This window comes from Papio anubis, chromosome 9, assembly GCF_008728515.1.
Source record: "Papio anubis isolate 15944 chromosome 9, Panubis1.0, whole genome shotgun sequence".
Classification (NCBI taxonomy): domain Eukaryota; kingdom Metazoa; phylum Chordata; class Mammalia; order Primates; family Cercopithecidae; genus Papio; species Papio anubis.
This window is the reverse complement of record NC_044984.1, coordinates 102,706,623-102,778,700: the sequence shown is the minus strand read 5'-3', so window position 1 is coordinate 102,778,700 and position 72,078 is coordinate 102,706,623. Positions and strand designations below refer to the sequence as shown.

Genomic DNA, 72,078 nt, shown 5'->3' with positions numbered 1-72,078 from the left:
TACAGTGCTGTATAGTGTTCCATTTACAATTTATTTCCCATTTACCTGTTGATGAGAATCTGGATTGTTTCCAATCTTTCCCTATCACAGACTGCAGTGAAATACTTGTGTGATTTTTTGACACATGTGTGAAAGTTTCTCTAGGACAAAGTTTCTCAAAGAATCATTTGGGTGGGAGGGCTTTGGAAAATCCAGACCAACGAAATCCTCTGACTGCTCCTCTGAGCCTTCTGTATCTTAGCTACAAGTGGAAATAATCGTACCCACCATGCTACCTCATTTTTGGTAGTGGTAACAACTGAGCACTTACTGTGTGCTAAGTAATTTGTAGGGTATTTGGTTGAATTTTTGTAACAATGCCATGAAGCAGATATTATTAAACCCACTTTATAGAAGGTGAAAATGAGGCTCAGAGAAATTGAGTAATTAGTCTGAGGTCACACAGCAAGCAAGTGGCAGAGCCAGGGTTCATGACCAGTCTTCCTGACTCAAAACTTAAGGTTTTGACCATTATGAGACCCTAGGCTTTCAGAGATCTCAGGTTACATGTTAGCTCCTCAGCTTCGGAGGTGGGAAAACTAAGGACAGAGCCAGAATACAAATCCAAATCTCTAGATTCCCTACCCATTAACATGTCACCTTCTACTGTAAAAATGCTTTGAGGGTAGGGGAAGGAACAAGGAGGAGAAATCTTCATAAAGTCATCTTCTTGAGACAATTTCTGACATCCACCCTATGTCTGTTATCCATTGCTGTGTAACAAATAACCCCAGTGCGTAGTAGCTTAAAACAATAGCAAATGTTTTTTTCTTTACATTATATTGTGTTGGTCAATAATCTGGGAGCAGTTTAGCTGGATGGTTCTAGCTGGCAGACTTTCTTGAGATTGAAGTCAAGGCATTGTTTGGGGCTGCAATAATCTGAAGGCTTGACTGGTGCTGAAGGCTCCATTTTCAGGGTGGCTCACATGGCTGGTGGCTGGGGGCTTCAGTTCCTCTCATGTGGGCTCATAGGACTGCTTGAGTGTCCTCTCAACATGGCAGCTGGCTTCCTCCAGCATGAAGGCTCACCAGGAGATGAGGATCAGTTATGATACATAAGGCTTCACCAGGCACGATGTAGGATCAGCTATACTACATAATGGCTCACAACAGGAGATGAGGATCAGTGGGCCTGTCTTATGCACTGCCTCTTCCCTTCTCAGTCCCAATGATTCTGCCTGATAGGATGGACTTCAGGCCTCCTGGGCCTTGTGTGGTGGACTCTTTGGGTACCTCAAGGCAGGGAGCTTCTGCATTTGTGAGACTCCTCTGTGAGAACAGTGGACTCCCAGTGGCTGACTGCCTTTCTCCCAGCTGTTTACTGCCTGCTTTTTAGCTGTACTACTCTAATTGGCCCGAGAAGCTGCCTACTCCTGCCTAAAAATATGGTCATGTTGACATGGAGACTGATTCAGGTGCTCAATACGCTGTTTTAGATCACAGCCTCTGAAAGATGTGACTAACACTTCTCTTCCTGCATGGGGACGGTGACTCAGTTTGGGCCAGGATGGAGTGAAGACCCAGTGGAGCCTACATCCTCCCCCTTCTCTGATTTCTCTGTTTCACCTGATTCAAGGTAGCCAGGGTCTGGGGGCTGCTGGGCAGAGAGGCTGTGGACCCCCCTGAGTCCAAATTGCAGTCCATTTTGATGCCCCCCAAAAAGCTCTCAGTGGAAGCTCTCTGTTGCCATAGTAACGTGGAGATGTGGAAATTAACATGGGTGTCTGGCTAGCCAAGAAAGCCAAGCTCGTAATACTCATTCCCTCTTTTAAATAGATAAGAATTCCCAGGAGGGCTTTGGACAGACATCAAAGGGCCTATTTCAGGTGTTGAGAAAATACTCTTTTAAAAATTATTGTGAAATGAATTCAGCCCTAATCAGAGAGATGGCAGTGATTTGGCGTTCTCACACAGAAATAAGTTTAGAGCTGAGGCAACTGTTTTTTTTTTTTCCCTAAATGACAGCTTTATTGAGATATAATTCACATACCACACAATTCTCCCATTTGAAGTGTACAATTCTGTGGTTTTTAATATATTCACAGGGTTGTGCAACCATCACCCCAATTTTCATCACCCCCAAAAGAAAGCAAAGACCCTTTAGTAGCAATTTCCTGTTTCTCCCCAAGCCTCTCCCTCAGCCCCTGGCAATCTACTTTCTGTCTGTATAGATTTTTCTCCTCTGGATGTTTCCTATAAATGGAATCCTATAATATGATGGCTTTTGGGGTCTGGCTTCTTTCGGCATTTTTATTCCTTGCCCTCTTACGGTTCTTCACAGTTTTTCCAACAGCAATGTTTCCATGCACTTTGAGAACAATTCACTGGCTGGGGGTGCAGCTGCAGAATTAACCACCGGCCTGGGGAGGCATGCCAGGGAGCAGACTCCTCCAAGGCCACCAACCTGGCCTTCCTTGTTCCTTCTTGAGCCTTCCTGGCTGCTTTGGGACTGTGGTGGGAAAGGTGGCCGTTTGGGAGCATGGCTGGCTGGGCTTCACACGGGCATACGCGGTGGACATGTTCCTGCGACTTCCTTTCTGGGGAGAGTTATAAGCACGAGCAGCAGAAGATCACCAGGTGCCAGGCACCATGCTGTGAGCATGCCATGAGTTAGGACGATCTCCTTGTTACAGACCTTTTCCCCCCTCTCTTTTTATAGGGATTCACTTAACAGCCACCTCTTTTACTTCATGCACATGTTTTGCTGAGGCTATCACTTGCGTCATTTTTCTATTTTTCAGCCGTCAATGATGCACATAGAAATAATCTCACTCTTTGCCCTCTGCTAGCCTAGATATTTTACTTGTTTGTTTGTTTATTTATTTATGTATTTATTTATCTATTTATTTATATGAGAGGGGGTCTCACTCTGTCACCCAGGCTGGAGTGCGGTGCTGCAATCTTGGCTCCCTGCAACCTCCGCCTCCTGGGCTCATGCAGTTCTCCTGCCTCAGCCTCCCTAGTAGCTGGGACTACAGGCATGTGTCACCACACCCAGCTAACTTTTTGTATTTTTGTTAGAGATGGGGTTTCACCATGTTGTCCAGGCTGTACTCAAACTCCTGCCCTCAAGCGATCCTCCTGCCTCAGCCTCCCAAAGCTTTGGGATTACAGGCATGAGCCACTGCACCTGGCCTATTTTTTAAAATATAAAGTGTCTCTGCAGCCCCTTTGTCCTTCATAAACTCCGCGGGGGCAGGGATCTGTCTTTTGTTCACAGCTGCAGCGCCAGTGCCTGATGCTGGCAGGCCACAGGAGTGCCATCGATGTTGGTTGAACAAATACATGATTTTGTTGAATCCTTTGATGCCCCTTTGATACCCCACAGAGTTATGAGACCCATTTTACAGATGAGGAAACCGAAGCCCAGAGAAGTGAAGTGACGTGTCACAGGCCATCAACCTGTAAGTGGTGGAGCTGGGATTTGATCTGATTAAGGGGGATCTGAAGCTCTTAAGCACTCTATTATGTGCAAATATGTGTTATGGGTTGAACTGTGCCTCTCAAAACATGTTGAAGTTCTAACCCCAGGATCTGTGAGTCAGACTTCATTGGGAAACAGTCTTTGCAGACAATCAAGTTTTTGTTTTTAAAAATTGATGCACAATATGTGTGCATAGTTTCAGGGTATATGTGATAATTTAATACATTCATGTAATTTGTTAGGATCAAATCAGTGTACTTGGGATACCCATCACCTTAAATATTATCTTTTCTTCTTGCTAGAAAAATTCAAATTCTTCTCTTCTAGCTATTTTGAAATATACAATAGATCATGGTAACCTATAGCACCCCACTGATATATGAAACACTGAGTCTCATTTCTTATATCAAACTGCGTATGTGTACCCATTAATCGACTTCTCTTCATTATCATGCCCCCCTTCCCCTTCCCAGCCTCTGTTAACCACCAGTCTACTCTCTAATTTAATGAGATACACCTTTTAAACTCCCACATATGAGTGAGAACATGAGATCTTTGTCTTTCTGTGCCTGGCGTATGTCACTTAACAGAATGACCTCCAGTTCCATCCATGTTGCTGCAAGTGACAGGAGCTCATTCTTTTTTATGGCTGAATAATATTGCATTGTGTGTATATACCACATTTTCTCTATTCATTCATTCACTGATGGACACTGAGGTTGATTTCATATTCTGGCTATTGTGAATAGTGCTGCAGTAAACGTGGGAATGCAGATGTCTTTTTGATATATTTATTTCCTTTCTTTTAAATATAACCACGAGTGAAATTGTCAGATCGTATTGTCATATCTATTTTTAGTTTTTTGAGAAACTGCAATACTGTTCTCCATAGTGGCTGTACCATTTTTTTTTCTTTTTCTTTTTCTTTTTGAGTTTAGGAGTGGAGGATTAATAGGCAGGAGAAAGACAAAGAAAACCACCTCTCTCTCTCTGGGACTTCTGAGAGGAAAGACTGCCCAGGAACCAATGCACTGGATTTTATAGTCAGGCTTGAGGAGGTGGTGTCTGACTTACAAGGGGCTCATAGATTGGCTCGATCACGTATGACGTTTACATAGTGCACAGGATAGGCTGGCCACCCCACCCTAATCTTGTTATGTGAATAGGCTTTCCAGTTGACTGGGGTCATCGTGTCTGGTCTTTACTATACACGTGGCTGACAAAGAGAAGGGGAGATGGAGCCGCCATCTTTAACATGATTGGCTCAACTGCTGGCATCTGTGTCTACCTCTTGATTTTTACAGGCTGCTGTTTGTTAGAAAGGAAAATGATTTGGGGTTGCTTTTCATTAAAAGGAAAACCTTACTGAGGACTTCCATACCATCACTATCTGCCTAAGTAATTTCTTAACTCCTGTATCATTCCCCACTCTGGAGTGGTAACCCTAACTGCTAATAGGGGGTGTTGGATGATGACTCTTTCTGGCTACTTTCTGCTGAAAAGTGGCATTGTGTGGGGAAGAGCAGCTAGGGCTCCTCCTGGGGTCAATCTAAGGGTCCTCGAAAGAAAGGCGTGTCCATGCATGGTTCTGTCTGTAGCACCATTTTGAATTTGATTGCTGTCAGCTATTCCGATGGTCTGTAACACTGGTTTGCCTCCACCAGATGTTGTGTTTCAGTGAATGTTGTACCTTGGTATCCCAGAGGAGGTCCCCAATATGAAGTGGCTACTTTGTCTGGGGTATATACCTGGGGTTCGTTGTTTTGGGCCAGGAAAATTTAGGACACTGACACACAAGAGGAGTTTAGGAGAAGAGGTTTAATAGGTAGAAGAAAAAGAAAGAAAAACAGCTCTCTCACTGTTGAGAGAGGAGACTTCTAAGAGGAAAGACCCCTATCTTTTTTTCGAATAGGCTTAAAATATACATAAGCGGCTGTACTAATTTGTATTCCAGGGTGGGATCTCTTGACCAGGGTTCCCATCAGCTCCCAGCTTCCCAAGAAGCAAGAACCCACCAGCAAGGGGCTTGATCACCACTACTGGGTCCAAATAAGGGGACAATGTGCTGGGGTTGGGAATGGAGGTTTGATTGTGAATCCCTCACCATCTGCCCTGAGACCTGTTGAGTTGGTCGTGGGGCTGCATCTGATAAAGAAACTTCTGCTAAAATGATTTCTGTCTTCTGCAGGCAACTTCCACCCCAAGTGATACAACATAAATAGATGATTTTGCTACAAGTACTGGAGTAACTTTTTGGATTTCCCTTTTCTTTTTCCCCAACTTTTCCTGTGGCTTTTTCTTCTCTTTTTTGCAGCCAAGAAATGAAACTTCATTTGTTCGTTAATTAATTCAGCAAACATATGTTGATATCCTACTATGTGCAGGCAAAATAAGACATGCTGGTCTCTGGCTGTATGGGTTTGGCAAGTAGCATTGTCTCTTTTCAGGGCAAATGGTAGCTTTTCCATATTTTTGAAGTTACTCAGGTAATCTCAGGCAAAGGATTAGAAGGAAATGGAGACAGACGCTTTAACAACAACAACAACAAAATTCATTTGTCAAACAAAACCAAATAAAAGACCTACCTTTGGGAAACTGTCTCTTTTACCTCATCAGGTGGTCTAGAACCCACATCAATGGAAATATTAGGGTGGTGAAGCTCGTGTGTTATTTGAAATTCTGCCAGAACACCCTATAAAATGGGATGTAAATATTCTAGCACTCCCTTACCACCACCCCCCATTTTTTATTGTGGTAAAATGCACATAACATAAAATGTAGCATCTTAACCATTTTTAATTGTACAGTTCAGTGGCATTAAATACATTCACATTGTTTTGCAACCATCCCCACCATCCATCTCTAGAGCTCTTTTCATCTTGTGAAACTGAGACTCCATACTCATTAAACAACCACTTCCCATCCCCACTCCTCCCAGTCCCTGAACACCACCATTGTACATTCTTTTTCTGTGATCTTAACTACACTAAGTGAAACTGGCCAAATTGTCCCACAGAACTGATGTTTATTTTCTTTGAATAAGCATAAAAATTGATCCTTTGGGTCTTAAAAACATGAAAAAGTTACATTTGTCTTATCTGAGTTCCTTTCTCAGGAAACCAACCATCAGTTCTCCCAGATAGGATCAAGGAGTTGAAACTCACGAGGCCACTATATCTGGACAATGAGATGCCATGATTGCCTAACTGACCACCTGCTTCCTATTGACTAACTCCTCTTCCTTATTCCTCCCTAATTCCTGTTTTCCTGCATGTAGCTACATTTCCTCCCTGCTATATAAACCCTTGAGTTTAGTTGGTCAGGGAGATGGATTTGAGATTGGTCTCCTATCTTTTGCGCTGTTGCACCTGAATAAAGCCTTCTTTCCTGACAATACTCATTGTCTCAGTATTGGCTTTCTGCAGCAAGCAGCAGAATCTAGACTGAACCCCTGGCATTTTGGTAGCATAAGTACCTCATTTAAGTATAGTCATACAATATTTGTCCTCTTATGACTGGCTTATTTCACTTAACATAAAGTCCTCAAGGTTCTTCCATATTGTAGCATGTCAGAATTTCCTTCCGTTTAAAGGCTAAATAATATTCCTAGTACTCACTTTCTTTTTTCTTTTGAGACAGGGTCTCACTCTGTTGCCCAGGCTGGAGTACAGTGGTGTGATCTCGGCTCACTGCAGCCTCCACCCCCTGGGCTCTAGCAATCCTCCCACCTCAGCTTCCTGAGTAGCTGGGACCACAGGCACGCATCACCATGCCTGGCTAATTTTTGTATTATTATTATTTTTTTTTATAGAGATGATGTTTTGCCATGTTGCCCAGGCTGGTCTCGAACTCCTGAACTCAAGCAATCCACCTGCCTTGGCCTCCCAATGTGCTGGGATTACAGGTGTGAACCATTGTGCCTGGTCAGTGCTCCATTTTAATGTGTTCTTGTGTGTAGCTGAGAGGTCAGCTTAATATCATTTGACCATTGACTGGTGTCGAGGCTTAGTTGAAAAAGTTGGTTAGAATAGAGAAAAAGAAAACCTTACATTATGAATATTTTATCTTATCTTTTAACTTGCACATACTAGTATTCTGTGTACTGATTCGTACTGTGAATACTAATATTAATATCGGGTTAAGGGATGATTAATAAATGAGTTAATTGAGTGAAGTCTCACATTGTCTTCCCTGCATGAATGAGGTGATTTCCTTTTTTGGTTCATTTTAAATGTAATGAGAATTTAAAGACACTGGCTAAGCAGCATACAGAACACTTCCAGATTTTTATAATTTTCCTCCCCTTCCCATCTGTATCTTACAACTAATTCTTCACCAATTTCTATTTAGAAGCTTGCTTTTCTCAGGGCTATCCAAAACACTTAGTTTTCATAGAAACAACTTTTCTTTTTCCCTCCTTTTTTTTATACGGCGTCTCACTCTGTTGCTCAGGCTGGAGTGCAGTGGTAAAATCACAGCTCACTGTAGCCTTGACCTCCAGGGCTCCAGCCATCCTCCTGATTACCTGGGACCACAGGTATGAACCACCATGCTGCCTAATTTTTGCATTTTTTTGTAGAGACAGGGTTTTGCCATGTTGCCCAGGCTGGTCTCAAACTCCTGAGCTCAAGCAATCCTCCCACCTTGGCCTCTCAAGGTGCTGGGATTACAGGCATGAGCCGTTGCACCTGATTTTTCCCTCCTATTTTTATCCTACTACATACTACTTAACTAGTTACAAGTGAAACTGGCATAAACAGGTTTGGCAGCAAACAACTGATTTTGGGACGCATATAGCTCAACACATGGCAGCTGGTGGCTTACTGGTCTCTGATGTTGGGTGTGCAGTGACTCAATCTAATTATGAGAAAACATCAGACAAATTCAAGTTGAATGAAATTCTGGAAACTAAAAGGCCAGTACTTTTCAAAAGTTATCAAGATCATAAAAGACAAAACTATGACATATTGGAGGACACTGAGGAAATATGACAATTAAGTATTTGGCTGACTCTGAATTGTATTCTTTTACTAGAAAGAACTTTATTAGGACAATTAGTGAAACTTAAATGGGGTCTGGGGAGAACATGGTAATAGATCAGTGTTCATTGCTTGATTTTGATGGTTGTATTATGGTCCTGTAGGAGAGTTACATGCAATGTGGAATCCGGGATTGGATCCTGGACCAGAAAATGGTCCAGAAAACTTAGTTTTTAAATTAAGTGTTCATTAATGGAAAAACTGACGAAATTTGAATGTCCATAGATTAATCATATCACACCGATGTTCATTTCTTGGTTTAGATAGTTGTACTATTGTTATGCAAGATATCAACATTAGGGAACGTTGGGTAAGGGACATAGAAAAACTCTAGGTATCCAATTTTTGAGTCTAAATTTTTCAAAATAAAAAATTCTTGCTTTTTTTGTTGTTGTTGTTGAGACAGAGTCTCACTCTGTTGCCCTGGCTGGATCGCCCAGTGGTGCGATCACAGCTCACTGCAATCTCCGCCGCTCAGGTTCCAGTGATTCTCATGCCTCAGCCTCCTGAATAGCAACGACTACAGGTGTGCACCACCACGCCTGGCTAAATTTAATGAATTTAAATGAAGGCCAGGGGTTCGAGCTCCCAGGTGAGGCCAATGAAGTTGCTCGTCCACAGACCATGCTTTGGGAAGCCCCCACATCTTTGTTGATTTTAATTATTTATTGATTGATTTTCTGGGCGTGTGAAATATTTCCATAGCTCTAGGAGTCAGAGGTATACAAAAAGGTGTTCCGAATGAGTGTCTCTCCCTCCACCTCTCTTCTACCCAAGGAATCTGTGGCTTGGGAGCTCTTCAAGAAATGCTGATGTGAAGTTTGAGAAGTGCTGGTTCAGAGAGGCTTGAAGAAGCACCTGGGCTTTATTTGAGGGCGGAGCAGCAGCTGATTCTTCCCTAAATTTCTGCAGATCCCAGAGCAAAGACCTCTGAGTCTACCACCCTACCCTGCCCTGCCACGGCTCACCCCTGCGGTGGGCTCTGCCAGAGGAGGAAGAGCGGGACCCTCAAGCTCTCTCTGGGTCCTCAGCTCCAGGTCAGATAACCATTTTTGGGAGAGGGTTGAGATGCTGCAAGGGTGGCTTTGGAGGGAGCTCTGACGTTTGGGAAATCTGATCATTTCTGGCACATCTGGGTCTAGGATTAAGTAAAACATGGGTTACTTCCTGGGTGAGAAGTTCAGAAAATGGGAGGTATCTCTTTGGCCTGCAGTGTGAGGATGTTGTTGTCTTCCCTGTGGCTGGAAGAAAAGGTGGTACTCTCTTTCCAGTGTTGTCCTTGGGGCTGTGTCCCCCTAAAAAGAACTAATAGCCCACTTGGCAGCCCAGGCTCCCCGTCTTGGTAATTTGGCCTGACAACCCCTGAAAACCCATCCCGCCTCGTCCCCTCCAGTTTTGGCTTCTCGCCTGGGTGCCCAGAAAACTTTGCCAAACTTTAACCAACTTCGTGCTCCAGCTGTGCCTTAGTGTTCCCTCTAGAGACAATGTTTTGCGATGGTACCAAGCACTGCAACAGAATACACTCACTTAACAAGCTTCCATTTTGAGACCCTGTCCTGGGCCCCAGGAAAACACAGTAAACAAAACAGACTCAATTCCTGCCCTCACACAGCTTACTTTCTGGTGGAGGAGAGAGACACTAAACAAAATAGGTAAATGATATGGTATATTCGAGGCTCACAAGCCCTGTGGAAAAAATAAAGTGGGGAAGAGGGTGAAGAGTGGTTTGCGATTGAGGTGGTGAGTTATGTGGATGTCTGGAGGGAAGAGTGTTACAGGCAGGGGGAATAGCACATGCAAAAGCCCTGAGGCAGGAGCTCATGGTGTATTTATGGAATGGCAAAGGGGGCTGGAGAGGGCAAGGGATGGGGAGCAGGTGGGAGATGTGATCAGAAAGATGGCCTGGAAGGGTTAGATCTTAGGGCTCTAAAGACCCAATGTAGGGATCTGGCCATCATCGGAGTCAGTAAGGCAGTTGCCTGAGGAGTGACATGGTCCACCATAAGGGATGCAATGATGAAGCTCTGCAACCTCCTTGCCCTGGGTTCTCATACAAGAGTCACCACGGCTCTGTGCCTCGGTTGTTCCTTCTCTTAAATGGAGACAATAACAAGACCTGCTTTATCCTCCTATTACAAGAATTAATGACGTAAGGGGCCAGGCATGGTGGCTCACGCCTGTGATCCCAGCACTTTTGAAGGTCAAAGTGGGAGGATTGCTTGAGGCTAGGAGTTCAACACTAGCCTGGGCAACACAGCAAAACCTTGTGTCTACAAAAATAAAAATAAAAATAAGCCGGGTATGGTGGTGCGCACCTGTAGTCCCAGCTACTCGGGAGGCTGAGGTGGGAGGGAGGGTCGCTTGAGTCCAGGAGGTCAAGGCTGCAGTGAACTTTGGTTGCACCACTGCATGCCCGCCTAGGTGAGAGAGTGAGATCCTGTCTCAAAAAAAAAAAATTCAAAAAAAAATCTAATGTAAGTAAAGTTCTGATCAAGTGCTAAGTAAATCTCAGCAGTTGTCATTATTATTGTTATCCAGAATAATATTTGCCCTCTGGTTTCACGTCCTGCTTCTGGAGGAACAAAAGATAGGTGCCTGGATTGTCCAGTCTACCTCAAGAAATAGCTTGTGAGCAGCTACGATGTGCTGCGGGATGGTGTCCAATAGCAATAAAATGCATGAGAGAGTCCGGGGACTGCATGCACATCTGGGACCATCTAGCTTTCTTTTTTTTCCATTACAGAGTCTCGCTTTATGACCCAGGCTGGAGTGTAGTGGTGTGATCATAGCTCACTGCAGCCTCCAACTCCTAGGCTCAAGCAATCTTCCTGCCTCAGCCTCACCAGTAGCTGGGACTACAGGCGACTGGCACCATGCCCAGCTAATTTTTTTTTTTTTTTGTATCTTTAGTAGAGATGGAGTTTCACTGTGTTAGCCAGGGTGGTCTCGATCTCCTGACCTTGTGATCCGCCCACCTCAGCCTCCCAAAGTGCTGGGATTACAGGCGTGAGCCACCGCGCCCGGCCGGAACACTTGTTTAAGCATGAAAAGCTCACCTTGTTTGGGAACGGATTAGTTTCATATTGAACCTTACAACTTCCATTTATAAAAGCCCTTTCTGTGGCTACCCCTTACTGTTTTTAGCATGCATCTTGGGGTGTTCCCCAGAGTTCTTCCAGCTGAACCTGGGAAGCCAATTGAGAAAAGGAGAGAAACTCCCAGGCGAGGACGAGTCAAGGGTTTATGGCTGGATTCCCGCCTGCTCTCGCCACAGCACCTCAATGTGCTGCAAGAAAGTGAGCTGTTCGACGTTTCCCTTTATATGGCTGGATTTAATTGCAGGCCATAGAGTGTTAAATCTCAAGTGCTGGCTCTTCTGACTTTCAATGGGAGGGGAGCAGAGAGGCTCAGTTGGAACCTGAAGGGAGAGCAAATGACAATTTGCACTCTGATTCAAAGGGAAGCGAAGCAACCTCAGAAACTGCAGAGAGAGCCTCTTAGTAATGATGCCTAATATGTTATGTGGCTCCTGGGGAAGTAGCTAGGAACACTAATACTGGTGGTAATAATAATAACATTTGTACAGAGATTATTATTATTATTTTTGAATCAGGGTCTCACTCCGTCACCCAGGCTGGAGTGCAGTGGCATGATCTTGGCTCACTGCAGCTTCCACCTCCTGGTTTTAAGCAATTCTCTTGCCTCAGCTTCCTGAGCAGCTGGGACTACAGGTGCGTGCCACCACACCTGGCTAATTTTGTGTATTTTTAGTAGAGGCAGGGTTTCACCATGTTGGCCAGGCTAGTCTCAAACTCCTGGCCTCAAGTGATCCACCCACCTCAGCCTCCCAAAGTGCTAGGATTACAGGTGTGAGCCACCATGACTGGCTGCAAAGTGTTTTTATCTAACATACATCGTAACTATACTTAAAAATGTTCCATGAGAAATGAAGCTTCCTGAGGACAGAGACTCTTGTTTGCTGCTATATTCCCAGCATAGTGCCTGACACATAGTAAGTGCTTAATAACTGTTCGTTGAATGAATGAGTGACCTTAAATCATCCTCCACACTTTGGGTAACATGGACATAATGCACAGAAAGAGGTGTGCTGGGTTCCTGGCCCACCGTAAGTAGCATTTGATGTTTGCAATTAGGACTATTAACTTGGGCAGTTGGAAGAATGTGGGGTCCTCTGGCCAGAGGAGCCCCCCACTACAAGGCAGCAGCCATCTTCCAACCCCTTAGGTTCCGGGTGGGGGACCTGAACTCAGGAAGCCTGAGACATTTATTGGCTATTCTGAGCTCTCGGTCCAGATGGCTGGACCTAGCTGGCTCCTGACAATTGCAGGAAAGCTGTAGAGCCTCGAGGGAGATGTTCACAGTACATGGAAGATCAGGGTAGGCAGTGGCCAGATCAGTCCTTAGCCATTATTTATTATCGCTGCAGGCATTTTTGTGAAGGAGATGGCAGGCATTTGGGCACATAGCTCCTTCCAGATGTCTGCCATGAACGCTTTGCACTTGCCGAGTTCTCGGAAACATAAAACCCGCTGTCAGTGGACTTGCCCAGAGCCTGTATTTGCTGTGTTTTTGTTCTTGTTTAGTTATTACATTAAGTCTCTTGTGATTACAGAGCTGACAGCTGGTAAGGATTTGCATATGGCATGAAATTAAGTTAGTTCATTTTAATGTCTAAACTGAGCAGGGTGTGAATTTGTCTGGTGAAAACTCTGTCTCCCTTATCTTTGTTTGCACATCTGCTTTTGGCTGTAGCCTCTGATGTCTTCAACTTTGATTTCTCCCCACTTCACCCGGGGAAGAGAGGGAATTGGCTCCCCCTTCTAGAATTCCAGAAGGGACTTTGCACTTTGGGGTTTAGAATGTTCTCTTTTAGGTTTCAAGAGGAATTAAGACTCTAGGGCTGCTATGAAGAGACCAGCATTCTAGCCCCAGCTTTGTGACTTGCTTGCTGTGTTGCCCTGAGCAAGTCGCTTTCCCTCTCTGGGCCTCAAATCCTCATCTGTCAAGTGAGAGATCGGAAGCAGATGAGTGTTCATCTGTTGGGGCACTTTTGACATTTGGGGTGGGGACAGCTTTTTATTGGGTGGGACTGAGCAAGGTAGTGTATGAGGTTGAGCATGCCTGGTTCTTGGGCGTTGTATGTCAGCCACACCTCAAATTACTGAAAACCAAAAAGCACCACCACATGTTTCCAAATGCATCTGTAGCAAACCCAGCTAGTGCCCTACTCACATCCCTGCATCCCTTCACTGTTTGTACGCATCATCCACCAGTGTGCGCTCCCTCCTCAAATGCCAGCACGTGTCTCTTCATGGTGGACTGTCTTCAGATTGCCAGAACTTGCTTTGCTGGGAATCTATGTTCGTTCTCCACCCCATGGGAAGCTCTTAACCAATGACTGACAGGTGTGTGGAGTGGTGGGGTGGGGGATGAGTGCTCCAGCTCCCCCACCTTTGACCTGGTCAACTCTAAGCAAAGGTTGCCCTCTGTGGGGCTTTGCCTACTGGCTTGTCATTGGAATACACCCTAATAAGTGACTTTTACACGAATTATTATCATAGTCCACTTCTAGAGCACCCAGCCCAAGACAGCCTCCAGGGGGCAGTATAAGTCCCTGTTGATGACCACTGAACCAGATGATCTCACTGGATGAGTTTTTCATTCAGCAAATCTTTGGTGTCTAATATGTACCAGGTCCAGGGCTGGCTGTGATGTTAATTTCATGTGTCAACTTGATTGGGTTAAGGGATGCCCAGATAGCTAGTAAGACATTATTTCTGGGTGTATTTGTGAGAGTGTTTTTGGAAGAGATTAGCGTTTGAGTTGATACACTGAGTAAAGCAGATGGCCCTCCCCAGCGGAGGTGGGCATCATCCGATCTGTAGGGCCCCAAATAGAGCAAAAAGGTGGAGGAAAGGCAAATTCTCTTTTTCCCTTCTTGAGTTAGGACATTCATCTTCTCCTGTGTTCAGACATTGGCACTCCTGGTTCTTGGGCCTTTGGACTCTGGGGTTTACACCAGTTCCACCTCTTACCTCTTCCCTACTCTTCTTTAGTTCTCAGGCCTTTGGCCTTGGACTGGAAGTTTCACCATCAGCTCTCTTGGTTCTTAGGCCTTTGAACTTGAACTGAATTACACCACTGGTTTTCCTGGTTCGCAAGCTTGCAGCATGGCAGATCCTGGGACTTCTCAGTCTCCATCATCATATGAACCAAATCCCACGATAAATCTCCTCTTATATAGCTACATAAATCTGTAGGCTCTGTTTCTCTGGAGAACTCTGACTGATATACTGGATATAGAACTATGAACACGATACGGGTCTGCCCTATAGACTTGTCACCTAGTGAGGCCAGCAGGCAATAAGAAGTACAATAATAATAAGTGGCGGTGGTCATGGTGGAGGGATTCTATGAAGAGGGAACATTTATGCTGCACTTACAGGAGAAAAAGAAGTGAGTGAGCCAGGTTGAGAGTATGGAAGAGAGCTTGCCAGGCAGATGGAATAGCATGTGCAAAGGCTTGGAGGAGAAAAAGGCTTGGCATGTGGGAGGACTGGTTGAAGGCCAGAGGGGCTGGCGAGCAGGCAGGGTGATGGGGAGAGAGGTGTGTGAGATGGGGTGGAGAGTCAAGCGGGGGACAGGTCTTGAGGGACCTGGTGGTGAGGAATTTGGATTTTATTTGAAGGGATGGGAAGCCACTGAATGGTTTTAAGCAGGAGTAATATGGTTCAGTTTATATATAAAAAAGATTACTCTGGCTGTTGGGTAGAAGATGAATCAGAGGGAAGTGCATCAGTCAGGGTCTGGTCTAGGTGTTTCAAACAGAGGGGACTTAACACGGGAACTGGTTACACAAGTGTTAAAACAGCTGATAAGTCAAATAGGGGACAAAGAGGTGACCCAGAAATGATTACTATCAGGAGACTTCTTTTTACTTATGGCCAAATGGACAAAGTAGGGAGGTGATGTTATCAGAACCCAGGAGCTGGAACCATTTGTCAGGAAGGAGAACCATGGTTGGGGCTGCCCTGCTGGAGCTGGGATCATGGAGGTGAAACCACTGAGGAGATGTGGATTCCACCAGGGATTCCACCGGAAACAGGTGGACGGTGAGAGACGCCCTGGTTTCTCTCTTCATCCCTCCCTCTGGTCTCCCACTGGCGCCTCCCAATGGTTGCATTTATCTGGAAGTCAGAAGAGCCTGAGAAATATGGTTCCTTGAGATGTAGAGCAAGACTGGGAAGGGTAGGGATTGGATCTGAGCACAAAAAGGAGAATGCTCAGCATAGGGGCCAATGAAAGCTCCTGCAAGAGTAGAGGTGAGAGAAGATGGTGCCTCAAATCATAGTGGTGGAGGTGGAGAAATGCAGATAGAGTGAGGTCTACCTTGGAGCTAAAACCAACAGGGCATGGGTGTGGTGGCAAAGGAGAGGGAGGAATCAGAGATGACTCTGAGGTTGTTTTTCCATGAGCAACTGTTAGACAGGATGGTTTTCAAGTCAAATCAACATGTAGGGCTGGAGTGTCAGCACGCCAGGGTTCTCTCAGAAGCTTTCCCTGCTCCTTAACTCAGCCAGTGAAATACTTGAGGGCCCCAGAGCCTCTTCTTTGATGAGAGTCTCACCATGGGAACTAAATTCTTGTTGATATAGTTCTCACTCTTAACATCCTCTAGGGTCATGAGCAGCTCTTCAAGATGATCAGAATTCTTATGTTTATAATGCTTAGAGCAGATTCTGGGATTTAGAGCATCCGCTCTGAATGAACACTTGTAATCCAAGTCACTTCTCCACTTTCCTTATAGTAAATTGTGAAGAGTAGGTGCTCCAGAGTCGTGTAAATCCAGATTTAAATCCAATTCCAGCCATGTATTCTTGGGAAATGTATATAACTTCTTTGAGCTTAGTTTCCTCTTTTGGAGCATGGGATTGTGTTTGTTAATGTTTTCATTCTAAGTGACAGAAACCCAAGTTAATTAGAATAAACAACAACATTAATAGAGGTAATTTATTAGAAAGCTCATGACTGCAAAGAAGAGTTGCAAAGTCAAACTAGGGGAATGGCAAGGAAGCAACTAGATCCTACCAACTGGAGACGAGATTAGAGATCTGTAGAGCATGTCTCCACTGCCTATCACTGCTTATTTCTTGGCATTGATGTCATTCCTTTTTTTCCTCTGCAGTCTAAACTTTCTCTGCTCTTCAGTGTACAGGATGGAAAACACAGCTGCTGTGGCTTCAAGTTTTTATATGAAAGTAACATCAGCCATTCAGAGAGAGTCTGACTTGACATCGTGCCACATTCAAAATTCTCAGGGAAAGGTATCACTGGCCTGTTTTGGATCAGGTGATCATCTTTGAACCAACCAGCTGTGGCCACAGGGTGGGATTACATTGTAACATGGCTGCTCCTGTTGTAGACATAAGACTGGGGGAGAAGAAGGGAGCACGGGGCAGGCAATGCCATAAAATGCTACTGCTGGAATAATAATGGTACTTGCTACAAATGTTGCTATGACAAGTGTGATAATGCTTAGCATAGTTCCTAATACATAGTAAATGTTCAATAAATATTAGCTGCTATAATAATTGCTATTTTTGATGAAATCTGATCAACGCCATTCTTGAAGCCAGTACAGTACTCATAAAATTAATGGATACATTTCTAGGGAAATCCCTAAGATGGTATTAGGGTATGAAGCTAGAAGACAAAGAGCTTCATGTAAGATATCAGTCATTTCACTTGAGTCCTTAGGGAATCCACCATGATATTGTATTCATATTTTGTTCTTCTCCATTACAAGAAAGTAGGAAAAAGTAAGATGATGAATTTTACTTTCACAGATGAAAATGGAAAGGGGACTTCCTTTCAAGACTTGACCAAAGGGCTGAGCTGAATAAGGCAGGATTTCAGATCCAGCTCCATGTATATGTCTGTGAAGATCAGAGAAAGACATTGTCTAGGTCTTTGAAGAGGTCCTGAAATCTTTTTCACCTTCTTTCCATTACCCCAATTCCCCAATCTATTTTTGTTTAACTTTTTTGTTGCAAATGACCAAAATTCAGCCAAACTAGCTAAAGCTCCTAAAGTGTTTTTATTGGTTTGTGTATCTAAGAGGATAGGCATGAAGATATTGATAGGCACAACAGAAGTCATGGATCAAACAATGTACTGGGGACTCTTTCTCCATGTCTTGGCTCTGTTTATGTGTTGATTTTATTATTTAAGATGTCTCTTGAGTGGCAGAAACATGTGGCTGGCAGACCCCAATTCCAACATTATGACCCCAGAGGGAAAATATAGTCTTCTCCATGGCTCCAGCAGAGGATTACTAGGGAAGAACTCTGATTGGTCCTGCTTGAGTCACATGCCTACCTCTGAACCAATCTGGCCTGGAGGGTAGGGTTCTCTAATAGACCATACCTGTTGCTATAGAAGCTATGACAGCACATAGAATAAAGAGGGCAATTCCCAAGGAAAGAGCCTACTGGGAAGACCATGATCACAGTGTCCACTACAGTTCCTCCTAGGGGTATTAGCAAGCACAAAGGCATTGAGAAGACTTTTATGCTTGTTTTAGGGTGAGTGGAAGGGGAAAAACCTAAGATTACATCTCATTCTGCAGTAGTTCAAGGAAATGAGAGAAACTTGAGTGGAAGAGGTGATGGTATAAAAGAAGCCCATTTGGGGAAAAGAAAAGGAGTGATACAGCGGCATAGTTATAATCCTAATCACCTAAGACAGTGGAGCACACTGGACCTCAATGCAGGAGAGAAAGATTCTGCCCCTCTATGGAGAGGAGAAGCCACCAGCAGGCATTGTGTTTTTCAGCTGAGTAGATCCTTCCATGACAAGGGCCTTTGTTCATAGGAGGTAGCTTCTTCACTGACAAGCCATCAGAGAGATAAGGACAACTATGGACTATGGCCAGTTCCTGCATCAAAGTTAGTCATCATGGAAGGCCAAGTTACTCTGGTTCATGATATGAAGTCATAATTCTTACCCTAGCCGTGGCTGTGCTGAACAGTTCTCAGCAGGCTTCAGTTCAGTTGCCCCCTCCATAGGGCTTCTCAGATGCTACAATGTGGAATTCTATTGGGAATCTGATTGCAACCTCTGCACTTGCTACCTTGAAGCTAGAGGGAGCCATTGCCCCTTGGGTGGTCCTGACCAATAGGAGACAGGAGGTGGTGGATAGTTGTATTTCCCCTGCTCCCCTCAGATGGACAGTTCTGACATGCATTTCACAAACTCTTTGAAAGATTCCATAGATGGAGCACCCAATTACAGGTGGTAGTGGCCAACTGGATATTTCATGCTTGTGTTGGCTTTTCCCTCTTCCTGCTTCATGCCCTCATTCCTGCTCCCTGAGAGCATGTTCCTAAATCAATGACCCACAGGAAAGACACTGCTTTCAGTGAAACAGTTTCCAATTTTCATGATTATGAATGGTGATGCAATGCACATCTGTGTACTTAAAACTTTTTTTTTTTTTTTTTAAAAGACAGAGTCTTGCTCTGTCGCCCAGGCTGGAGTACAGTGACCTGATCTCTGCTCACTGAAACCTCTGCCTCTCAGGGTCAAGCGATTCTCGTGCCTCAGCCTCCCGAGTAGCTGGGATTACAGGCACCTGCCACCATGCCCGGCTAATTTTTGTATTTTTAGTTGAGAAGGGGTTTCGCCATGTCGGCCAGGCTGGTCTCAAACTCCTGACCTCGGGTGATCCACCTGCCTTGGACTCCCAAAGTGCTGGGATTACAGGCACGAGCCACCACGCCCGGCGTACCTAAAACTTTTTAGGTTGTGAAAATTATTCTGGAGAATAAATTCCCTGAAGTGTCATTGCTGAATTGAAAGGTTTGCCTGTTTACTAGTTTGATAGCGATTGCCAAATTGCCCTACAAAGCTGCTGCAGGAATTTGCATTCCATGAGTTCCCCAATGTTGAATATTATTAACCTTTAAATTTTGACACATGAATGAGGGAAAAAGCACTTCACAGTTTTAATTTGTAGATTTTTGATGACTAGTTTAGAGGCCATTTTTATGCTTCTGAAATTGCCTATTAATGTCTTTCCCTCGACTTTTTTTTTTCTGTTAGATTTCTGCAATTTTTGTTATGAATTGTAAAAGCTCTTTTTAAAAATTAATTTCAACTTTTATTTTAGATTCAGGCAGTACATGTGCAGGTTTGTTACATTGGTATATTGCGTGATGCTGAGGTTTGGGGTATGATTGATGTCGTCACCTAGGTAGTGAGCATAGTACCCAACAGTTTGTCAATCTTTGCCCCTCTCCCTCCCTCCCTCCCTCCATCTGGTAGTCCCCAGTGTCTATTATCGCCATCTTTATGTTGATGTGTACCCAATGTTTAGCTCCCCTTTGCAAGTAAGAACATACAATACTTGTCTGTTCCTGCATTAGTTTGCTTAGGATAATGGCCTCCAGCTGTATCCATGTTGCTGCAAAGGACATGATTTTGTTCTTTTTTATGGTTGTGTAGTATTCCATGGTATATATGTGTCACATTTTCTTTTCTTCTCTCTACCTCCCTCACTCCCTCCCTCCTTCCCTCCTTCTCTTCTCTTTCCTTCCTTCTCTTCCTTCTCTTTCCTTTTCTTTCTTTTTGCTCTTGAGACAGGGTCTTGTTCTGTCACCCAGGCTGGAGTGCAGCGGCATGATCTTGTTTCACTGCAGCCTCGACCTCCCAGGCTCAGGTGATTCTCCCATCTCACCCACCTGAGTAGCTGGGACTACAGGCACGCGCCACCATGCCTGGCTAATTTTTGTAGTTTTTGTAGAAGCAGGGTTTCACCATGTCACCCAGACTGGTCTTGAACTCCTCAGCTCAAGTGATGCACCCATTCTGGCCTCCCAAAGTGCTGGGATTACAGGCATGAGTTGCCGGGTCCAGGCTGAGCCAATGCACCTGATGTTCAGGGCCACATTTTTTTTTTTTTTTTTTTTTTTGAGACGGAGTCTTGCTGTCTCCCAGGCTGAAGTGCAGTGGCATGATCTTGGCTCACTGCAAGCTCTGCCTCCCGGGTTCACGCCATTCTCCTGCCTCAGCCTCCCGAGTAGCTAGAACTACAGGCGCTTGCCACCACGCCCGGCTAATTTTTTGTATTTTTAGTAGAGATGGGGTTTCACCGTGTTAGCCAGGATGGTCTCGATCTCCTGACCTTGTGATCTGCCCGCCTTGGCCTCCCAAAGTGCTGGGATTACAGGCGTGAGCCACCGCGCCCAGCCCACATTTTCTTTATCCAGTCCGCTGTAGATAAGCATCCAGGTTGATTCCATGTCTTTGCTATTATGAATAGTGGTGTGATAAACATACAAGTGCATGTGTCTCTTTGGCAGAATGATTTATTTTTCTTTGGTTTTATACCCAGTAATGAGAATGGGTCAAATGGTAGTTCTGTTTAACTTCTTTGAGAAATCTCCAAACTACTTTCCACAGTGGTTGAACTAACTTACATTCCTACCAACAGTATGTAAGCATTCCCTTTTCCCCACAGCCCCACCAACGTCTGTTACTCTTTGACTTTTTAGTAATAACAACTCTGACTGGTATGAGATGGTTTTTATTTGCATTTCGCTGATGATTAGGGATGTTGAGCATTTTTTTATGTTTGTTGGCTGCCTGTATGTCTTCTTTTGAGAAGTATCTGTTCATGTCCTTTGGCCACTTTTTAATGAAATTATTTGGTTTTGCTTGTTGATTTAAGTTCCCTATTGATTCTGGATATTAGACCTTTGTCAGATGCATAGTTTGGAATATTTTCTTCCATTCTATAGGGTGTCTGTTTCCTCTGTTTAGAGTTTCTTTTGCTATACAGAAGCTCTTCAGTTTAACTAGGTCCCATTTGTCAAGTTCTGTTTTTGTTGTGATTGCTTTTGAGGTCTCAGCCACAAATTCTTTGCCAAGGCTGATGTCCAGAGTGATATTTCCTAGGTTTTCTCCTAGGATTTTTATAGTTTGTGGTATTACATTTAAATCCTTGATCTGGCCAGGCATGGTGGCTCACACCTGTAATCCCAGTACTTTGGGAGGCCTAGGTGCTTGGATCACTAGAGGTCAGGAGTTCAAGGCCAGCCTGGCCCACATGGTGAAATTGCATCTCTACTAAAAATACAAAAATTAGCTGGGCATGGTGGTGCACATCTGTAATTGCAGCTACTCAGGAGGCTGGGGCACAAGAATCACTTGAACCCGGGAGGTGGAGCTTTCAGTGAATGGAGATCATGTTGCTGTACTCCAGCCTGGGTGACAGAGTGAGACTCTGTCTCAAAAGAAAAAAAAAAAAATCTTTGATCTATCTTTAGTTAAGTTTTGTATATGGCAAAAGGAAGGGGTTCAGTTTTATTCTTCTGCATATGAATAGCCAGAACCAGCAGCATTTACTGAATAGGAAGTCCTGTCCTTATTGCTTATTTTTGTTGATTTTGTCAAAGATCAGACGGTTGTGGGTATGCAGTTTTATTTCTGGGTTCTTTATTCTGTTCCATTGGTTTGTATGCCTATTTTTATATCAGTACCATGCTGTTTTGGTTACTGTAGCCTTAAAGTATAGTTTGAAGTCAGGTAATGTGATGCCTCCAGCTTAAAAGTTCTTTTTTATAGTTCGAGGTGTTACATTAAATCTTTGCTCCATCTCTAGTTAATTTTTGTATATGATGAAAGGAAGGGGTCCAGTTTTATTCTTCTGCTGTAATAGCCAGTTATCCCAGCAGCATTTATTGAATAGGGAGTCTTTTTCTTCAATATGTTGACTGCTTATTTTATCTTTGGGTTATCTTTTTAAAAATATCTGCCTTGAGACATTGTTGTACACTGAACATATATAAATTGTGTAACAATAATAATAAAAACCAAAGAAGGCCAAAGGGCTTCATCCTCTTATCCTCCTCCATTGCCACAAGGATCTCCATTCCTGCTAATCTCCCAGATGTTACAGGAGTTACACATCTGCTTCCTTTGGGTCCTCCCAAGTTGTGATCTTCTGTTAGGCTCTGAGCTCTGCCTTCCTCCCATTGTACCAGGACCCTGGGCAGAAAACCAGCCTTGTTGTGGGGCATAAGTCTTCAAAGGAACTTGGTTTTGGGTTGGTTTCTCAGAAGAAGACCCTGAGGCAAGGATTTATGTGTTCCATGGAAGACAGGTCAGGGAGTGGTGGAAGCAGGGCAGGAAAGAGGAGGAAACCAAGTAGCATGCAATCTCAAAATCCTGTGAAAGGCAGCCTCAGCCTGATTCCACAGGAGACACCTTGGAGTGTGAGTTACATCTCAGAGTTAGCCCATGCTTAGCAAAGGGAGCTGGATTTCTTACATGTGCACCCATCACTCATTGGATAAGCACTGCCTGGGAGAAATGCTCAGGCACTTCTGGCCTTCTGTAGGTGCCAGTGGAGAGCCACCAGTGGCCAAGGACAGTGTTTCAAAGAAGACTCTGGGAGCTGGTTGTTGAAGGTAAATGCACACTGGGGTTGATGGTAGGACATCCAGAAAAGGTAACCTTGTTACACAGTATTATCGTGGTGGTAGATAACTGATACATTTGCATTCTGTATGCCACCCCCTCTTTCCTCCTCCCTCCTCCCCACCTCTCTCTCCAACCCATATTTATTGAACACTTACTATGTGTCAGGGATAAACAACAGAAATTTATCTTCTCACAGTCTGGAGGTGGCTTAAACAACAGAAATTTGTCTTCTCACAGTCTGGAGCCTGGGACGTCCAGTATCAAGGTGCTGACAGGGTAGGTTTCTGGTGAGGCTTGCCTCCTTGGTTTTGCAGATGGCTGTCTTCTCGCCATGTCTCACACGACCTTTCCTTTGTGTGCACATGGGGAGGGGGAGCGATCTCTGGTGTATTAGTCCGTTCTCAAGCTGCTGATAAAGACATACCCAAGACTGGGTAATTTATAAAGGAAAGAGGTTTAATAGATTCACAGTTCCACCTGGCTGGGGAGGCCTCACAATCATGGCAGAAGGCGAAAGGCATGTCTTACATGGCAGCAGGCAAGAGAGAATGAGAACCAAGTGAAAGGGGAAACCCCTTATGAAATCATCAGATCTCATGAGACTTATTCTCTATCACGATAACAGTAGGGGGGAAAGCACCCCCATGATTCAGTTATCTCCCATCGGGTCCCTACCACAAGACATGAGAATTATGGGAGCTACAATTCAAGATGAGATTTGGGTGGGGACATAGCCAAACCGTATCATCTGGTATCGCTCTTTCTTCTTATGAAGACACTGGTCCTATTAGATTAGGGCTTCACTCTTATGATCTCTTTTAACCTTAATTACTTCCTTAAAGGCCCCATCTCCAAATGCAGTCACATTGGGGGTTAGGGCTTCAACAGATGAATTTTGCTGATAACGCAATTCAATCAAAAGCATGTGTGTAAAATGCTTCCTAATGCAAATAGATGCTCCATAAATGTTAATTTCTCCCCTCCCCTTCTACCTCTGTACCCTGTCTTCCTCCCTTCTTTTTTCCTTTCTTCCAACTAATATATGCCAGGCACTGTGCTAGGCTGGGAACAGAGTGCTAAACAAGACAGAAACAGTTCCTGCCTTCATTTTCTGTCATCCATGGTGAAGCAAAACCAATACGCTCAAGACAGGGTCCAAGATCCCAAATGCGGTGTTTAAAATCAGAGCTAGTACACTCAGCCCTAAATACTGGCTCTGCCTCATGGATATATGTTTTTGGACCTGGACTGACTGTTGCCCAGGCTGCAGTGCAGTGGTGGGATCATGACTCACTGCAACCTTCGTTTTCTTGACTGATGCCATCCTCCCACCTCAGCCTCACGAGTAGCTGGGACTACAGGTGTGTACCACCACGCCTGGCTAATTTTTGTATTTTTTTTAGAGACAGAGTTTTGTCATGTTGCCCAGGCTGGTCTTAAATTCCTGGCCTTAAGCAATGTACCTGCCTTGGCCTCCCAAAGTGCTGGGATTACAGGCATGAACTACCACACCTGGCTTATGCTTATTTATTTTTTAATTAGTGGCTAACTTTTAAATATGATTTCACTGAAAAATGCCTATTTTCAGCTTCTCTTGAAGTAATTAGATGAGATGGCAGCTTGGGCCTGCGTTCCTGTGAGGTGTCTATTGGCCTGAGCTGTGTAGCTACCACCCCTGGGGAGAGAGGGGAAGTGTTTCTTGGTGCCCTCTGTTCCTTGCCTGGTCTGATTCAGTAATTTATTACCTGCCTATTCCCTGCAGGTATTAAGATTTGCAACTGCTGGTTTAAATAAATATAACTCTAATTGAAGAGCCTGACTTTGAGCTCTCACTTTTCCCATATGGAGAAAGGAGTCAGTAGAATCTTGTTTTCTATCCTTTTTGCATGGGCTTTAGATAACCGAATGTGGAGTGGGGCTTGGGGTGAGGGCGGGGGGTGTTGGGAATTGGGTATCATTATTGTGGTAGGCTGGTTGTGTTAACAACTCCAGTTAATTTCTCCCTGTAGCTATGCCCTTTGTCTTATAACTCTTAATCCCCTAGCCCCCTATTCTGGCTCTGGGCTTGAGCATGTGACTTGCTTTGGCCAATGGCATTTAGCAAACATAATGCAAGCAGAGGTTGGAGAAAGTGCTTGTGTATTTCCACTTGCTTGCTTGGATCTCTGCAGCCACCACGAGAACATGCCCAGGCTAGCTGGAAAACGTGTCCAGACTAGCTTGCTGGGGGAATAGGAAAGACATGCGTGGAAGAGAGACAGATGGGAGAGAGTCTGGTTGACCCAACTGAGGCCATCAGCCAACAACCAGCTGACCTCCAGACATGTGGGTGAGCTCAGCTGGGGCTGGAAGAACTGCCAGGCAGCCTGCCCACTTGTGAGCAGTAATAAAAGGAATAGTTTGAAGTTGAGCCTTTGGAGGTAGTTTGTTACACGGTATTATTGTGGTGGTAGATAACTGATACATTTGCATTCTGTATACCACCCCCTCTTTCCTCCTCCCTCCTCCCCACCTCTCTCTTCAACCCGTATTTATTGAACACTTACTATGTGTCTACAACAGTGAGTGAAACTAGATATGATTCTTGCCCTTAGGCTGTGTACAACAGTGGTCCCCAACCTTTTTGGCACCAGGGACTGGTTTTGTGGGAGACAATTTTTCCACGGATGGTGGGTGGGGTTGGGGGTGGGCATGGTTTCGGGGTGAAGGCATACACAACCTAGATCCCTTGCATGCACAGTTCACAATAGAGTTCACGCTCCTGTGAGAATGTAATGCCGCCGCTGATCTGACAGGTGGTGGAACCCAGGCAGTAATGCTGGCTCACCCACCACTCACCTCCTGCTGTGCAGCCTGGTTCCTAACAGGCCACAGACTGATACTGGTCCCAGTCCACGGCCTGGCGATTAGGAGCCCTAGTTTAAAATATTGTCCTTGGTTTTATTGTAGAGCTTGAAAGGCTGAAGTTCAATAAGGAAGTGACTAATTTCATGGTTAGAAGAACATGCTCTACTCCAAGCCGTTCTGGGATGAGTTTCTTTCCCATAGAGTACTTTGTTACAATTTCTGTGTTTCCCATTCTAACTGTTCCCTAAACCACTGCAAAGATTGCCACTGGTAGCAACAGATCTTCCCCCTAATGGGAATTCTTTCAACATGTGCAAACCCACCATGTTCTTAAGTAATTTATGTAAAGAGTAAGCAATTCTTTGTATGTTTTTATAAGGTGGGGAGAGTTTTATGTACTGTAAAGTTTGATGTATTGTTATAAATTATACTTTGGTTTTAGGCCTACGTAAAAAAGCACAATGTTTCTCTGAGTTCTGGGAAATATACTGTAAATAAAACTGATGGTTTATTTCTTGGCTGGGCATTTTCTCTAATAATATAAAGAGATGTCAACAACTGTTATCTTCAGGGCAAATATGAGGTTCTCTTCCCTTCTCACCACAGAGAAAGAGTGAACAGAGCTTGCCAGTTCTCTAGACTCTTAAAGGAAGCTGAGTTTGGTCTAGAGCCTGTGTCCTGGTCAGATTTGAGATCCGTGTGCTCCCAGCTGGCCCATCGGTCAGGTAAATTAGAGAAGTCAGCATCCTAGCCAGGCGCAGTGGCTCACGCCTGTAATCCCAGCACTTTGGGAGGCTGAGGCAGGTGGATCACTTGAGGTCGGGAGTTCAAGACCAGACTGACCAACATGGAGAAACACCATCTCTACTAAAAAATATAAAATTAGCCAGGCGTGGTGGCACATGCCTCTAATCCCAGCTACTCAGGAAGCTGAGGCAGGAGAATCACTTGAACCTGGGAGACAGGTTGCAGTGAGCCAAGATCGCACCATTGCACTCCAGCCTGGGCAACAAGAGTGAAACTTAAAAAAAAAAAAAAAAAGTCAGCATCCTTTGACCCTGGGCTCTTCCCACCTTCCTCTTCTCCTTGGATGTCATTCCCAAAGACACATCTTAGCCAGGATGCTCGAAAAAAATACCATAAACTAGGTGGCTTGTAAACAACAGAAAGTTATTTCTCACAGTTCTGTGGGCTGAAAAGTCCACGATCACGGCATGGGCAGATTTGTTTCCTGGTGAGGGTTCATAGATGATGGTGCCTTCTAGTGGTGTCCTCACATGGAGGAAGCGGCGAGGGATCTCTCAGTGCTCGCTTATTTATTTATTTATTTATTTATTTATTTATTTATTTTTGATTTGAGATGGAGTCTCCCTTTGTCGCGCAGGCTGGAGTGCAGTGGCGCAATCTTGGCTCACTGCAACCTCTGCCTCCTGGGTTCAAGCAATTTTCCTGCCTCAACCTTCTGAGTAGCTGGGATTATAGGCACCCACCACCAAGACCAGCTAATCTTTGTATTTTTAGTAGAGACGGGATTTCACCGTGCTGGCCAGCCTGATCTTGAACTCCTGACCTCGAGTGATCTGCCCACCTCAGCCTCCCAAAATGCTGGGATTACAGGCGTGAGCCACTGCATGGCCTCGGTGCTCTTTTATAAGGGTGCATAATCCTATTCATGAGGGTTCCTCTTCCGTGACCTACTCACCTCCCAAACACCCTACCTCCTAATGTCATTACCTTATGGGTGAGAGTTTCAACATATGAATTTTGGGGGAACATAACCATTGAGACCATAGCAGCATGGCAGCTTTGCTTTCAGACCACTGTAGACAGATCTCTCCCTGAAAGTGGAAAGACCAGTCACATTTCCTTTCCTAGCCTCAGTTTCCCCATCTGTAAAGTTACCCAATGATAACTCACAGCAACTCTTACTGTATAATTCTATAAATAAGCTTAAACAGTAAATTCCCTCCCTGGGTTTCTACGTTTGTTTGATTTGTCTTGGAGGCAGCAGAAAGTGTGGGATAGGTCTCTAATGGTGGCATTTCAGGTAGTGTGATGAGAAGTAGGGAGGTCATTTTGGTCTGGTATGTGTTTGGGGAGTACTATTTTCCCTTAAGTCAGGTCATCTACCTGGATATGTTTGTTGCCTGCATGTAAGGAAAAGAAATCTGACGTGGGTTATAAGTCCTGGTTTGGCCCCTGTGTTGAGCATTCATGGGAAGGTCACTCTCTTGGCCACTGTTTCTTCCTCTGTACAATGAGGTGCCTCTGCCAGCCCTGACATTCTGGAATTTATTGAAGCCAATAATGTCCTTGTGTGTCTGAGCGTAAAAGGAGATTTGCCTCTAATTTCCTGTCTTCATTTTAGGGACAGAATCCAGAGTGTGTGAATCAGAATTCTTTTGACTGAAAGCCCTGGAAACTCAGCTCAAATTGGCTGAAGTAAGATAATTTTCTGGCTCAAGGGGCTGAAAAAATCTAGGGGGCTGGCTTCAGGCATGGCTGAATCCAGGTGTCCAACAGATGGCATTGTGACTCAGTCTCTTTGTCTCTGATCTCTGCTTTCTTCTAGGTTGACCTGTGCTCTCAGGCAGCCTCTCCCCACATGATGGTGAAGATGACCACCAGTTGGATCAGACGTTTATCCTACCATCTCAGCAATGCTGGCAGAAAGGGAGCACTTTCTCTGCAAATGTTCTAGCAAAAGTCTCATGGCTGAATTTCATTGACTTAGCTTGAGTCACATGCTCACCCCTGAACCACTCTGATTGACTATTCTTGGGACATGCGCTCACCTTGGAGTTGAGAGGAGGATTAGCCCCATCCAAACATCACCAAGTAAGAGAGGCAGAGGCGCTGCACAGGAAATGGGGCCCCAAAGCCAGAGGAATGGGGAGTGGGTGCTGAGCAGATGTGAAGAATGGATGTCTGCCTTCAGGGCCAGGCTGGGATCTTATGGATGGATCTTATGAAGTAGCTCAGGGGCTCTCTATGGTTTTCATTTCTAGAGTCCTGGGATGTTAGGGCCAGACAAAAGCTCGGATCTTATGCATCTTCTGCCCAACTCTGCATTTTACAGATGAGAAAATTGAAGCTTGAGAAGATGGGGGCCATTTGCCCAAAGTCCCTGGGTATGAAACATCTAGGGGAGGAGGGCACTGTATCAACAGTGTATCAACTTCCGTATCAACAGTTCTTCTCTGAGTGGCTCAAACCCATGCTACAGAAGAAGGGCTTTTACCCAACCATGATGCTACCAAGTCTGTAGCATCCTAGTACAGATTGTCCACCACTCATCACTCATTTATGGTCTAGAGACCAGGAGCATCAGGATCACCTGGGAGCTGGTGAGAAAGGCAGAATTTCAGGCCCCGCCCCAGACCTACTGAAATAGAACCTTCACGTGAAAAAGGTCCCCAGCTGATTATGTGCATGTTGAAATTTGAGAAGCGCTGGTCTCTACCATGGACAAAAGAGTTCCAGGTGACTCTTCCATCTGGCCAGGATTACAGTTAATCCTAAAACAAGTTCTCTTCTCCTAAACCTTGCAGAAGAGGAGGATTTTGCAATCTATGAGCTTACCAGGTAAGATGATTGAGTGTCATAGAATGTTCATGGTCAGGAAGGCCCTCTTGGAACTTGGCCTCCCTCCTTCCTGCTGCTGTGTAGGCAGAGTTGCCATGGTATTGTCTTTCCCACTACTACCACTAATGGTGCGAGAGGAGTCAGAGGTCCCAAGATCCTGGTTCAGGTGCCGAGGCTTTTATGAGCTGCATGACTTGGGAAAGGTCCCTTTCTTGGCTACTTTTGTGGCAGATGCTATTATACTTTTCCTCTTCCCTTTAATAGAGTTAGCAGTTCCTTCTTTGTTCTTCCCTCAGACCCAATGCAGGGATCAAGTGAGATCAAAGATACGGATATGGGATGAAAAACTCACAGCATTGCACAAATCCACTGCCACGTAACTTTACCCTGTAATGTGTTTGAAGTCTGCTTCTAAGATTTTCCTCTTTCTTTTCCTCCCTGGACTGGACTCATCAGCAGGTTGGCTGGGTGAATGTCATCATTATTGATATGGCCACCAAGAGCTCAGGCCATTAGGAAGCCCTCTATCAAACATTAATTACAGTGCTCAAGTAACCTCAAGTCGGGGCTGGATGTCGCTTCTTCCTTGGGCCCAGGAAATATTTCTGGGAAACAGGAAGCCACATGGTGTTTTATCAAACGTTTATGGCTATTGGTTTAGGGGATATGTTTACAAGGCTCTGTAGGCTGTGCACTGGGAAATTAAATTGCTCGCATTTTTACTCAGTTCTAATCATGCCACCAGCCATGGGATTTATGAGACTGTAAAGTCTTGAGCACATTGCTTACTGAAGGCCTTGCTCGTGGCTGCCTGCGTGGTGTCCTTGACAAGAAGCATTCTCCAGAAGCTCCGGGCCCAGCTGTCTGTCTGTTCCACAGACACATTCTAGTTACCTACTGTGTGCTGGGGGTAGAGTGGTGAGCAGTACAGATGTGGAATTTGCCCTCTTGTTATCTGCAGCTTCCTGAGGATATAGGCATTGCCAAATAGTTTCACAAATAAATATAAAATTGCCAGCTGGGGTTACAGGAGTGATGGAAAGGTTTAAGATACTATGAGAAGCCATAGGGGCTGAATGGTGTTTCCCTCCGAAAAAAAAAAGGGATGTCCACGTCCTAACCCCTAGGATTTGTCAAATCAACCTTATTAGAAAAAAGGGCCTTTCTAGGTGTAATTAAGGATCTTGAAATAAGATCACCCTGGATTACTGAGGTGGGCCCTGAAAAATAAACGTCCTCATAAGAGATAGGAGGGAAGGCCATGTGAAGATGGAGACAGAGATTAGAGTGATGCAGTCACAAGCCACAGGACTCAGAGCCACCAGAAGCTGAAAGAGGCACAGAGATTTTTGCCTAGAACCTCCAGCGTGATCATAGGCCTGCTAGCGACACTTCTGGTCTAGCTGGGGAGGTAAGACTGAAGCGACTTCGTTGTCTGGGGCAAATACCCGGGGTGTTCACTGTTTTGCGCCAAGAAAATTTAGGACACTGACACACATAAGGAGTTTAGGAGCAGAGGTTTAATACGCAAAAGAAAGAGAAAGGAGAACAGCTCTCTAGTGAGAGGGAGGGGCTTCCGAAAGGAAAGACCCACCGGTGGTGGAGTTTGCCAGATTTTATGGTCAGGCTTGAAGAGGCGGTGTCTGATTTAGGTAGGACCCACAGATTGGCTGGATCAGGTGTGACATTTACATAGCATTTGGGGAAGGCTGGCCACCCTACTCTAATCTTATTGTGCAAATGAACCTTCCCCTTGGCTGGCGCCATCTTGTCTGCTCCTTACTGTATACGTGGCTGACAGAGAAGGGGAGATGGAGCCGCCATCTTGAACATGATTGGCACAACTGCCGGCCTCTTAGGTCTGCAGCTCGATTTTACAGGCTGCTCTTTGTTAGAAAGGAAGATGATTTGGGGCTGCTTTTCATTAAAAGGAAAACCTTACCGAGGACTTCTGTACCCTCACTATCTGCCTAAGTAATTTCTTTTTAACTCCTATATTAAGACTAATCTACTTACCCGAGAGTTTATAGTTGAGCCTTAAGTAGTGTGCAGAGATTCACAGGTGACCAAGATGATTGCAGGCTGAGGAAATCAAGTCAGTGAGGGCTTCCCAGGGGAGGTGGCCCTGAAGCAAGTGTGTTGGTTGGCTTGTAGAGAAACAAAGAAGACGCTAATGTCTGAAGGCAAAATAACCCCCAAATGTGAAAACTCTGCATAATAATGAATGCCTACCACATGTGAGGCACTTTGCCTTCACTCTCTCATTCAGTCCTCAGACAACTTTATTTGTATCCTCATTTTACAAGTGGGGAAGCTGAGGACCATTGAAGTTACACACAGTAATTGGCCTAACTGGGATTGGCAACCACACAGGTACCTCAGGCCTCTCAGTGTGGCTTCCCATCCCTGCTCTCCTCTCCTCTCCTTGTGACAAGAGCAGAGAGAACTCCAGGTCTCTGGCTTCTGTTCAAGATGCTTAGAAAAAAAAATCCACCTTTTAAATCTCTTTCTTTCTGGCTAGGAAAATTGTCCATAAGGAGGTGAAATAGGCATTTGCCAGGCCAGAAAAAAATTCCCTTGTTTATGAGGTGACTGCAACTAGTGTGAAATCTTCCTTTCAAGAATAAAATATCAGTCCTGATGTGGTGGCTCATGCCTGTAATCCCAGCACTTTGGGAGGCCGAGGCAGGAGGATTGCTTGAGGCCAGGAGTTCAAAACCAGACTGGGCAACATGTGAAGACCAATCTCTAAGAAAGATTTAAAAATTAACTGGGCATGGTGGTGTGTGCCTGTCATCTCAGCTACTGGGGAGGCCAAGGTGGGGGGATGGCTTGAGTTCAGGAGTTGGAGGCTGCAGTGAGCTGGGATTGCACCACTGCACCCGAGCCTGAGCAACATAGCCAGATCCTGTTGCTGAAAAAAAGAAACCAGGGAAGCCTATCCAACAAATGCTGCCTTTTCATAATTCTAATAACTGCAAAGTAAAATGTTAGATTAGCCAGTGCTCAGGACTCACCATCTTGTCATTCCTGGTGTGGACTCCCCATGAAAATGGACAGTGTGCCAAGTCGGGGAAGGAGTGTGACCCTTTGTTTTTATTTTCTCTGGACAGAGCTGCTTAAATGAAGTTTACAGAAATGGAAATTTGTTCCCCTGAGAAATTTCGTGGCCTCCTGACCTTTGTCACAGCCTGGCCCCGGAGGAGAAGAAGTCAAAGATGGGCCGTGTCAAGCTGCTGCATGCAGGGACTCTGGGGACTTGGGGGCAGCTTGTTGCAGGGCAGGGGCATGCTGACAGACTCCAGCATTTTCTTTTAGAAACCAGGACTCACCTGCCATCCTCACACATGCTTCGGGAAACAGAGAGGCAGAGTGAACTGTTAGGGCTCACTCTGCAGTAGATGCTACTTCATCCCCACAATGACCCTGTGTGACAAGTATTTATGTGACTCTGTCATTCTGCACAGCCAGGATTTCTCTTATTTTGGTATCAGAATCTCTGCTTTATCCTAGGACACTTCTCCTCCCCCTAATACAGGTGGCATCAGAGGGACCGTGTCTTAGTTTGGGTATCCCGCCACCTCTCTCCTAGGAAGCAGATCCTAAAACAAGGACTTTGAGTGCAAGTCGTTTATTTGGGAGGCAATATCAGATACCAGGGTTGGGGAGAGAATTGACACAGGGAAGGGCAGGAAGGTGGTCAAATGTGCATCATCAAGCCCATCACCACTGTGGGCAAGTGTAGTTTAATGCCACTGAGGAGCTCAGGGTGACAGTGTAGAATGTGCCCCTCAGGGTTCTCCCATTGGAGATGGGGAGTGGGGTATTCATATACCATGTCCCATCCGCTGAGTTGTTGATTGAAGGCTGCTCCTGGAGATGCTGATTCCTTAGAACTCTTTCAGTTGAGAATGTGGGCAAGAGCACCCTCAGGCAAGGAAGCACAGATGGTGGAAGCTGGAAGTGGGGACTGCCCCCATGTGCAGGGGGCTGGTTGTGGGAGTCTGAGAGAGCATCTGCTGCAAACCAGGGCATTGGCTCTAGGCTGGACCAATCAGGGGCTATCTCCCAGGAATTTGGATCATGAGCACAAACACTTAAAATGATTGGAGTTCACTAATGCCAAGGCAAACATCCCATATGTATTCCATTGGTTCCTGCCACTTAATACACCTTTCTCTTCCTCTTCCCTGAGCTGCCCTGCCCCTGCCTTTCTGGAGCCTGGTGTTTCCGCTTTTCCTTCCATTCTGTGTTTTTTTGTTTGTTTTGTTTTTTGATGGAGTCTTGCTCTGTCCCCTAGGCTAGAGTGCAGTGGCACAATCTCGGCTCACTGAAACCTCCGCCCCCTGGGTTCAAACAATTCTCCTGCCTCAGCCTCCCTAGTAGTTGGGATTACAGGCATGTGCTACCATGGTGAGCTAATTTTTCTATTTTTAGTAGAGATGGGGCTTCAACATGCTGGCCAGGCTGGTCTCGAACGCCTGACCCCAAGTGATCCACCTGCCTTGGCCTCCCAAAGTGCTGGGATTACAGACGTGAGCCACTGTGCCAGGCCGCCATTCTTTTTTTATCCATTCAGTACTTACTGTGTACCTATTACATTTCCTGCCAATCCATTGCCTGCAACCAACGGTTGCTGGTGGATGCAACATGGCTGCCTCTACACCCTAACACCTACCCCTAAGAGGAAAGTGGACTCGTCCATACTCAGGAAATTAGTAGAAATCTGTCCCATGATGCTAGAGTACACAACACATCATTCCTTCATTTTTATAAATCAAGGGAAACCCGGCTCAGCCCTGCCCTGTTGGCAAAAATGATAACCTTATTATAAGAAACAGAATTCAGCTGGGTGTGGTGGTTCTCACCTGTAAACTCAGCACTTTGGGAGGCTGAGGTGGGCAGATCACCTAAGGTCAGGAGTTCGAGACCAGCCTGCCCAGCATAGTGAAACCCCATCTCTACTAAAAAAAAAAAAAAAAAAAAAAAAAATAGCCAGGCGTGGTGGTGGACACATGTAATCCCAGCTACTCGGGAGGCTGAGGCAGGAGAATTGCTTGAACCCGGGAGGCAGAGGTTGTAGTGAGCCAAGATCATGCCATTGCGCAGGTACTCCAGCCTGGGCAACAAGAGCAAAACTCCGCCTCAAAAAAACAAAAACCAAAAAACAGAATTCACTGAAGAACCACTCAATTCTGTGTGGTGGTATGACACCATGCGTACCCAGCATGTTTCACAGGGGACTGAAAATGCCTGTTTAGTTATCCACCTCTCTGGCCAGGCTGTGAGCTTGGGGAGCAGGGGCTGGGTGCTCATTTCTGTCTTCCCAACCATGCTTGGCACATAGTAGGTCCTTTATAAATATTTAATGGATGAGTGAAAGAACACTTGGATTTGGAATGAAGCTCTGTGTTTTTCCCTGCTCTGTGACTGCACATACATTTGGAGCAGAGAAGCTTTTTTATTTTACCCTGCTGTGTGACTGCGGATAAATCCCTCTCCTCTCTGGGCCTCAGTTTCCTTGCTTCTGGAACAAGCAGGTTGAACTTGATGATCTCTTAGATCCCCTCCAGTTGAACATTCTCTCCGTATTCAGGGGATGGGAGAGGGTTGCACTTACTGCCTTCTTGTTATAGGGCAGGGTCATGTGACTAGTCCTATCTGGTGAGTTGCAAGTGGAAATAATAGATGTCACCTCCAGGCTGGAGCATTGCATTGCTGATGCAAGATGCTCCAGAATTCTTTCCCTCTGTTATGGGCCATGGCAACCACCAATGTTGCAGGTGGTGGCTGAATCTTGCAAGCAGGGACTTGGAGCAGATGTCCCAGCTGAATGGAGCATAAACAAGACGTAAACCCTGGTTGTTATAAGTCACTGGCTTTTGGGGATTATTTGTTATTGCAGCATAATGTGGCCTATCCTATCTGGTGTGGTTACTCTGGGTGGTGTGTGAAAGGTGGGTGTTAAGGGCAAGAATGGAAGCAAGGAGAGCTTGGAGGAGGTTATTTCATTCCTGTGGGTGAGAGACTGAGAGTAATCGCCTGATGCCGTTACTCTGGGTGCTTGGGCAAGGAAGGGTAGTAGTGATGGAGGTGGTGAGAAAGAAATGGATTCAATTACATTTTGGAGCTAAAGAGGCCATGACTTGATAATATAAGGAATAAGAGAATGAAAAACCTACGCTAAGGGTCCCTGTCACTCACCACTTGAAGAGCTTTCAGATCACGAGTTGGGCTGAAAGCTCCTCATGCAATCTGATATTAGATAATAAATTCTGCTTGTCTTTGCTCAAGAAATGGGTCTCTGCTTTCATTTTTGAGGGCTAAAGAAGTTCCTGCAAGAGAAGAGTGGGACCTGGGCCTGCCTTTCCCGTTGCCAAGGTGCCTTCTGCTGGCAGCATTATCCATTATGACTGACCATGGCAAATGCCGGTCAGCTGGTCTCACGGCAGGTGTTAGGAAAATAGTCTTTGGCTTGATTATATTATCTGGCTCTCCCCAAGGAGGTAAGAAAATAGACCTATATCCCTCCGGCTTTGTGTTTCGAGCTCTCTCCCCTGCCTTGTGTATGTCATAGCTCAATCAGACGATGGTTTTTTAGAATAGTTGCTGCGAAAAGGGGTTAGCCAGGGAAAATCTTATTAGAAGGAGAATTGTGTCAGGAGAGAAGAAAGAGAAATGCAATTTAGCATTGTATGTTCTCATTGAAACAATCGTGCATCTTTGAAAGGAAACAGCATCATTTAGACAGGACAAAGGGGTGGTAAACCCTGCAATTATCCTGGGGGCCGGGGGCAAAGGTCATATGGCAAAGGTCAGGTCACCCTTGGGTTTGTGGTTTGCTACTTTCACTGGCTGCCTTTCTCTTTAGAGCTGAGAAGCTGGGTGAAGGTGTCCATTCCAGTGGATTGTGTCTTAGCATTCTGTCCCCAGTGTGCCGACCTGTGCTGTCCAATGTGGTAGCCACTAGCCACATGGGGCTATTTACATTCAAATTAATTACAATTAAATAAAATGAAAAATTCAGTCTCAGTTGCACCAGCTGCATTTTAAGTCCTCAGTAGCCTCATGTGGCTAGTGGCTATCACATTGAACAGTATAGATATAGAATGTTTCCATAATCACAGTAAGTTCTGTAGGACAAGCTGGTGTAGACTCTAGGGTGGGGGGACTTAAAATGGAAGACATTCAAACAAGAAAAATGGGGAGAATTATTATCAGCTCTAGTTTAAGGAGCCCATATGCTTCTCACCTCTGTCTCTCGCTAACTGACATACCTGGGCCTTAGAACCCGGATCTTATTTAATCCTACAGCCACCGCCCCCCAATCTCTCTGCAATATGGAATCCCAGAGGCTACTATGGAGTGGCTCATTTTGCTAAATTTGTATTTACCTAGCAACTTCTACAATCATCACTGGAGGGATGCTTTCCTGGCGACATAGGCTGCGTTAATTCCAGGCAATGCTGACCTGCTTAGGGCAACCAGATGAGATAAATGTAGAGAGAGGGGGAGGACACTCAGGGGACCTGCTGGAGTGGCAAAAGAGTGAGGCCAGAGGGACCTGGGGGTGGGGAAAACTGGCTCTGCCGCTTAGCAGCTCATTGGCCCCCATATTGTCTCTTCTTGCCCTGACAATCCCTCTGTGAAGCTAGGAAGTTCCTTTAAAATACAAATCAGGGCCAGGCATGATGGCTCACACGTGTAATATCAGCACTTTGGGAAGCTGAGGCAGACAGATCACTTGAGTTCAGGAGTTCAAGACCAGCCTGGCCAACATAGTGAAACCCTGTTTCTACTAAAAATACAAAAATTAGTTGGGCATGGTACCACACCTCTGCAATTAATCCCAGCTACTTGAGTGGCTGAGGAAGGAGAATCGCTTGAACCTGGGAGGTGGAGGTTGGAGCGAGCCAAGAGCACACCACTGCACTCCAGCCTGGGCGACAGAGCAAAACTTCATCTCAAAACAAAGTCACTCCCAAAAAACCCAAATCAGATCATGTCGTTTCCATGCACAAATCATGACCATGATTTCCCATTGATTTAGAATAAAATCCAAATTCTACCAAGACCTATAAAGGCTCACATACTGAGTTCATCCTCTGCTCCCCAATATTATCTTTCTCCACAGCCTTGTGTTTGTACGTTCACAGCTCTCATCCTGCTAGGAACGATTTCCTTGTTTCCCTGGTTCTTGCTCAGAGCACATTCTGGATTTAAAATTCCTGCTTATTTTATTCCTCACCAGGAGAAGGACATGCTTATTTTATTCCTCACTATATTCCCAGTGTCTGGCACAGTCCCCAGAGACACAGTCCATACTTGTAGAATGAAAGAAGTAATGACCTTGTGCGTGATGCTTGACTTCTTGGAACCTCAGTTTTCTCATCTATGAAATGGGATATTAGGATGATTTTGTAAGGTTATTATAAGGCAGAAACAGAGTTCTAAAAAGTGCATTGTGCATAGTAGACATTCAAATTAGCAGTTAGTATGATCATTATTGTAAAGTTGCAAGTTCAATACAGATCACTTTTTTTTCCCCCGGAGCCATTTCAAAGTAAGTTGTTAAATCGATGCCCTGTCACCCCTGAATACAGTAGAGTCTACTTCCTTAAAATAAGGACCTGGTCTTAGTGATCATGGTAAAACTATTAGGGTCAGGACATGAACCCTGCAACATTACTCCTGTCTAATCCTCAGACGCCATTCACGGCTTCCCATTTGTGCCAATAACATCCTTTGCAGTGAAGGGATCCAGTTCAGCATCTACTGTTGTGTTTAGCTGTCCTGTCTCTTGGATCTCCTTCAGTCTGGAGCATTTCTCAGTCTCTCTTGGACTCTCATGACACTTTTGGCGGGGACAGCCAGCATTTTGTGGAATGTCAGTCTGTGTGGGTGTGTCTGATGCTCCCTGGTGAATAGATTCAGGTCATGCATCTTGGGTAGGAATAGCATGTGAAAGATGTGGTGTCCTTCTCATGGAACCCTGTTGGATGGCATGTGATTACTGCTGGCATTCACTCTGGTCACTTCACTGGAGAGCCCTACCCACAGAGGACTTCTCTCCACTCTAAAATTACTCTTTCTGTCTTTGCAGTCTTTTTTGTGGGGAGGGTCTTTGAAATTATGTAAATATCCTATTCACTATCAAACATTTACTTTATTCATTTATTTATATCAGTATGAACTCATTCTATGCTTTTTATTGAGTGGGCTATAATTCATTAGTATTCTCATTTATTTTGATGCTCAAATCACCTCATTTTTGGCTGGTGAGAGCCACTTCAAGCTGGCATCTGTGTCCCTTGATGTGACCCCTATGATACTTTGAATGTTTTCTTGCTGTCTGGCACAAGATGTTCCAGTTATCTTGTTTTTTCCCAGAGCCAGCCCTGGAATCAGCCATTTATCTAAAGTGCCTTGATTCAATTTAGTGGAGAATATCTGGAAACAAAGATATTGGTGTAAAGTATGTTTATAGCTATTAGGGCAGCACTGCTCCCAGGTCCTCTTAGTGTGCAAATTTAGGGAGTAGGTGTGTGTATGCACACGTGTATATGTATGTAGATATACACATATACAAACATGTTTACATCTATATTTATTTCTAGATTTTTTCTCTATATTGGAAACCAGAAAGTCACGTTGATACACCTCTGACTTCAGTCCATCACCATAGAGCTCATTCTGGTTCTCTTCCTTTCCACATTTGTGACTCCCTTCTCTGACAGTGAGAAATCCATTTATACTCAATGGTCAATGTAATGATTCTCCTGTTTCACCTGCCATCCCTGCCATGCACGGACACCCTTGTCACCTTACCTGCGCACTCTCATCCCATCTTGGCTGCACCCAGCATGGGCTCTGATGACTGTTATTGTTGTTGTTGTTGTTATTTTCATCCTTGGTGGGTTGGTGGGGCAGTGGAGTGGATGGGGCGCTTATGTCATTTAGGTCACCTGCCCTTATTTGGCTGAAGGGACCAGTCCTGGAGGCTCACAGGTGCATTTTTTTTTTAAATATTCATAGAATGCTTCTACGCAGTCCCTTTAAGAGGTCAAAGCAATTTAAAAAATCCTTGATAATTATCCAACATTCCAAAATTGATGGCTGATTCCAAGTGCTGTGTGTTTTATTCTCTTTCACCTCCTCCGCAGAAATCAAAGGGAGGAAAAGTAAGTAGCAGCTGAAATGATCCCCCACTCACTTTCTATAAAGAGGAAAATTAGCTGCTCTAATAATCATGAATATTAATGTATAGCCAATTTCACTCAATTAAAATGATGATCTATAATTTTGCCTTGGAGCTTTATGGAGGCCATTTCAGTGACTACTGAGAAGTTGGATGCTTTTTAAAGTTCATGGGTTCGGCTTAACTCTCCCATCCCCATCACTGGCTTCCATGTAGGAAGGACCCCAATTCCTTCCTTGACCAAATTTCTCAGCTTTTAGACAATGCGTTCTTTCTATTTTTAGGGCTCAGGATCTAATAATACATGGTGAGCTTATGAGGTCCTCACAACTCACATGCATTCCCTTCTATCTTTGTTCCTGACTGATCCGATAAACGACCACTGACCACAAAACCGTGTCCCACTTTCCCCGACGCACTTCCTCTATCTTATCCGGAATTTGATTGACTGCCACGCCAGGAACCTCTCCCTCCCGCACCACTCCTCCTCCTCCTCTTCCTCCCTCTCCTCCTCCCTCCTTCTCCTGCCTCCCTCCCTTCCTTCCTCCTTTCCCCTCCTGTCCCCTCCCCTCTTCTCCCCTCTGCAGTACAGTCCCTGCCTTGTATACTTTGTCTTCTGTAGAAGTTGAGGATATGGTGTAGCTACTGACTTCATTTTTTCTCCTGCTCCTGGCTCAACCTTTAACTTTACAGGGAGCTCTCCACGGTCCTGAAGTCAGTTCTAGGGCTCGGCAAAAAAATTTTCTTATTGGCATCTTTTGGGTGGTTCCTTTTCAAAGGGAGATCACATAGAGTGCAAGGTCTCCACCTCCTACCTTGAAGTTCTCCCAGCCTTTCCTTTTCTTGGTGGAAAAAGAATACCCACTTCTTGTTTCCACGCCAAATTGCTAGTGCACCAGTTTCCATGACAACAGAGAGCGGGGAGTTAAAGGCCAGCCTCTCATTTATAGCAGAATTAAAAACTACCCTCTTGGAGAATGAATAATGATCTCAGGAGGGTCCTGGAAATTGAAAAGCATTGGCTTTTTATTTATCCATCCACATAGTATGAGACTCTGAGGGAGAAAATATGGGGGTAGCGGGGGAGTTTCTGTAAGGACTTTTCATGGGGAGAAGGGCACACAGTAATGATGTTGGCAATAGCAATGATAACACCTCGCAGGGTCTCCACATTTTAAAATTTGTGGCAGCCACTTTAGACCCTCAATACAACCTGTGGATTTGATACAGGAAGAAACTGGGACTTCAAGTGAAGAACTGATATGTGTGCCACTTTCATGCTGTCTTTTTAGTGCCCGGAGCTTCTCACTGCCTGACTGGGACTTCCCCAGCAGTATCTAAGCAGTGACTCTCCTCCTTATCAAAAAGTACTCATCCCCTGTCCTATTCCTTCCCATCCCTGATAACAGTGGCACCGCTGAGAAGCCGGTCTTAGCTAGAGAGCAATAGTGAATTGAAGGGTTACTCTCCCAGGCCAAGTTTACTGGTGACTCCAATGGCTAAAGAGCTGACACTTTGTCAGATTAGAGTTTGGTTATGAATGCTTTCCCCCATTCTGCTTACACGAAGGGCTGCTTTTTTTCATTGACATTGGGGCACTAGTTTATGCTCTATATATCCTCAGGACAATCCTAGGAGGCAAGTACTGTTATCCACATTTTACAGTTGAAGATAAGACTCAGAGAGGCCATGTAACTTGTCAAAGTTCACACTGCTACGAATGCCAGAGCTGCGATTGGAACCCAAGTCACCTGACACTTCGGTAGACATGAGTATCAAGTCCAACAAGAGCCAGAATGAGTCCCCCTTCAGCTTGCTTGAAGCCCAAGGACACTTCTGAGACTTAGGGTTAATTTCAAAGTTGTTTCCTTAATTGGGAGGATTTGGATTGTAGGAAGGCTCATGGGGAGAAGGGCTTTGGGTTGGGTTCATTTAGGAACAGTTGCCCAGCACAGGGTGAAATGCAGCTGGCTGGGTGATAAATATAGAAGCTTCACAGTCACAGAAAAAAGTCCCTCAGTTTCACGCTTTGCCATTCTGGGAGGGCCTGGTAGCATCTTTAGACTTATCTCCTCATATACCAGAGGGCTGGGTGGCAATGTCAGTTTGCAATTTTATGTTTCAGAGACCCCAGAGGTGTGATCTGGTTAAATAATTAGGGCCATGCTACCATAAGAGATTAGGATTATCGAGTCTCAGAGCTAAATAGGATCTTAGAAATAGTCAAGTCCAATGTATCCCCAAGTTTTATTGTGTATACCACCAGGGATACATAAGATGGTCCAGATGTTGTATTAGTTAGGAAAAGCTTATGAATGCAGTAACAAGCAAACCCAGAATTGTCTGTGGTTTTACACAACCCGAAGTCTCTGTGATCTTACACAATCAAGCTTTGTTTCTCTTACATAAACTCTGATGGGAGTCGGTCAGCCCTCTATGGTGGTGGTCCCCCATGCAATTACTCAGGGACTCAGGCTACTTTGATTTTTGTGATGCTGCCACCCCACATGTAGCTTCTAGGTCATGAAGGCACAGAAGAGAGCTGGCAGGCTGCACATGTTGCCCAAAGCATGACCACAGATGCAGAGGTTAACAATCTTTGCTCTGTGATTGGCTTGTTTAGCTTTCATTATTGATTGGGTTGTAAAATATAAACATTTGTGAGATTTAGAAGATTAAGATCATTTTGATAGTATTATTTACAGACTTTAAATATGTGGCTATCACACGTCTGTGCAGGGGAATAAGTACTACATAAAATAACTAGCTTAGAGTAAATAGTTTGCATCAGTTAAAAAAAGAATCTTTGCTCCAAATAAGAACTGACTTGGCTGGGTGCGGTGGGCAGCGGCTCACGCCTGTAATCCTAGTGCTTTGGGAGGCCAAGGCAAGTGGATCACTGGAGGTCAGGAGTTTGAGACCAGCCTGGCCAACATGGTGAAACCCCGATTGTACTAAAAATGCAAAAATTAGCCAGGTGTGGTGGCACATGCCTGTAATCCCAGCTACTCAGGAGGTTGAGGCAGGAGAATTGCTTGAACCTGGGAGGCAGAGGTTGCAGTGAGCTGAGATTGTACCATTGCACTCCAGCCTGGGCAACAGAGCAAGACTCCATCTAAAAAACCCAAAAAACAAAAAACAGGAATCGACTTGCAAGAAGGAAAGAGGAGGGAATTTACCAGCTAGGGGCTTGGAACCACCCACCTCATTTGGTAGTATATCATAATTACAGATTTTTAGTGACCCCTGAGTAGAATCAAAGACCACCTCCAAGATTTGCTTTTTTGTCAGCAGGGGAGAAGGTGCCTCGACATTCAGAGGCAGGGAAGATGAGGCATCACTCTGTCCAGTAGAGGGAGGGAAGCGGATCTTGTAGTAAACTCCCAAAAGGCGATTTGAAAGGGAAACTGATCTCATCCATCTCAAAGTTGTAGCCAAAGGCAGAAACACAAACGCATATACAAAGATACACTGAGGCAGACACACAAAGACATTCCAACGTGTGCACACACACACATCCAGGCACACACAGGCTCACCCACGAAGATACAGCAACACTCACTTCCTCTGCATGTGTGATTCATCTCCCCAAGGCTAGGAGGAGGTGCTGAAAGGACCCGGGGGTCCCATGGGGACCATGAGCAAGGCCTGTAGTGTATAAATCTGGGGTCAGCAGCAGAATAGGCTCAACCACCCTCATTTCTTCTCTCTGGTGCCCTATAAATATCTCCTGGTTCCTGCCCCACCTCCTGGCAGCAATCCTTACTGCCATCTCTCCCAGCTTGTTAGATTTAGGTGCTGGAGTGATTTGTTTCTTTTCTCCAGATCAGCAGAAGCTGCCTGACGGGGGCAAATTCACCATTCAGGGAGCCTGCAGAATCAATATTGCTTTCTCCTTCACTGAGAGGGAAAGTGGGATTTTTAGGGAATCAGCCGTGGTTGGTTTGACTTGATCTTTTTGGCCTCGCAGAGCAAGAGAAAGGGATTTCTGACACAGGGTAGGACTGACCCCACTCCTCAGTTCAGTGTGGACTGCTGAGCCTCTGCTGTGGTTACTCTTGCACCCAGAGCCTTGGGTCCTGGGGTCAAGAGATTTAAAGCAGAAACCAGTTGGTAGACTTCTTGGAGACTTCACACATCCTATGGCGTCCCTGGTGCCAGGAGGTCTCCAGTGTCATGGTCAAGAGCATCAGCTCTGCACTCAGCCTGTCTGGGTCTAAATCTCAGCTCAGCTGGTAAGAGGCTCTATGACTTTGAGCTCGTTACAGAATTTCTCTGAGCCTCAGTTTCCCCATCTTTAAAATGGGGATAACAATGGTAGTTCCCTCATGGGACTATCATGGATGCATGCCATGTAAAATATTTTAGTACACGGTCACACCCTGGGAGACAGAGTTCCAGAAGTTGTGGCTGCAAGGGTCAGGTAAGAGACACAAACCTGACTCAAAGAGGAACATTCATGAAGATGTCACAGCTGCAAAGAGAAAATGAATGCCAGTTCATTGTTAGAGGCCCTGGCTGTTCTGAATATGCCATAGCCAGACTCAATGGGGATCCACACTGAGCTACAGACAACGCTGGCTATGGTGGTGTTGATGGAGGGGTGAGACTGGCCTCAGGGCCTGCTGACTGTTCCTTGGGTGTCTGGGGCCTGGGCATGGATGTTACCTTAAGAAGCACACACTAATCTCCCTTCCTCCACACCACCCCATCCTCCCTGCCTTTCTTCTCAGAGCCTCATTGAGCACCTACTATATTCCAAGTGCTTGAACAAAGTAAACCTGGCCTCTGCCCTGATGGTGTGTGCCTCATAGTCTGGGAAGAAAGTCAATCAACAAATAAGCAGAAAGGTGAGCAAGATGATTCCCGATGGTGGTAAGGCCTCTCCAAAGAGGCGACATCTGAGTTGAGATGTAAGGAGGAGAAGGAGCTGGCTGTGCAGACACCTGGAGCCCGTTTTCACAGCGGGTGGGAATGGCAATTGCAAAGGCTGTGGAAAGCAGGAGACACCTGGGAGTTTTGGTGTTTTTGTTGTTGCTGTTTTGGGACAGGGTCTCACTCTGTCACCCAAACTGGAGTGTAGTGGCACAGTGAGCTCACTGGAACCTCGAACTCCTGAGCTCAGGTGATCCTCCCGCCTCAGACTTCTGAGTAGCTGGGCCCCACATGCATGCCACCACACCTGGCTCATTTAAAAAAATTTTTTTAGAGATGGGGTCTTGTTATGTTGCCGAGGCTGCTCTTGAACTCCTGGCCTCAAGCGATTCTTCCGCCTTGGCCTCCCAAAATGCTGGGATCATAGCTGTGTCCAGCCCAGAGTCTTAAGTTTCACGGGGACAGAAAGAGGAACAGGGTAAGTGAAGGAGAGGGGTTGCTGCAGGAGATGAGGTTGGAAGCGTGAAGAAATGGTGTCCTGCCTCATCGACCAGGGTGAGAAATGGAGGTTTTATTTTAAGTGCAGCCAGAAGTCATTTGCTAGAGGCTCCAAGCTGAGGAGAAAGACACGATTCAGTTTATATTTTAAGAGGAAGGCTCCAGCTGCTACATGCAAAGACCTGTGGAGGGGCAAGATGGGAGCTGCGAAGGCAGAGAGGAGGTGGCTGCAGGAAACCTGGTGCCTTGGACAGAGGTGACTGGAGTAGAAAGGAAAAACTGAATTCTCAATAGAGTTTGAAAGAAGAGCCAATAGGACTTGCTGACAGATTGAATTGGACTGGGTTAAGGGTGACAGATTTGAACTTGTCTGTCTCAATTTAGGCCTGATTCTATTTTCATATTAACCTTCTTGTGATGATTAATAGGATCGCTCCTTGGGATTCTGGAGGGCAAGTGGAATGAACTGCAATGGAGACTCACTCCTTCCTCAACTCACAATAAAGGGATATCAGAGAGCTGGGTTGTAGCCCCTTCTCTGCTACAAACTTGATGAGTGGTGTTGGCTAAATCACACCACTCGCCGGGCCCTCATCCTGGCTCCAGTGTCCTCACTATGAAATGTACTGGTCATAGTGTCTTCACAGAGGGAGGGGCTGAGGAGAGCTGGACTTAATGCACCGTAAATGTCCAGAGAGTAGAAAGCAGTGACAAAGAAGTGCATGTGGTAGGGTTGTATTGGGAAGTGTCTCTTTGCTGGCTGATCATTCCCCTCCCCTCTCTCTCCTCCTTTCCCCTCCCCTCCCCTCCCTTCCTCTGTCTTTCCCTTCCTTTCCCTTCCTCTCCCCTGCCTCCCCTTTCCTTCCCTCCCCTTCTTTCCCCTCTTCTGCTCTCCCCCTGCCTTTCTTCCCCCACCTTGGTTCTGAGGACCCTTCTCTCCTTCGCCAGATGGTACTGACAGAGCCAAGGATGAAAGCACGCAGATGCATTCTGCCCACTCCCGATCCCTGGTCTCTGAGAAGTGATGAGACTGGGGCTGGGGGAAAAGGAGGTTGATCTGGAAGACCATTCTGAGCAGGAAAGGATGGTGTGGAAGCCTTTGCGAAGTGGGAGGGGATTGGGGAGGGCTTCCATCATGAGTGCAGAGGAGAAGGGCAGGGACTGAGCAGTGAGCTGCCCTGGAGGGCACCTGCCTTCTGACCTGTCATTTGTGAACAAACCACCATCCAACCATCCTGCCAACTCTCCAGCCCCATGAAGAGAAGGTGAAGGGCTTGGATACTTGTGGGGAGAGGAAGAGAAGGGGTAATCTTGTTCCCTAACCAGTGAGGAACTGACCAAGGCCACTGGGAATTTTCCCATGAGCTGGGGTAGAAAGGGACCGTCGGTCACTGTTAGATGTTTATACCCAGCTGTCCCACCTGGGGAGTCTTTTCTTTAGACATCCATGAAAGTACAGTGATGTCAAAGGATGTTTAATGAGTCTCCCCAAATGGGATGTTAGGAGACATCCTGTTTATCAGTCTGAGACTTGTTGAATAAATTACATTATAGCCATACTGTGGAATGTCACACAGCTATGAAAGGACAAGCTCAATCTCTGTGTCACCCTGAAGGGAGATTCTTAATACACAGGTGAAAAAGATGAGTTGTAGAATCATGTACATCATACACTCTCTCTCTCTGTCTCTATACACACACACACACACACACACACATATTTTTTGGTAAGTTAAAAAAAGAGGGCCAGGTGTGGTGGCTCATGCCTGTAGTCCCAGCACTTTGGGAGGCTGAGGTGGGCAGATCACTTGAGCCCAGGAGTTCGAGACTAGCTTGGGCACCATGATGAAACCCTGTTTCTGCAAAAAATACAAAAATTAGCCAGTCTCATAAGTCTCCAAATAAATAAATAAATAGAAAAGCATTTTTAAAAAAAGGCATAGGGAAGGGAACTCTACAACAATCTATTAACATTGCTAACGACAGGGGTTGGAGTTAGAATGGAGTGGGGGAGATTATTGATTTTTTACTTTGTTATTTAGCATATTGCAATGCATGTTACTTCCATAATTAAGAAAATCTAATACACATTTTTATAAAAGTTCAAGGTGTCCTCAGATATGTTCAAGCCCAAAAGAATCTTATACTAAGCCCCAGTCCCTGGCCCCTGGTAAGTACTTGCAAAAAATGTTGGATGAATGATGAAAAGAGGAAGAATGAAATGTTTAGCTCAATATCTCATTTCTTGGATGGTTTGTAAAGCTTTCAATAAAACAGGAGCCTTGAGGCAGTTGGTCATTAATGAATAACTCATCATCAGAGGTCTGGATGGAATATTAAAGCAGTCCCAGCAGTCAACAGTGCCCCTTGTTAAACATGGTCCCTGCTGCAGCTAGTCTAGGTCCAGGCTCATATTCTAGCCGACAGCTTGGAGAGGAGTGATCGTCACATTTCCTCACGTAACCATCCTCATTTTTAGGGTTGACAGTTCTGCTGCTGCAGTGACAGGGAGGTGGGTGGGTGAGTCCTTTGAGTGTTGCTGGGATGTTCAGTCCCGGGGCTGTGACTGGGGAGAGTGATGTCACCCTTGATGAATTTCTGAAGACTCAGGTAGAGCGGCTCACTATGATGAAAACCTCTTATAAGTAGGTTTTTCCTTCTTTTTAGTAAACAGGTTGCTCATTACTCTTCGACAGCTCTGACCTTGGTTCAGAGTGGGTGCTGGGTGTTGGGATAGGGGTAGGTGGAGGGGCATGCATGGAGGTCCGTCTTATCCCATGTCTTGTCTGGTTTTTCTTCAGTCTCCTCCTCCTCACTTTTGGAGCAGAGAGTCCTCATGCACCACTGGGACTCCCCATCCCCTTCCCTGTCTGTCAGTGTCTTACTGAGCCAGGCAGACTCCTCGCTCTCTAAAGTGACAGTTCGTTTTCAGATTCCCTGTTCACGTTTCCATTTTGCAGGTGACAGAGACCAGTGTGTTATTCCTCGTAAGTAGTGTAGCGGGAGCCTCTGGGAATGAAACGTTTAGCGAAATGACTGACTCTAATGGAGAATTTTCAGGTATTTTGGTAGACGAAGGGATAGAATAATTTAGGACTAGGTCCAAGTTCTATTGCTAAATAACATTTCCCACCCTCCCCTCCCCCCGCACTTTTCTGTTGGAGACAGAGTCTCACTCTGTCACCCAGGCTAGAGTGCAGTGGTGTGATCACAGCTCACTGTAGGCTTGACCTCCTGGGTTCAGGTCATCCTCCCACCTCAGCCTCCCAAGTAGCTGGGACCACAGATGTATAGCACCATGCCTGGCTATTTTTGTTTTGTTTTGTTTTGTTTTGTTTTGTAGAGACAGGATCTCACCATGTTGCTCAGGCTGGTCTTGAATTCCTGGGCTCAAGCGATCTCCCCACTTTGGCCTCCCAAAGTGCTGGGATTACAGGTGTGAGCCACCATGCCTGACCTATTTTTCCCCTTTTTATAAAGGCGATATGTGTTCAATTCATACCACTTGCAAAACGCAGAAAGACACAAGGAAAATTTAACAACACATTCCTCCATAATCCCTCTAGCCAAAGTGACTCATCGCAGCAGATACACACACAGTGTAAATATATATTTACAAAAGTATACTTTGCATATTCTTCTGTAGCCAGTTCTTTTCACTTAGCAATATATTGTGAGTATAGTCCCATAACTATAAATATTCATCTATACCATGAGTTTTTTCCAATTAGAAAAATTTCAAACAACCCAAAACATAAAAGACAATAAATATCTCTAGTATTGCAATCCTCAGGGATAGCCATTATCACTTTAAAAATATTCTCTTGCCTTTCTTTTCTATGCATGTTCATACTAGAATCTAATCCCTATATAGATGGTCCTCGATTTACAATACGGATGTGACCCCATTGTGAGTCAAGGAATGTACTGAAAGCCTATTGCTTTCTCACCATCATAAAATGAAAAAATCAAACCATAAGTTGGGGACTGTCTGTAGTGTCCTGACTTACTTTACCTACCCCTGTGTCCTCAGCACCTAGAAGAAGGTCTGGCATGTAAATATTGTTGAATGAATGCAAAATTATAAATGCTTATTTAGTAAATATTATTGAATGAATGCAAAATTATAAATGCATAGTTAGTAAATGTTGTTGAATGAATACAAAATTATAAATGCATATTTAGTAGGGTTCCTGGAGTAGAATCTGCTTCTACATTTTTTTCCCCAAAGCTTGGAAAACCCTCATTTAAAATGTTACATGTATTTTCCGCTTTCTGGGAAGGGGACTGGAGTTTACCTTTGAGCAGGACCATCCCTTGATTCTGGGTGTGAGCACTTGGTGAGAAGAAAATAAGCAAAATAACTCTCCATGGTTCTTGGGGATGCCCAGAAAGCTCAAATACTGAAGCTGCAGATGGAGCAGTTAAGTATTCTAAAGGGAACCTAAAGCAAACTGTGTGTGTTGGTAGAATGTGCCCCTGCAGGGTTGGAGCAAAATCTGTTTCTAAACTTAGAGTTTGGCTGCCCCAGGCCTGAACGCACTTGTTTGCTCTTGGGAGACAGGGTGCGCATTCTCATCCAAGCATTTGCTTGCTGGAGTTGAGGATTGAGGACCAGATGGTGGCAGAAGGGATATGCAGGCTTGCTCTTGCTCTCACCTGAGGCTAGAGAGAAGTGCCACGTCTGGTAAGGAGTACCCTGGTCTCCAGGGTTGGTCTCCCTCCGGGTAGTAATGTACCAAATCCAATGAGCAGACTTGGACTTGGCCTCTTGGCCTCTGTGGTTGTCTTGTTTGGACTGTGGGGTGATGGCGGGATGTCCTTTGGAGGAGAGATGTTTCCATGTTTCTCCAGGGGGTGTTGTTGGTCTACTACAGAGGAAGCCTTATTCCCCATTTCTCTTGGTTCAGAGGAGCTGGGTGGGAACTTGGAGGTGTGGCAATATTCCCAGAACATCCTCCGTGCAGGGTGAGTGTTTAGGCAGGAAGTTCCAAGTAAAGCGTTTGAATGTTGAGTCTTAGCAACCACTCTTAGCAATAATTTTAAATTAATCTTCATGGTACTATATCTCTCCTCTTATTCTGTTGTCTGTAGTAGCACCGACAGGCTGAGGATCTATCAACATTTTAAATGCAAATATCCTTTGCCCCAGAATTACCACTTCTAGGAATCTCATCTAAAGAAATACTAAGAAAAAGAAGCATGTAGCAATGTTCTTTGCAACATTGTGTGCAATAGCATAAAACTGGAAATAAGCAAAGTGCTGGAGAAGTGGGGACTGTTAGATAAACCTTGGCATATCTGCACTAGAGTGAGGCAGATCTATGTACACTGACATCGAAACTTCTCTGACACATATGGCTGAGAATAGAGAACAATCCTATTCATACAAGAAAAAAAAATCAATGCCACAATATATGTATGTAAATGCACAGAAAAATTCTACAATTGTGCCCACTTAATAAATGGAGCTACCTCTAGGGAGGGCAGTGGAATTATATGTGTGGAGTATATGTGAATAATAATGATGGTAATTAAGATGAGAGGTGACATTTGTTGAGTGCCCACTCTGGGCCAGACACTGTTGAGGGGCTTTATGTGAATTCACTTGCTCAGTGCTAATAAATGACCCTATGAGTTGTGATTATAACCCCCATGTTACAGATGAGGAAATAAAGGCATGACTTGACTCCAGGGGGTGCTGTATACAAGAACACAATAGGAATTGTGGCCCCAGAATTGTTCAGCACAGTGGGACCACAAAGAGATGAGGCTAACGTGCCTGATTTAAGTAAAAGGTGGAGTCAGACCTTGAACTATTACGCTTGATCGCCTCTATTTTCTCCTTCTTTAAAGCCAGCTTTTACATTGGGATTGTTTTTATTTATTATGTGTGTAAAACAAATAACTACATCCTGGTCTCACTTGGATATTCGTAAGGGCCTGTATCCCTACGTGGGTGAATATGAGCCATCCTGCCTCCTGGGCGGGGGTGGGAGCCGCCCCAGCAGACCACAGCAGTGGCACAGCAGGATGCCAACGCCAGCAGGACCCGTGGGCACATTCCTGAGCTTAGGTAAAAGGATTCCTGCGGAACCCTCAGAAATAGCTGGGGCGAATTCCAAGCCATTAGGCTGCTGTGGGCTTGCACCTTAATAATTTAGGAATGACAAGAACTTCTTCAAGGAGTAAAAGACTTACATAATCACACACATCTCAGGCTAAGGCCTGGGACATGAGGGATTATATAATAATGCTCTATATGAAAGAAAAATAGGATTATATTATGCATTGTGCATGTGAACTGATTTTTTATTCAATATGTCATAAATGCTTGGCAGCCTTTGAAAAAAGATAAGGTAGCTACTAGCTGTCTCCTATGTGCCTTGTTGGCCATCCAGCAGGTAGACTATAATTTGCTTCTCTAATCCCCTAGGGGGCGTCGATGTTACTTTCTAAATCTAAACGATGTTGCAGGGACATCCTTGGCCTCCAGTGGCTTCAGTGTGTCTGACTTTCCCAAGGAGCTTGTAAACATGTAGATCCTGGGCTCACCCTGTGTAATAACTACTGCTCAATAACAAATTACCCCCAAGCCTAACAGCTTGAAACAATGACTATTCGTTTGTCTCACAGAGGTTTTGAGAGTCAGGAATTAGGGAGCGTCCTAGCTGGTTGCTTCTGGCTTGAGGTCTCTCAGGAGTCAAGATGTGGTTCAGACTCAACTGAGGCTGGAGGATCCGTTTCGAAGGCGGCTCTCTCACAAGGTCTGTGCTGGCTGTTGGCAGAATCCAGCTCCTGGACCTGCAGAATTCTCTATAGGATTGCTTGAATGTCCTCATGACATGGCGGCTGACTTTCCCCCACAAAGAGTGACCCAAGAGAAAGCAAGACAAGGCTGCAGTGTCTTTTATGACTTAACCTCAGAGGGCGCTCTGTCACTTCTGCAATATGCCATTGCATTAGTCACAGAGGCCAGGCCTGTTCAAGGTGGGAGGAGACTGTAAGAAGGTGGGTGTGAATACCAGGGACACAGCGGGAGGCAGGAATCACTGGGGGTCATCTTAGGAGATTCCGATTTCACAGGTGTGAGTGAAATGCAGGGATCCCGCCCTCCCCTTACTTTATTGTCCCCAACCTTTTTTTTTTTTTTTTTTTTTGAGACAGAGTCTCGCTCCATTGCCCAGGCTGGAGTGCAGTGGTGGGATCTCGGCTCATCACAACCTCCACCTCCTGGGTTCAAGTGATCCTCCTGCCTCAGCCTCCTGAGTAGCTGGGATTACATGTGTGTGCCACCACGCTGGCTAATTTTTGTATTTTTAGTAGAGACAGGGTTTCACCATGTTGGCCAGGCTGGTCTCGAACTCCCAACCTCAGGTGATCTGTTTGCCTTGGCCTCCCAAAGTGCTGGGATTACAGGTGTGAACCATAGCCTGATGCCCCTTGTTAACAAGTGCCCAGGGTAATCTGTTGTGGGCACTCTGAGCATATATTTCAGAAGATACCTGTATATCCCTGACTGGTCACCTCTCTGATTATTTTTTTTTAGGATAGATGCCCAGAAGTGGGTTTTCTTGGTGAAGGGGACACCCAAGCATAATGCTATTGGTATCTTCTATCACTCCATTCTCTAGAGAGGGGACCTCAGGCACCACTCTGGATATGGAGCCATGAAAGACGCTTCAACCACACTGTTTGCCTGTTTTTAGCATGTGGGTTGGACAGGAAGAGGTGACTAGAATGACAGGCAGAATATATTTTGCGTTTCTTGCCTGACATCAGCAAAGCACTGAGGTTGGTGGCAGCGGCGAAGTTGTCAACCAGAAAAATGCATTAGCTCAGCACAGATTTACTAACTCAGTCTTCAATTCCTCTTCAAGAGGGGCTGCGAACGGGTTCCTGAAATTTGCTTGCCCTGGGATGTGGGAGTGATGGGGCAAGAATGCCATTGGTATCTTTGGTTTGTGTATACAGTAGAAGACTTTGAACAACTGAAAATGACTCATTGGCCTGTACATGGACATTTAAAGAAAAGACCCTGGGCAGACTTCACTTTGGAGTCACACAGACGGAGAGTTTCGGTCCCAGCTCTTCCTTGTTTGGTTAGGAGAACTTGGGTGTTACTTGGTTCTTCTGAGCCTCGGTTTCTTAGTCTATATAACGGAGGTAATTATTTCAATGGGTGTGTATAACTTTGAGATGAAAAAAGAGTAAAAAGCCCAAATAATTGGGGGTCATTTTGAAAATCAGATGATAGCTGGAAACCCTGCAGGGGCATCAGTTTTGTGTGGCCCTTCTTCTGATAACATCTATCTGATGTATTGAGCTAGCTTTCCTGACCTCTGACTTAATGTGGTGTAGGTTAGCCCCATTCCTGCCTCCCTGGGTAGGCAATTTTGTTACAGGAAAGGGGTCCCGACTGAGACCCCAAGAGAGGGTTCTTGGATCTCGCATAAGAAAGAGTTCAGGGTGAGTCCACAGATTAAAGTGAAAGCAAGTTTATTAGGAAAGTAAAGGAGTAAAAGAATGGCTGCTCCATAGAGCAGCCCTGAGGGCTGCTGGTTGCCCATTTTTCTGGTTGTTTCTTGATGATATGCTAAACAAGAGGTGGATTATTCATGTCTCCCCTTTTTAGATCATAAAGGGTAACTTCCTGACATTGCCATGGCATTTGTAAACTGCTGTTTGAGGCTTTCACAGTGGGAGTGTAGCAGTGAGGACGACCAGAGGTCACTCTTCTTGCCATCTTGGTTTCGGTGGGTTATAGCCGGCTTCTTTACAGCAATCTGTTTTATCAGCAATGTCTGTAAGACGCATATCTTGTGCTGACCTCCTGTCTCATCCTGTTACTAAGAATGCCTTAACCTCCTGGGAATGCAGCACAGCAGATCTCAGCCTCATTTTACCCAGGTCCTATTTAAGATGGAGTAGCTCTGGTTCACACGCCTCTGACGATTTTAGCTTTGGCCAGTCAGAGGACTTACTGCATCCCAAGCCACAACAAGGTTCAGGGAAGGCACATGACCCTAGCCGATCCAATCAGAGTGAATTCCAGGACTTGTGAGAGAGATCCTGATAAAGATGCATTCTTCTGCTGAGGGGCTGAGCTGGTGGGATGTAAGCCAGGAACTGCTGTCATTTATTTTGTTACACTGGCAGAAACACCTACCTGAGAGTGAAGCCAACACAGAGACAAAAAAGAGAGAAGAACCAAATATTGATTCTGTCTTTTGAGCACTTCGATCAAGTTGCACCTGAACTTTCAAGTTATACAAGCCAGTAAATCCCCCTTTAGGCTTAAATCAGTTTGATTTGAGTTTCTGAAACTTTCAGTCTTGCATAGTAACAACTGAGGTAAAATTTGGGGCTATGTGAAAGCCCCAAATAGCAGCAAATTATCTGTGTTAAATTTCCATGCATTTGATAGCTTTGCTGGAGATGAGGCAAGGTTATATTTTCCTGGGTCACTGTCTCATCCCCTTGGGAAAAGGAACTATTTGTGTTCATTTTGAAAAGCCAGACATCTGGCCAATCCTAGAGAAATAACATAAACTCTGTTTCTCAAAGCACGAGTGTGTCTTTAGAACGGAATATCTTCTCTGCTTACTGTATACCAGACACTCTTCAGAAATTAACATGTTTCTTTGTAATTCACAGAAAAAATACCCTAACAAAACCCTGAATGAATAGAATTTATAGTTTTGGCTTTTTCTTCCATCCTTTTCTCATTAGATCATTGGCTCTTGCTACTAGCTTATATTACAATTTGATATGATAGTTGATTTAGCACAAATTTTTATGTGACAGGATAATTCATTGCAACACCATTAATTTGTGTTTTGTTTTGTTACAAGAAAAGACTCAGAATGGTTGGAAGTTCTTTATAAATTCTCCTCTACTGCATACTGTTAAGAAGGGGAAAGAGGAGTGCTGGGTTGGTGGGCATGCAATGTCTGCTCCAAGTGGTACTCAATAAATGTTTCTTTTACTCTTTCCTCTTCTGTCTTGTTAGAACATTGAAACATACTAGAAGTGTAGTTGTCTGTAGGCAGAAGAATTCTCCCAGGGTCCATCAAAACCTACTCCATAGCCAATGACCTAAATATGAAGCCTGTGGATTCACATCAGACAGAGGACTGGTAGATGAGAGCTTTCGGGGCTGCTGCAGGAGTGCATAGGCTCTGACTCCATTATCCATCACAGAATGTTACCATTCAAAGATCAGTGATAAACATCCTAGATAATACTGGCAGCCAGGAGCTATAGAGCCCAGTTCCAAGAAGGCACTCTGTAATCTCAGGGAACTTGAACCATTCTGTTTGCCCTTCAGCTTGCAGCCCTTGGCTTATGGCTCAAAAGATAGAGAGATGAGTGGCTTTGAGGAGTGGGGAAGAGGCAGAAACAATGAGCGAGGAGGGAGATCCCTCAACACCAGAGGGGTGGGAGCTCTGCAGATGCCTCAATCCACTCTCTCATGGGATCCTGGGGAGGTGGCTGGACCCCTACTGGTGGTCAGGCTGGGGAGGTGTGGAATGGCTGGGGTACGCTGAAAGAAGCTGGACCCTGGGTACTGGGCCCTCCAGCCTCCACAAACATTCCTGTGGCCAAACTTAATGGATTCTGCAGAGTTGGATGATAAACAGTAAGGTCATGGGGAAGTGAAGGCCAGAGTTTATCCTTTATTTCCTGGCCCCAAGTTAAACCTCTCAGATTCTAATGTGACCTTAGGTGGAAGGACCAGCTCAAAACAGGGAGATTGATTTCTTGCCAACTCCATAGGTTGGGGGCTCAGAGTTGATTAAAAAATGAGCATGGCATTTATTACACATTTCATTTTGCAGGTGATGTTTTGTAAACATAGCTATTATTTATTAGATGTTTACTAGTGCCACACACTGTGCTGAATATTTTAATTTGCAGTATTGACTTTGCCCTTCAAAGCAACCCCATGATATTAGATATTATTTGCTACAACTAATTTACATTTTGTAGATGAGGAAACTTGAGTCTTAGAGAGATTAGGTTGCTTGCTGTAGCATATGTTGTTGGTACCCCTACAAGCCCCACTCCTACCCCCTTGGGTTTTACCATTTCCGAGTCCGTGGGCAGGACTTCCATCTCCTAGCATTGGCAGCTCTTTGCCCAAGGACTCTCTTTGGCCACCAGATTCCCCCATACATAGTAGGCCAGAAGTGCCTAGGGGTTAATGCCTCTGGCAGCATCCCTCAAATAATAACATATGGGAGTTGGAGTATTAACACCCCAGCTCCCTTGCTGCTTGGATGAGTTAGCATTGAGGCAGTGTTTAACATTGGTTCTCCAGCAGAATTCAGCTCCAGTGATAGCTTCCTTGATACACACCCTTTATTGGTTCCTCCTCTTCCCCACTGCCTTGTGGTGCTTCCTGAGGTCACTTTCTAAATCAACTATGTACACTCAAACCCTTGTCTTAAAGTAAGTTTCTGAAGGATCCTGAACCAAGATGCTTGCCCATGGTAAGTTGCAGAGCTGGGATCTAAATCCTGTTCTGCCTATCTCTAATGCCTGTGCACTTAGTCTTTGCACTGGAGGTTTTCTTTTAAGCATGATATACCAGCATTTTGAGTGTCTGCAAGGACTCCATGATGTACAAGTTCTCTGCCACTTGGCAAGCTTGAAAGCAGTGATCTCAGATATGTGCATGTGAAGTGAGTGGGAACTACACAGACCCCTGATCTTATTTACTATGGAAGTGTCAGGGAGAGCAGTTTCCATAAGCCAATGCCAGGGTGGAATTCTTCTGCTCTTTGGTGGGAAAGAGGAGGGAGGAGTGTGCTGCTCTGAGGAGGGGTCTGTGTGCTGATGCTGAGTCTAATTAGCATGCTTCTTGAGTACATCTCCTCCAAGCTGGCCATCTCTCAGCTGGGCGATAAAGTAATTTAACTAGGGCTGTCTTCCAGGCTAGAGCTCCTGGAGATTGCTCCCCATTTATCACGGAGGAAAAATCGGGATCCACAGCCCCTGGCTTGCCAGCATCATCTAGGCTGCACGTCATTGATCTTTGAATGGTGAAGTTCCGTGATGGGTAACAGAGACAGAGCCTGTACGCTCCAGCAGCCACAAAATCTCTTCTCAAACCAGTCCTCTGCCTGATGATGTTCCACAGGCTGTGTGTTTACTCATTGGCAATGGGGTAGGAGTTGATGGACCCTGGGAGGATTCTTCTGCTGAGAGATGCCTGCTCTGCTGGTTTGTCGTGATGTCTCTCAACAGAGAAGGACTGGGAGGAGGGAAGAAAATGTGGTTTGAATACGACTGCAGTGGAAATTGTATGTTTGCCTACATGCAGGGATCTGCAACCTTTTTTCTGTAAAGGCCCCGATAGTAAACATTTTTGGCTTTGCAGCCATGTGGTCTCTGTTGCAACTATTTAATTCTGTTATTGTACCACAAAAGCAGCTATAGACAATATATAGATGAATGACTGTGGCTGTGTTCCAATAAAACTTTATTTACAATAGCAGGCTGGGTTTGGCAGGTCAGCTGACTCTGGCCCACAGCACCCACCCTCTCTTACCCTCTTTCCTTATATGACCTGATTTTCATATCATCCTTCTCTTGTATCCCTTGTGCTCCTGGGAGATTGACTCCATCCTCAGTCATCAGGGGTGGATTGTGATTAGTTTAAGCCAATCAGCATTCCATTTCTCTGCCCCCAGCCCCCCTCCCCTGGACAGAATGATTGATTCAGAAGTGGACGGGTGACTGAAGTCAGCCAATGTGAGTGAATGTCAAGACTCTTTGTGAGTAGGGAGAAAGACAATTTGTGTCCATAGATTGCATGGGTTTCAAACATGAGACCTGGAGCTACTGCAGCTATTTTGTTCTCCCGAGGAAAGCCTGTTTGTGGATGAAGTCAGCCACAATGAGAAAGTAAGGATTATGAGAATTAGAAATGAAGAGTGAGCCCTGAGACTTTCCAATTATAAATTGCTTTTTAAAAAATGCCAATTTGTGACCAGGCACGGTGGCTCACACCCGTAATCCCAGCACTTTAGGAGGCTGAGGCGGGCGAATCACTTGAGGTCAGGAGTTCGTGACCAGCCTGGCCAACATGGTGAAACCCCGTCTCTACTAAAAATATAAAAAATTAGGCATGGTAGTGCCTGCCTATAATCCCAGCTACTCAGGAGGCTGAGGCAGGAGAATTGCTTGAACCCGGGAGGCGGAGGTTGCAGTGAGCCGAAATCGTGCCACTGCACTCCAGCCTGGGTGACACAGCGAGACTCTGTCTTAAAAAAAAAAAAAAAATTATAATAATTACAAAAATTAGCCGGGTGTGGTAATGTGCATCTGTAGTCCCAGCTACTCAGGAGACGGAGGCAGGAGAATGGCTTGAACCTGGGAGGCAGAGGTTGTAGTGAGCTGCGATTGCGCCACTGTACTCCAGCCTGGGTGACAGAGAGACGCTTCTCAAAAAATAAAATAAAAAAAATAAAAATAGGACAGGTGCAGTGGTTCACGCGTGTAATTCCAGCACTTTGAGAAGTTGAGGTGGGCAGATCACAAGGTCAGGAGTTCGAGACCAGCCTGGCCAATATGGTGAAACCCCATCTCTACTAAAAATACACACACACACAAATTAGCTGTGCGTGGTGGCAGGCGCCTGTAATCCTAGCTACTAGGAAGCCTGAGGCAGGAGAATTGCTTGAACCTGGTAGGTGGAGGTTGTAGTGAGCCGAGATCGTGTCACCGTACTCCAGTGTGGGTGACAGTGCGAGACATCACACACAAAAAAAATAATAAAAATAAAAAATGTCATTTTGAGATGAATTTTAAGTACTTCAGAATCTTAATAGGCTTTTTTGTAGCTAGACATTGTGCTTCACAGATATCATCTAATTTAATAGTCATAACAACTCTATGTACAAGGCTTTCTAATCTCTATTTAGCAGATGCTGAGACTAAGACATAAAAAGATTAGGTAGCATGGTTGAAGTACACCGTGGAGACGATCATGAGTGACCACCTGGAATCCCCCTGCATTCTCATATTTCAGCATTACATCCTGCCCCTGACCACAGTGATTGATGGCTCTTGGAAGAGGCATATGATGCAAGCTGAGCCCATCAGAATCCTCCTCTGGGATTTTTCTTTCTGGAGCTGGAGGAAAAGAGTTCTTTTTCTCTGTTTGTGCATCCCCCTTTCTAGAAATCTTTTTTTCTACTTAAATCTGCAAGATTGTAGAGGGAGTAGCCATTGTTATAGTATAACCCTGCCTCTGGTCACAGTTGATTGGTTTAAAGGAAAACACTTGACCCAACCAAGACTAATTAGTCCTGTGTTGGTTTGAAAATATATCTGTGAGAGGCGTTTGAATCAGAGTGACTCCATCTTGAGTGAGGGCTGGAAAATGAGGCTGGGACCTGCTGGGCTGCATCCTCAGGAAGTTTGGCATTCTGAGCCTCTAGATGTTTACGGTTAAGGGAACAAATTAATAATGTTTACTAAACAGACCCAGACTTGGGAGTGTCCAGATATCCTGATATCTGGAGAACATAGGCATTCCTAATTTTGCTTTAAAGATAGTAATATAGATTCTTGCAAAATATAGTTATTAAGAAAATTAATCCTCTATCACAAACTCTTAGAGCACATCTCCCCATATATACAAGCATTGTACCTAGTGGGGATGTGTTCCTCCTCTTACTTTCAGGAACGTCCTACTCTGTCTATGGAGTAGCTGTCCTTTCACCACTTTACTTTCTTTGCTTTTACTTTGCACTGCAGACTCACCCTGAATTCCTTCTTGCACGAGATCCAAGAACCCTCTCTTGGGGTCTGTACTGGGACCGCTTTCCTGTAACATATTTCTGGCGTCCACAGAAGGGACTATAGTGAGCAAACCACTGACTTTGGGTAAGCGGTGGGGTCCTGTAACATATTCACAGGTTCTTTGATACTCCTTCCTTCAAAAAGTGAAGCTCTCCCTTTCATAAAACGTGGGCTGAACTTAGGGGCTTGCTTTAAATTAATAGAATGATGGTATGTGATGTCTGAGGCTGATCATAAAAGGGATAGTTTCTGCCAGATGTTTTCTGTCTTTTAAAAAAATATTTAAATATTGATTTATTTATTCTTTTCAATCCAAATTGGTTTCAGGCAATGTTCTCTCTCCCAGATCACTCCCTTCAGGTGAAGCCAACTGCCTTGTTGTGCAGAGGCTCCAGCCTCCTGTGGAGAGGCCCACATGGAGAGGATCTGCCTTCACTAGCAGGAGCTTTCCAGCCACATAAGTGACTTCTTCTGGAAGTGGATTCCCCAGCCCTAGTTAACAGCATTCTAATTGTTAACCAAAAAGTGACTGAGGCCATTAGAGGTTTATTTAGCTAAGGTTGAGGATGCAACCAGGAAAAATAGAAATCGCAGGAGCGTCTGTGATCTCTGCTTTTCTCCAAAGGGGACTTTGTATGCACTCTGGTATTTAAAGGAGAAAGAGCAAGGAGTGGGAGACGGGAGGAAGCGAGGGAGATATGCAGTGAGGTAGATGGTTACATTCTTGTGAGGCCCTGATTAGTCTCAATAAATCTAAACTTTAGGCGGGGCACAGTGACTCATGCCTGTAATCCCAGCACTTTGGGAGGCTGAGGCAGTTGGATCACTTGACGCTAGGGGTTCCAGACCAGCCTGGCCAACGTGGCAAAACCACGTCTCTACTAAAAATACAAAACTTATCTAGTGTGTAGCTGTAATCCCAGCTACTCAGGAGGCGGAGGCAGGAGAATTGCTTGAACCTTGGAGGTGGAGGTTGCAGTGGGCCAAAATTGCACCATTGCACTACAGCCTGGGCAACAGAGCAAGACTCTGTCTCAAAAAAATCAATCAATCAATCAATCAACATTGTACATGTGAAAAGAGGGAGTAGAGGAAAAAGTCAATTATGTATTATCTCCCTCTCAGTAAATCTACATTTTACATAAGATAAACATGAAAAGAGGGAGTAGAGGAAATGAGGTCATGATTTGGGTTGTGAAATCACAGCTGTCCGTTTGGGAACAAAAGGAAGACAGTAGTGGTGGTTCAGTTCCCAAGCTTAACTTTCCCTTTGGCATAGTGAGTTTGGGGTCGCATAATTCTATTTTTTTTTTTTTTTTCAGAAGATGATTTCTGGCATGGGAGACACTGAGCCATACTCACCCAGCTAAGCTGCCCCTGGATTCCTGACCTGCAAGACACGAAGTGAGATAATAAATGGTCTTGTTGTAAGCCTTTCCGTTTCTGGGTAATTTCATTGTGCAGCAGTAGATAACTGATACCAGACCCTTCATTGAGTCTTTTGGGCTTGAAATGGAGAGAGTCAGGCTAATTTGGGATTTGGGATCTCTTGGCAGACATTATTTCCTATCATAAAGATCAGAATGCCAGAAGAAGCCAGTTTCCAAGCAAGAGAGGGCAAAATGAGAGAGGGAGAGTGGGAGAGAGAAAGAAGAGAACAGAGAGAAGACTGAGGTGTGTGTGTTATTTCTACCATTTATGGGTGACAAAACCCAGATTTACCTTTACAGGGATGAGTCTTTTCCCACTCTGTGTTCATTTCGTTCGATAGATCTGGCTGCACGCCCTCGCTTCCTGGGTGATTATGTAATTTACATAGTTTTAGCGTCAATATGAAGTAGTTTCTGAAGCTAGCCTCTGGGGTTTTCAGTTATCTGAGCCAGTATTTCCTCCCCACTTTTGTTTGCTAAACTCGGTTTGACTTGAGTCTCACAAGTGAAAGGGACTTCACTGAAACAGGAGCAGAGACAAGCAGCAGATAGAGATTAAGAAATTTCTTGAGAATGTACAAATTCCTGGATCCGGCTGTTCCCCAAACCCAGGCAAATCCTGCCTTCACTAACAACAGCCGGGCAGCAGCAACAGCAAACGTTCATTGAATGCTTATAATGAATTCCACCTTTTGCTAATTTAGTTTCTCTCACTCGCAATCAAGAAAGGCTTAAAGAATACAATATCCACTGCAAAAATATCTGGAAGGGGAGATAATGTGCCAAGGGAAGCAAATAAATCAAGGTTTACAAAAAGACAAAGGTGAAAGATTGTGTAAGACCATAACTGTGTCATGTGTAAATTTTGCCTAGACTTTCTCTGTATTCAGGACACCCTGTGGCAGGGACCTAGCCCCATGGGGAGACCTTAATGGATTGGATGCTAAGCTGATGCAGGCTTGGGGAGTTGCCAGAGAAGCCTAAGCAAGGCATACATCTAAAAGCTTTCTGAATAGTTAAAATTAGGACATAAATCTATCTTCTTCTTAAGAATGACAGGGATGGGGCGGGTGCGGTGGCTCACACCTGTAATTCCAGCACTTTGGGAGGCTGAGGCGGGTGGATCACTTGAAGTCAGGAGTTCAAGACCAGCCTGGTCAACATGGCAAAACCCCATTTCTACTAAAAATACAAAAATTAGCTGGGTGTTGTGGCGCATGCCTGTAATCCCAGCTACTTGGGAGGCTGAGGCAGGAGAATTACTTGAATCTGGGAGGCAGAGGTTACAGGGAGCCAAGATTGTGTTATTGTACTCTAGCCTGGATGACAGAGCCGACTCTGCCTCAAAAGAAAAAAAAAAAAAAAGAATGACAGGGATGGAAGATGGTGTTGGAAGGGGGAGGTTTTTTTTCTCTCTTAGATTTTTTTCCTTTTTTGCATAGAATATGAAGTTCAAGTTCTGTTGTTATTGTTGTTGTTGTTTTTTTTTGAGACAGAGTTTCACTCTTGTTGCCCAGGTTGGAGTGCAATGGTGCGATCTCAGCTCACTGCAACCGCCGCCTCCCAGATTCAAGTGATTCTGCCTCAACCTCCCAAGTAACTGGGATTACAGGCATGCGCCACTACGCCCGGCTAATTTTTTGTATTTTTTTTTTTAGTAGAGATGGTGTTTCTCCATGTTGATCAGGCTGGTCTTGGACTCCCAACCTCAGGTGATCCGCCTGCCTCGGCCTCCCAAAGTGCTGGGATTACAGGCGTAAACCACTGCAAATGGCCTACGAAGTTCAAGTTCTACTTCCTCTCTCTCCAGAGGTGCCCGCTTTTTAACAGTTTGGAGTGTATTCTTGAAGGTTTTTTCTATGCATTTGCACACATATACATCTGCCTATGTGTAGTTTTGCATTTACTTTCTTTTTTTATTTTTAACATAGCAAGTGTGTTTATTTTGGGTATAAACTATCTTTCATTGAACTGTGAGATGTTTCTGAAGATCCAAGAGAAGTGGACACAGCCAGAGTAGTTTATAAGCAGAATAGCTCATAACCCTGGTATGGAGAAGACCATTTCTTGAACTCACAGAACAATGTTTTTAAAATTTCATTCCTAAAAAAATACAAGCTGTTCTGGATAACAAAGTGGGAGACCTTGTGATAACCATTGTTTCTTCAGGATACTTTCCATTTTATGTATCCAGTGTCATTTCTAAATACTTAATAGACCATCACTGAAATACAGTGTATTATTCAGAATAGAAGGTATATACATTTACTATAAATACTTATCTTGCTTATACTGTGCACATATGTGGTTTTCAATAGCTTCAAGTATGCTAGAAATTTTTGACTGGCCCCTTTGGTGAACACCAGGCTATGGGCTGCATAAGTGGTAATGTCAGGCCTCTGAGCCCAAGCTAAGCCATCTATCCTCTGTGACCTGCAGGTATGCATCCAGATGGCCTGAAGCAACTGAAAATCCACAAAAGAAGTGAAAATAGTCTTAAGTGATGACAATCCACCACTGTGATTTGTTCCCACCCCACCCTAACTGATATTCTCCCCCGCCCTTAATAAGGTGCTTTGTAATATTCTCCCCCACCCTTAAGAAGGTGCTTTGTAATATTCTCCCCGCCCTTGAGAATGTACTTTGTATGTCTATCCCAAACCTGTAAGAACTAATGATAATCCCATCAACCTTTGCTGACTCCTTTTTCGGACTCAGCCCGCCTGCACCCAGGTGAAATAAACAGCCTTGTTGCTCATACAAAGCCTGTTTGGTGGACTCTCTCCACATGGACGCGCGTGACAGTAACACAATTCCGGGCACTCTTCTTTAGTTCCAGCTCTGGCAGAGATCTTCTCACTGTCGGAGACATGTGAAGTAGAACAACTCCATCTTAAATAGGACCTGGGTAAAATAAGGCTGAAACCTGTTGGGCTGCATTCCCAGATGGTTAGGCATTCTCAGTCACAGGATGAGACAGGAGGTCAGCACAAGATACAGGTCATAAAGACTTGGCTGATAAAACAGCTTGCAGTAAAGAAGCTGGCCAAAACCCACCGAAACCAAGATGACGATGAGAGTGACCTCTGGTCGTCCTCACTGCTACACTCCCACTAGCGCCATGACAGTTTACAAATGCCATGGCAACCTCAGGAAGTTACCTTCTGTGGTCTAAAAAGGGGAGGCATGAATAATCCACCCCTTGTTTAGCATATCATCAAGAAATAACCATAAAAACTGGCAACCAGCAGCCCTCGGGGCTGCTGTGTTTATGGGTTAGCCATTCTTTTGTTCCTTTACTTTCCTGATAAACTTGCTTTCACTTTATGGACTTACCCTGAATTCCTTGTTATGCAAGATCCAAGAACCCTTTCTTGGTGTCTGGATCGGGACCCCTTTCCTGTAACATCACCATGGTTGATGATGTTTGAGGGAATTATGGCTAATATGTGTTCCTTTTGCGTCTGGGTGCTGCTGTAACATAGGTTCCTGGCAAGTAAATACGGCCTAGTTTAAAGACCATTTCAACTAGGCGGTTAAGGAAATTAACTCATTTTCATCTTTGGTGAGTATTGAGCGACATCAGTATTTCCCATAGTCTTTGCTCTCTGGATACGTGAGGTATAGGAAACAACTACATTAGAAACATATTTGGAAGCCTGGGCCACTTGAAATTGTTATAATTAAAGTTTCGATGCTACAAAAGAAATAGCACTCGAATATAAAATTTTCTTTTTAATTCTCAGCAAGGCAAGTTACTTTTATAGAAGGGTGCGCCCTTACAGATGGAGCAATGGTGAGTGCACACTTGGACAAGGGAGGGGAAGGGGTTCTTATCCCTGACACATGTGGCCCCTGCTGCTGTGTCGTTCCCCTGTTGGCTAGGGTTAGACCTCACAGGCTAAACTAATTCCGGTTGGCTAATTTAAAGAGAGCGATGGCGTGAGTGGTTTGGCAGGAAAAATGGTTATGCAGGGTGGAGAATGAGTCAGGGCAGAGCAGGTAGCAGGTAATCGGAATGAGTCAGGGTGGAGCAGGTAATCGGAAAAGGTTGCTTTATGAGGAAGTTAAGTTTAAAAGTAGAAGGCAAAGAATTGAACATACGACATACTGATTCTTTGAAAAGAAATTTAGAACTCATGTCTAACAAAATGTATTAAAGGTCTAAAGTTCACATTCAGGATTTATGATTCTGATTTTTTCCCCCCAAGACCATTTCCTTTCTTTTTAATAATACTTATATTATAAATGAGTCTTGTGCACACAAGGAAATCTTCATTTTTAAAGAGAGATATATTTAATATTTCAACAGCATATTATCCATTCCTTTGTTAATGGGCATTTAATTGTTTCCGTCTATTTTGTGTCTGTTTCAAGCACACCTTTCTCCATATATATTTGTGCACGTGTATGTCTGTAGGAAAGATGGGTCCTAGAAATAGAGTTGAGAGGGTAGAAGTTTATGCAAGTTTTGAAGTTTTATGGAATCTGCCATTGCCTTGGAAAAAGCTATGCCTTGTCATTTTGGTGAGTTTAAGCTCCTGTTACTCTTTGCCTTGTCAAGGCTGGGCAATATCCAGTGTTTTGTTTTTGCTCATCTGATTGGTGAAAGGATATCCTTTTGTTGTTTTAATGTGAATGAATTTCCTTTATTTTTTCAACTTTCAAAAACTTCCTTTTTCTTGAATCCGCCCACCATCCCACTTCCTGCCACTCTTAGATTCCACATTTCCTTTCTTTTCCAAGTGAACCCAGCTGCCAGAATTCTTTTCAAGCTATGAGACTTCAGGGCTGGGCTCTTCAAGGGTGTGATTAGCATAACCGAATCCCTGGCTTTAAGCCACTCACTACTCTCAACACTGCATTTAAGGAAATTAGGAAGATGGCTTTGATCACTTTCAGGAGGTGGTGGTGGTCTGGGCCTTTCACGTTTGAGATTTCCCTGGGGTACTGGCTGCCAGTGGGTTTGGTAGAGAGAATGGGGTAAGGGTGTTGAGGGCAAGGAAGGGCTTCTTGGGACCCCAAGGACATCTTCAATTGATGGTGATTTGCAATTAAAGTCAAAGAAAGATGTGCAAGTCAGGATTAGGGGTTAAGGGTGTATGTGAGTGGGGAGATGGTGGAATCAATAATTAAAATACAAAATACACATGTGCTAGGGACAGCGCTAAAGACCTGAAATGTATGACCTTATGTAGTCCCCACAACAACCATGTGAAGTTGGTTCTGGTGTTATCCCCCTTTATAAATGTGAAAACAAGGTTCAGAGAGTTGAATTGCTTTGATTAAGACCACACAGCAGGTAGGTGGCTGACTAGGACTCCAACTCCTGCTGTCTTGCTCCCTCTTAAACATTGCAAATACTGCCTCCCACTGCAAGGTAATGTTGGACTAGCCCTGTACAGCCTAAAGATGCATCTGGATGTATATTACTTGATTTCATATAAACCACCTGTGAGATTGTTACTGGAAAAACCAAACTCTGTGAAATATGTAAAGAGGTTTATTCTGAGCCAATATGAGCGATCGCAGCCCAGGAAACCATCTCAAGAGGTCCTGAGAAAGTGCCCAAGGAGGTTGGGTTGCAGTTTGCTTTCATACATTTTAGGGAGGCAGGAGATACAGGCAAAGACAGAAATCAATACATGGAAGGTATACAGTGGTTTAGCCTGAAAAGATGGGATGAAGTAGGGGCTTGTAGGTCATAGATAGATTCTGAGAATTCTGAGATTTTCTTTTTTCTTTCTTTTTTTTTTTTGAGGTGGAGTTTCGCTCTTGTCGCCCAGGCTGGAGTACAATGGTGTGATCTCGACTCACTGCAACCTCCACCTCCCAGGTTCAAGTAATTCTCCTGCCTCAGCCTCCTGAGTAGCTGGGATTACAGGCATCTGCCACCATGCCTAATTTTGTATTTTTTTTTTTTTAGTAAAGACAGGGTTTCACCGTGTTGGCCAGGCTGGTCTTGAACTCCTGACCTCAGGGATCCACCCGCCTCGGCCTCCCAAAGTGTTGGGAACAGGCCTGAGCCACTACCCACATGCGATTCTGAGATTTTCTGTTTCGCAATTGGTTGAAAGAGTTAAGCCTTGTCTGAAGATTTGATGCCACTAGAAAGGGGATGCTTAAGTTAAGGGGGGTTGTGGAAGCCAAGATTCTTGTTATGCAGATGAAGCTTCAAGGTAGTAGCTTTCAGAGAGAATAGGTGGTAAATGTCTTTTTTTGGACTTTAAAAGGTATCAGACCCTTAGTTAATCTCTGGTAGATCCAGGAAAAGATGGAAAAAGGAATCTGTAGATTCTCTACAGATGCAAATTTCCCCCCACAAGATATGGCTTTGCAGGGCCATTTTAAAATATGTCAAGAAATGGGCTGGGTGCGGTGGCTCACACCTGTAATCCCAGCACTTTGGGAGGCTGAGGGGGGCGGATCACTTGAGGTCAGGAGTTCAAGACCAGCCTGGCCAACATGGCGAAACCCTGTCTCTACTAAAAATACAAAAATTAGCTGGGCATGGTGGTGTGCACCTATAATCCCAGCTGCCTGGGAGGCTGAGGCACAAGAATTGCTTGAACCTGGGAGGCAGAGGTTGCAGTGAGTCAAGATCGTGCCACTGTACTCCAGCCTGGGTGACAGAGTGAGACTCCATCTAAAAACAAAACAATATGTCAAGGAAATGTATTTTGGGGTAAAATGTTTTGATTTTCTTCAAGGTTTGCTGTCTGTCATGTGATGTTATACCACATTCAGGTTGGAATTTGGTATCCTATTGCCACAAAGACTGTTTTGTCAGTCTTCTTGTTACTGGAAAGGGGTCCTGATCCAGACCCCAAGAATGGGTTCTTGGATCTCGCACAAGGAAGAATTCTGGGCAAGTCCATAGAGTGAAGTGAAAGCAAGTTTATTAAGAAAAAAAATAAAGAAATGGCTACTCCCTAGGCAGAGCAACCCTGAGGGCTACTGGTTGTCCATTTTTATGGTTATTTCTTGGTTATATGCTAAACAAGGGGTGGATTATTCATGCCTCCCCTTTTTAGATGCTATAGGGTAACTTTCTGAGGTTGCCATGGCATTTGTAAACTGACATGGTTCTGGTGGGAGTGTAGCAGTGAGGACGACCGGAAGTCACTCTCATCACCATCTTGGTTTTGGTGGGGTTGTAGCTGGCTTCTTCACAGCAACCTGTTTTATTAGCAAGGTCTCTATGATCTGTATCTTGTGCCAACCACCTTTCTCATCCTGTGACTAAGAATGCCTTAACCATCTGGGAGGTCTCAGCCTTATTTTACCCAGCCCTTATTCAAAATGGAGTTGCTCTGGTTCCAACACCTCTAACGTTATGATCTCTATTTTCATGTTAGTGCTGGTCGGTTGTGCCTAAACTCTGAAAGGGAAGGGGTGTAACAAATGAGGCATGTCTGATTTTTCTTCCTATCCTGGCCAGGCCTTCAGTTTCTTAGGTTTCTCTGGGATCCTCTTGGCCAAGAGGGGTGTCTGTTCAGTCAGTTGGGGGGCTTAATATTTTATTTTTGGTTTATAAGGTAAATTTATTATCCTCATTCTTATTGCAGAGGAAACTGAGGCTTAGGAAAGGTAAGTGGGGGAACCAGGACTTGAACACAGGCTTTCAATATGCAGCTCTGTCATTTTGACCACCTCACAATTGAATAAACCGAAGACCCTAAAGGTCAATATTTTTGTGTTGAATGTTTATCTCAGTCTTGTAGACAAGCACAAAACACTTACCAGCGAGCATTGTCACACACTGGTAGACAAATTAAGACAAAAACTTGTTAAAGAAACAAAATGACTCTTATTTTTATGATTAAAGAAGTAATATATGTCTGTTATTGGAAAGTTAGAAAACAGAAACAACCAAAAGAATATTAAAATGATCAATGTCGTGGTTTTGTGTGTTAATTTGACTGAGTCACGGGGTGCCCAGATATGGTCAAGCATTATTCTGGGTGTGTCTGTGAGAGTGTTTCTGGATAAGATTAACTTTTGAATCTGTAGACTGACTAAAGCTGATTTTCTTCCCTGATGTGAGTGGGTCTAGCCCAGTAAGTTGGGGGCCTAAACGGATCACGGCAACTGAGTAAGAGGAAGCTTCTCCTTCTGGACTACTTGAACTGGGACATCTGTCTTCTCTTGTCCTCAGACTGGAACCCACACCGTCAGCTTTCCTCGTTCTCAGGCCTTTGGACTCAGACTGGAACTACACCATCAGCTCTCCTGGGTCTCCAGCTTGTCAGTTGCAGGTCTTGGGACTCCACAGCTTTCATAATTGCCAGTTCCTGATTCTCTCTCTCTCTCCCCACCGTGTGTGTGTGTGTGTGTGTGTGTGTGTGTGTTTGTTTATGTATGTACGTATGTATATAATGTCTCTCTGGTGAACATTGACTAATACAACTCATAGTCCTGAATAAGATCTTTTTTTATCCTTTTACTGTATAGTATTCCAGCCTTTATCTATGCATCCACATACACTGCTTTTTCATTTCACAGCATATAACAAATATATTTAAATAATCACCATTCTTTCAATTTGCCGAGAGCAAGTTTATTTATGTCTTTAAGTCATATTTATTGTGAGTCTTAAACTCTTTGAGTGCTAGACATGAGAGAAGGGGCCCTACCTCATGGTACTTACGGTCTAGCTAGACAGAAAAAATTTAAACAAGCAGTTACACAAAAATTTCTTAATTATATTTGTGATAAGTGTTATAATTTAAAAAATGTATATAGAGATCTTCTAGAATATATAATAAACTCACTGAATGTAGCTCTGTGAGGTCAGGGGAGGGTTTTTAAAGGAGGAGACAATGAGGCAGAGACCCAAAGGATAAGTCGGACTCAGTAAGTCAAAGGATGGGAGGAAGAGCGTTCCAGGCAGAGAGAACAGCACATGTAAAGGCTCAGAGGGAGGCAGGAGCTGCCTGAGAACCAGAAAGAAGGCTGCTGTGGCTGCTGGGCAGTGAGCCAGCAGGAATGGAGGGAGGGGGCACGTTGCAACGGCTGTTTTTGTAGAGACGGGGTCTCACTACGTTGCCCAGGCTGTGACATTTCTAAAGCTGATTTTATGACTGTAATCAGGAAGCAAATAAGGGTGTGGGAGTGGGGAAACAAACCCAGACAGCATCACGGAAACTCAACAAAAATTTTCTTCAACTCTTGTAGCCACGGCAGAGAATTGTCAGGCAACAAAAATATGTAGGGGGGACAGAGAGGAAGGGGTTCTGTACTTTATTCCTATTCCTCAAAGATTCTAGAATAACAGCCATTTAGTCATTTAGTTCAATACAATTCCATCAAAATCCCCGTTTATTGAGTCCCTGTTATATGGCATTCTTAATGGTGAGCGTTAGAATTCTGTCTCTCAATGCCTCCCTGGAAAAGAGTTAGAAACCATCACTAGGTGGTCTGCTGTGGAGAGATTTTACGTTTGAATAAAGGTAAAGACAAAAAAAATTAATCAGGACAAGTAATCAAAGTGAAATTGAATCTGCATGCTAAGGAGAAGTTCCACCATCTTTGCTGAGTGATTAGGATTAAATAGAAATATCTGTTTTCTTTCTTCTCCTCTTCAACCTTTTTCCCAGTGTTGTTTTTTTCCCCTCTAAAAGTAAAGAGAAGTCGTAACAAGCGCCTCTGTGAATGATGCGAAGTTCTCTTGGAGTTTTCAATTTGGCTGTATTGATTTATAAGGTCTTTTCAATTACTGAATTCTTCTTGGTGGCAGAGTGCAGGGCCCCCATACGTGAGAATCATGCTCTATTGATCCCAGGTACTTAGAAAGGGGCATTTGTGTGTCTGCAGTAGATTGATGAAGTTGCAAATAATGAAGCTTCCCACGCAACATTTATTAAATGAAAATCTAGAATTCATTAACACAAGAACTTGTCTTGTATTAGAAACAAAGAAGGGGCTTGAGAAAAAAATAGGAACTACAGTAGTTATCATGAACATAATATATGAAGCAATTTGAATTCAAGGGAAGGCAATTTGGAATCTTATTAAATTTTCTTCTCTTTTATTGTGTGAGCACGGTTGGGTGGCTTCTGGGGAGCCATCGATCAAAACCCAGGTGCATGGGGAGCTGGAGCCTGGCTAAAGAGACCAGTTCTCAAATTCTTGCTGTAGTTAAAATGGGACTACCACCCAGTGTTTAGTATCTGGCCCAAAACAGGAACTTAATAAATATAAATGAGAAATTACGAGTGAATGAATGAATGAGTGAATTACGGTAATGAATGATTAGGAGAGATTACTGAACATTAGCTGTGGTTCCTGAGAGAGACTGGCACAGCTATTTAGCTAAGCCCAGTTATACTCCATTCCCAATTCACCTATTCACTTACTCACTCACTCACTCACTCACTCACTCACTCACCAAACATTTGTTGAGAATGGATCATGTACAAGGTACTATGTTAAGCACTGTGTTAGTTTTCTAGGGCTGTCTTAACAAATGACTACAAACCTTTAAAGCAGCAGAGAGTTTTTCTCTTACAGCTCTAGAGGCTGGAAGAACAAACCCAGAGAAGGATCCTTTCTTGTCTCTTCCAACTTCTGGTGCCCAATGAGTTCCTTGGCCTACAGCAGCGTTAACTCCAATTTCTGCCTCTGTCTTCATATGGCCATTTCCCTGTATGTCTGTGTCTCTGAATCTCCCTTTCCTTATAGGAACACCTGCCACTGGATTTAGGGCCTACTCTAATCCAGTATGACCTCATCTTAACTTCGTAACATTGGCAAACACCCTGTTTCCAAATAAGGTCACTTTCATAGGTTCTTGGTGGATGTGAATTTAGTGGAGACACTT

The 72,078-nt window shown here is 44.6% G+C and overlaps 1 long non-coding RNA gene across 4 annotated transcripts; it reads left to right on the top strand.

The window, feature by feature from the left end:
* Window positions 1-27,405: 27,405 nt before the first annotated feature.
* LOC103876045 lies at window positions 27,406-62,391 on the top strand. 4 transcript variants are annotated; one of them, XR_004176187.1, is made up of 6 exons: window positions 27,406-28,298; window positions 28,429-29,441; window positions 44,373-44,489; window positions 59,782-59,910; window positions 61,149-61,230; window positions 61,383-62,391. It is a non-coding gene; the product is annotated as an uncharacterized LOC103876045 (long non-coding RNA). The 4 variants fall into 4 exon arrangements; XR_002515840.2 differs by lacking the exon at window positions 61,383-62,391 and having other exon boundaries at window positions 61,149-61,257; XR_004176186.1 differs by lacking the exons at window positions 59,782-59,910; window positions 61,383-62,391 and having other exon boundaries at window positions 61,149-61,257.
* The last annotated feature ends 9,687 nt before the right edge of the window (window positions 62,392-72,078 follow it).